The sequence below is a fragment of the Aristolochia californica genome, unplaced genomic scaffold, assembly GCF_029961685.1.
Source record: "Aristolochia californica isolate CCGP_79_NKW_82.1479 unplaced genomic scaffold, dmAriCali1.0.hap1 SCAF_4, whole genome shotgun sequence".
Lineage (NCBI taxonomy): Eukaryota > Viridiplantae > Streptophyta > Magnoliopsida > Piperales > Aristolochiaceae > Aristolochia > Aristolochia californica.
Genome location: NW_027182103.1, coordinates 38,923,409 through 38,986,204, shown reverse-complemented (window position 1 = coordinate 38,986,204; position 62,796 = coordinate 38,923,409). Strand labels below are relative to the sequence as shown.

At 36.5% G+C, this 62,796-nt stretch overlaps 2 protein-coding genes across 2 annotated transcripts; both read left to right on the top strand.

The window, feature by feature from the left end:
* Positions 1–2,092: 2,092 nt before the first annotated feature.
* LOC137962547 (glyoxylate/succinic semialdehyde reductase 1-like) lies at positions 2,093–16,589 on the top strand. The gene is made up of 8 exons (XM_068809476.1): positions 2,093–2,362; positions 12,227–12,337; positions 12,506–12,607; positions 13,605–13,706; positions 13,946–14,061; positions 15,750–15,828; positions 15,927–16,097; positions 16,178–16,589. Exons 1-8 carry the CDS (start codon positions 2,258–2,260, stop codon positions 16,271–16,273), a joined length of 882 nt encoding a protein of 293 aa, XP_068665577.1. The 5' UTR covers positions 2,093–2,257; the 3' UTR covers positions 16,274–16,589.
* Positions 16,590–59,392: 42,803 nt separating this feature from the next.
* Positions 59,393–60,968, top strand: LOC137963603 (F-box/kelch-repeat protein SKIP20-like). The gene has a single exon (XM_068810742.1). The coding sequence runs from the start codon at positions 59,602–59,604 to the stop codon at positions 60,802–60,804; it is 1,203 nt and encodes a 400-aa protein (XP_068666843.1). The 5' UTR covers positions 59,393–59,601; the 3' UTR covers positions 60,805–60,968.
* The last annotated feature ends 1,828 nt before the right edge of the window (positions 60,969–62,796 follow it).

Below are 62,796 nucleotides of genomic sequence, written 5' to 3'. Positions count from 1 at the left end.
TTCAACTTAGTTGACCATAGGATCCACTCATTTTTTGATTCATAGAGTACATGATTTATACGTGTATGTTTTCACTTTATACTTATACACATTTTTTAATCACTTGAACATCTATTAGGACATGGCCATTGAACCACCTTTTGTTTAATACTATGCATTCAATTTTACTATCTTTTTGAGTATGACAAAAAAGGGGAGCAAAAAATTTAGGGAACTTGGATCAAAATGACCTAGCACTCATAAAATTGCACTTAAAAGTATTAAAAACAAACTATGCACAAATTAAGGGGACCATATGATATAATTGCATATTCACTTAACTCTAACCCTTAGGGAAATGTTATCTTTATTTTTTTCCAAGTTATGTTTTGTTATCATAAAAAGAGGGAGATTATTGACCATATGTTGACTCTCACATTACTTTTGATGATAACAAACTTAATTGACTAATAACTCGCAAATCGAGTATTTCAAATTCTTAACCTTCAAGAGCATCTCAAGGTCTAAAGCATCAAAGCCAAAATGAAGACCTCAAGTACAAAATGAAAAACATCTCATGTAGAAGCACCCATAAGGAAGAAGTCAACGGGAAGACTTGAGTTCAAGCTTCAATAGACAAATATTTAAACTAACTCAAGTTATGTAAGAAAGTATTTTAACTCCTATTCCTTAAGTACTTGAAAGATTGGAGCTTTAGGATATTAAATTGCATATAGACATGTTTAGAATCATCATAAATATCATTTAGAAATATGTTAAAACACTTAAAGAGAAATTTCCATGCTTTATAAAGACATATAATTTTATTTGGCATTGGAATGATCTATCAATCACTGAATATGATCGATTATCCATAACTATGCATGTCAAAAATGTAAAGCATGATTGATCAATCATCCAGGATATGGCCATTTCATGCTATAATGTAGGATTGATCATCCCATAGAGATTGATCAATCATAGCTGTTTAGGCAAGCTGAATTAACATAGAATGATTGATCATCCCTCCAGATTGATTGATCAGACATAGCCTTTTCAGAAAGGGACTTCAAGCATGATTGATCAAATAAAATTACTCTAATTGATCATACTTGTATTGCACCACTAGAGGAAATCTCGATTGATCGATCAATCACTGACAATGATTGATCAACTTAACTTTTCTAGAGTAATAATAACATATTGATCGATCAATCAATAATCTAATTTTTGCCAATGAGTAAATGATAACTAGTTTGAGTTGGGGAAAATATAAATACCTCACCAAATCGTGATTAAAGAGAGACATGAGCATTTATTGGTATATATTTAAGCTACAAAGCTTGATATTGCAAATTCCTTTTCAAAAGTGCTTTAGAGAGAAAGAAAGTAATCCTACCTTTGAAAAACTTTCATCTTTTTCAATCATCCTTGTATACATAATAGTACAAGCTCCTTGACCAATTTACAATGTGCTATAAATAAAGAGGAAACTTGAAATCTCTTAAGGAGGAGCGTATCTCCAAGTAAAGGTATAAAATTTTCCTTTTCTTTTATGTATTTGTGAAAGATTCATCTAGAACTTCTTAATCTAGATAGAAAGGCCTAGCTAGACCTAGAATCTAGAAACAATCTCTTGGAGAGATTGGGTTATATTAAAATTATGTATTGAACTACATGTTACTGACGAGAGCCAGAAATCTCTTTGTAAATTTCTAACTATTAGAGCGTACTAGTGTATATGGGGCAGTATACTCATCACTGTTTACCGTTTGCGCAGCAAAAGCTGCCGAGTCAGTAGATTTTTCCCTTCCATATTTCTACATTTTTACACGTAAATAGAAATTCAGGTTTGGTTGAATCAGGTCCAACTCGGCGATAGGCGGTGGTCTACCACGAGTTCTTATACGTCTTGCGATTGTGAAGCTTAAGTACCCTTGCGTGGCCTTTTCCTATTAGCCTTTTCCTATTAGCTGAAAGACTCCATTTAAAGAGTGACGATTTTCCAATGAAGAACAGCTCCAGGAATCTGGCCGGCGTATATATTGAGAATATGACGTGGACGACATCGACCCGTCGTTCATCTGTGGTCAGTGGTCACTGCAGCGCTTGGATTCGACAGCTAGATAACGCCATCAGAAATAGATTATCGTGGCTTTTAATCTTTAATACTTCTTCATCTGTCGTTTAATCAAACGTGGAAAAAAACTGAGCAGAGAAGTGGAGCAGCAGCTTTTTCCGAGTCCGTGGATCAACCTGTGCTAGAGAAACTGCAGAAATGGAGGTCGGATTTCTGGGCTTAGGAATAATGGGAAAGGCAATGTCTATGAATCTGCTGAAAAACGGATTTAAGGTCACAGTATGGAACCGGACTCTCTCAAAGGTACTGATAACCTCTTCTCCTAGCCACTTTTCACTTCCTTACAATTATATCCTGTTTCATTGACGGAGATATATTAAGTTCATGATCAATCTTTTTCTTTCATCGGCGATTTTGTTATATATTATTTTACTTTTTTTTAAAGGAATTGCAATACTTACGGGAATTTGATATAAATTTTCTATTTTTTTATATCATCTGACCTCTTATCTTGGGTGTTCATTTTAGTCCCTCTATTGACTTTGTTAGAGTGCATTTGTATTCTGCAAGATTCGTTCATTAATAACTACTGATCCTTTCATTTCCATGTAAGATCGTTTTCTTCACGAGTACGCTTGACAACCCAGCCAAATACGGATACACCTCCATGAGCTTTGGCAACGCTGTTGATCTAGTTTTTTTGTATCATCTAGATTCTTATCAATGTTCATTTTAGCCCTTTATTTAGCTTTGCCAGGGTGCATTGACGTTGCTTGATGAATTTGAGTCTGTTATTGTTGGTGTAATGGTCTAAAATAGAGTTCTGGATCTGGTAGAACCTTCAAACGCAGTATAAGAAGGAAATGCAAGTGTTTCCAATGTATATTCCACTGTAATCGTTTTTATGTACTCCAAAAGCGTGAGATATTGGAAAATCTACACATTTACACAGAGAGACACAGACAAGCTTTAAACCAGCCACTGCACTAAAACGTAGGTTACCTTTTTAATTTCGGAAAGGTTCCACTAGTCAATATCAATTTTTTTACCACAAGAATCTGACACTTTTATAGCCTTCTACTAAAATTTGAAGTAGAACAAAATGAAAATTATTAGGCTTTCTGAAATAGGTGGCTATTGTGCAATGAATGTGAATCCTCTGATTTTCTGCTGAAAGACTCCGTTTTGCTACTTACTTCTCTTCATATAAGCCATTTCTGAAGTAAAATTTTGAAAGAATTTCTCTATGTTCATTTAGTCTTTTGGATATCTTGTGCCCTTGATTTCTTCATTAGGATAATATCCTTTCTAGCCATGCTGCCTAAGAAATACTTGTGAAATGGTAGAATCCTCCTTGAGGAATTTTGGAGTCATTCCAAACCTATTACTTCTGTTAACTGGATATCCTAAGAGCTTCATAAACCCATCATTAGATGTGACCTTGATGATGAGGCCTAAAATGCTAGACATGTAAAATGCCTCACATTGCATGTGCTCACAGGATCCATCCTTCTCTGTTTATCTGGCCATACCAGAATTTGTGGCTTGGCGGAGGTAGAGCTGGGTTTTCTCCTCTCAGGAGTTCATCTCTTTTCCCAGAACTTCTCAGTGCTAATAGATATCGAAGGAGATTCAGCAATAGTAATCTCATGAGAATCGAAATTCACTGACCCCCAGAAGCTGGGGTATATATTTGATGAAATCGCTGCTATCATCTTAAATTGGACTATAGGATGGCGGCACACCCTTCAATGATCAAATTCTCTAGTGGGTCAGTTAGCCAAAGAAGTTGTCTCCTGGCAATATTTTGTTGCTGGGAGCTGCTGTCCCTGTAATCTGAGGGTTAGGGTCTGCCTCCCTTGTTTATAATTTGATCTTATCATTACAGGGAAAAAAAGAAGCTTTCTAGTATTTAAAAAAAAAATAGCAGAAGAGCTGGAGGTTAACTCACTTGGCTTCACCACTGCTTCAATCTGGTGTAATCCTGCTCATAACTCACTGGACAAACCTCTTGCTTGGGGATTCTATGCTAAAAAGTTAACTTCCAAGGCTCTACAATCTATTCCTCAGTAAATATGTCATCATACAAGAGCTAAAAGCAAGGGGAAGGATCTAGAAAAGCATGGAACTTTTACTTCAGACGAGCTCTAACTGAGGAGGACACCACTGATAGGTTGGAAACCTTCTATTTTCCTAAAAATGGCAATGATGATATTGTATGGTCTTTGGAACCTTCAGGTGCTCCTTCACTCTGTAAGAAGTTCCTAAGTGCTTCCTCTCAGAATGCTCCAAGTAAGGCAACTTTTGTATGGAAGTTATTTGGGCCAGCAAGGTCTTACACTTTATTGGATGCTGCCCATAAGAAAATCCTTGCAGGTGATGAGTTGTATAAGCGAGGTTGCCCAATAGTTAACTCTTTGTGAAAGTTTTGCAGTGCTGAGGAAGAATTTGTGGATCACATCATGCTGCACTGCTCATTCTGCGCCTCAGTTTGGGGAGCTATCTTTAACATGTTTGCTCTCTCAAGTATTACTGATTGTTGGAAAATATACTTAGAGAGTTTATTTAGTTTATTTTCTAGGAAAACATTTCTTGTAAAAAGTAGATTTTTAGGTTTTATGGGCTGCAGAGATATGAATGTAATTTTTTATATTGTTTAAATTATAAATAGGGGAAAGGAGTTAATAAACCCTAACCTCTCTCATATTTTTCTCTTGTAAATTCCAACATGGTATCAGAGCAGGCTTCTCTAGGGTTTGTAAGTTGACGCTCATCAACTCATAGAGACAATGATTTGTTTCTTCTTATAGTCAAGTTCTAACTCATAGGTTATATTTTTGTCTTTGTAAATAAATTTACAGTGTTTTAATCCCAAGTTTTTCTTTGCTCCCCTCTACTTCTCTTCCCAAATTCTGGTTTGCTAGGTTGTCTCCTACCTCTTTGGTTATTGTTATTTTTGCCACTAATTTGAGCTTATGCTTGGTAAAAAAAAAAAGAAAGTGTTACACCAGTAGTCAAGTCGTCTTCTCTGTTTTAAAGAGGGCAACTGAGTTATGGGTTCTTCCAGATACACCCATTCAGAACCTCTCTCATACGTTGATCTTTTGAGGTATGCAAGTGGCACCGACACCTAGAAGCAAGTTGTTGAGAGGTGCGACCATGAGTGTTGAGTGTTTATGAAACTTGGAAGCAAGATTCATTCTCCTGGATCGACAACCTCAGTGGCGACATCTTAGTACTGCCATAGGATTTCGAAAGACTTACTGATAGTATTAAGTTTGTCTCCCTCAATGACTAGATCACCATTCTTGAAGACTCGCGAATCAGGATCAACCATTACAATGAACGAAACTTTCCGTTTCTCCATTGCATCCATCCCAATCGAACAAGGACCCATTGTTTTCTAGGTTTTCAGAGATCTTTCCTTGAAGATCAGTATGATGGCTTGCCCATCCAGGCAATGATGAGTTCAAGTGTTGTCTGTCTTGGCCGTTGAAACATGAAAAGTAATTTTTTTCTCTCCAAACTCAGAGACTATAGAGTCATTTTGCCTCTTGGATTCTCCTGCCATGTCTTTTAGCAATTATGGTGGGACCTGAACCCACAATCTCCCATTGAGCTGAATTCAGCAATTGTGATTTCAAAAGGCCGGGAGTATCAAATGTTTTGATCTCACAGACACAACTAATCTACACTCTCAAGAACCTTCAATTCTTAGAAGGGGTACCTTCTTGGGCAAGATTAGGTGTTGCCTCTTTCTTGTCAACATTGGAATCCACCTTGGAGCTTCTCGTGGATATGATCGACTTTTTCCTTCTACATTGCACAAATTAGGTAAAAATTCTTTGGAGTTGATTCAATTTGAAGTCATGTTCCAGTTCCATTGTAAGCCTGAAGATGTGACATGAAAGCTGTACCAACTTGAGACAGCAGGGTCACTTCTATTATATTCTGGTTAATATATGGCTCCTATAGTTGTTGTCTTGTTCCTTCCAGGAGTTCATTATGGGGAACGAGGCTGATATTGGTGCTGACTTCAAGTTCCTGTATTTCTTATTTGGTGGATTCAAGGGCCAGTTAGTAGCTTGTCTTTTATTGTTTGCTTGATATCTGCTCATCTTGATATCATTCATAAAGTCTGTTTTTTCTTTTACAACATTGTTATTGTTTTCATTTGATGTATTATTTGGTCAAATTCTATATGAAGGTTGCTTCTCTGGTTCATATACTGGTCAAATTTTTGGTTATTTTCTTTGCCATTTGTGGTGAAAGTTCATGTTTAAGTTCACTAGTCAATATTCATGGTCGAGCTTGTGAGCAATTCTGTAGTTTTTTTTTTTTTTTATCATATTCTTTTGTTGACATTTCTATTGTTGTCTCGAATCTTTGTGCACTTTGGATTAGTGACATTTATTGCACATCTTCAAAATTAATCCCTGTAAGTTTTTTGTTTGAAAATTTTATGTGAAAGAATGAAATAAAGAAGATTGAGAGGAGAAAGAAAGGAGAGAAAGCTGCTGTAAAAGAGAGCAAAGGGAGAGCTCTCGTTAGGGATCAGAACTCGATCCCTAACCCTTCTTATTCACTTAAGTGAAACATGAATACGATGACAAATATACCCTCAAACACTTTACTACTGACTCTGACTCTGCACCTCCAAATTACATGCAAATTGGACCATAGGGATACTTAAGCATACTAAATAAGATAGTACCCTCACTAGAAAATAAATGAATAAGATAGTGCCCTCACTAGAAAATAAATGAATAAGATAGTACCGTCACTAAAAAATATAGATCATATAAAATGACCAAACTGCCCCTTATATTGTTTTCTAACACTATCCTTCAAGTTGGAGCTTAGATGTCCATATGTCCTAGCTTGTTACAGAAAACCCCTAATTCGCTTTTACCCAAAGATTTAGTAAACATATTACCTACTTGATCACTAGGGTGAATATGGGGGGTAACAACTTCATTCCTCATCATTGTATCTCGAATAAAATGGCAATCAACTTCTATATGTTTTGTTCTTTTATAAAATAATTTTCCCACAATGAATATAACTACTTGATTATCACTACATGGCCATAGATTTAGTAATATGTAGATTTAACTCTTGAACACCTGATCTCACCCACATCAACTCACTGATAGTATGAGCTATAGCTCTAAACTCAGCTTTTACACTAGAACGAGCCACAATGTTTTGCTTTATGCTCTTCCAAATTATCAAATTTCCTCCTAAAAACACATAATAGTCAGTGGTGGATTTTCTGTCAAGTTTAGATCCAACATAATCTGCATCTAAAAAGACTTTTATCTTCTAGTGACCATGAGGTTTAAAGATCAACCATTTTCCTGGTAATATTCTTTGTGTAGCCTCTAAATGTATCTTGTCCAGACATTCCATGAATTGGAGAACCACATTGGCAAAAAAAGATACATCAGGACAGGTGACTGTGTCATAGATCAATTTCCTTACTAGTTTGCGATATGATGTTTGTCCTTGAGTTCGTCACTACTTTTGTCATAAAGATCATGACCAACTTCCATAGGTGTCTCCACTGGTTTTGTACGGCCATACTCATGTAACATATTTGTAACATACTTCCTCTATGTTAATAAAATCATAACCTTACTTTTGGCAACAACAATTTCAAGGAAATATTTTAAAGGCCCCAGATCTTTGCTCTAGAAACGTTTAGTAAGGTGTTCCTTTATCTCCTTAATGCCCTTTATATCACTCCCTGATAAAATAATATCATCCACATACACTAGTAGTACCACAATCCTAGATGTCTGTGTCATGACAAAGAGAGAGCGATTACAATGACTCCGAGAGAATCCAAAGGTCATGACTACTTGGTTGTACTTCTTAAACCATACCCTAGGGCTCTATTTAAGACCATCCTTCTTTAGTCTACACACCTTTCTAGTCTCCCCTTGTACAACATACCCAGGAGGTTGCTCCATATAGACCTCTTCTTCTAAGTCACCGTACAAGAAGATATTTTTAATGTCAAGCTGAAAAAGTGTTCATAATGACAATAAACAAGTGTCCTAGTGCTTTATATTTCTCCATGGAACCATCCGCTCTGTATTTCACAGTGTATACCCAACGATACCCAATAATAGTAGCACTAGGAGGCATATCACACTAAATCCATGTACCTCTGTCGCGTAATGCCTCCATCTCAATATCCAAAGCTTGCTTCCACTGAGGAGATAAGGAGCATCCTGCACAGAAGAAAGAATGACACAAGAAGATAAGGACAAAACAAGCTTTTGTATTGGAATCAAAAGACATATAATTGGAGAATGGATATCGAGTAGACTTATGGATACCTATTTAAGGAGCAATAGGGACATGTAAATCAGTTACCTTAGGATCTGCAGGTGAAGAGGATGATTCTAGAACAGGTAGGAGAGAGGGAGCTTATGCTTCGTGTTGACTGGCATGCGTTTGTTGATATACTTGTAAGGGATTTTTTTGTAGAGGTAGCTCGTGATGGACTAGGAACATCCTCCACAACGCGGGAGCAATAATTCTTGGACCTATGAAAGGTTGAATAATATCCGTAGTAGTTGAAGAGAAGAAAAAAATATCTTAAAAAAATGTCACATCGGTAGATACTAGTGGAGAGAAAGCTACTGTAAAGGAGAGTGTTGAAACTTAGGATTCCATGATGTATTATCACAGTAGAAGAGGATTAAGGGGTGAGAAGAAGAAGAAAAGTTGTGGAGAGAAGGTTTTAGGAGAAGAAGAGGTAGAGTGACGAATTTGGAGAAAAGAGGAGGAAGAATAGGGTAATGGACTTTAGTCCAAGCTCTCCCTCTTAAGCTCTATTTATAAATGATAAAAGTATCAATATTACAATTATACCCTTCACCCTAGTCAGAGTGAATATGAGACAAAAACATAAACTAATTACATTAATGACACCCTAATTACATCTTATCTTCCAATAGAGAGTAAAGGGAGAGCTGTCCTTAGGGATTAGAACTCTATCCCTAACGCTTCTTATTCACTTAAGTGAAACATGAGTACAATGACAAAAATACTCTCATATACTGAACTACTTAAAATTCCCACTCTACACCTCCAAATTACATGAAAATTGGACCATAGGGATACTTAAGCATAATTAAATAAGAGAGTAACCTCACTAGAAAATACAGATAATTTCAAAATAAACAAATTGCCCCTTATACTGTTTCCTAACATTTTTTTTACCTATCTCTCATTTCATCTTGTATTTTGAGGGCTCTCTCTTATTTTTTAAGACTAATTTTTTATTTTTGCTTTGAAACTCTTTATGTCTATTCAGACTGTTACTTTATGTGATCCAAATTTTATGCTGAGAAAATTGTCAATCCCTTTGTTTGAGTTCCATAAGTTGGTATTCTTATTTTGTTATACATGGGTGTTTTATTGCCCTTTAGTGAGTTTTCGATTGCCTTTACATGGGTTTCTATTGCCGTCCTTGCGTGACTTGCTTTTATTGCTTACTGATTGTTATCACTATTTTGTGTTCAATCCAGTGTCCGTTTTAAATTTTTTTATTTTTGTCACCCATATTTCTTTTACCTATTCTTGGTTTTACCCTCTAGTTAGGGTTGCGGGTGTCTGTGTCCGGTTCAATATTTATTAGGACACCTCAAGACAGTCAGTTATTCCAAGGGAGATGGAGGAAGATGATTGTTGCAGTGTTTTTTATGTTCAAGCTGAGATCATTGCCATCTACTACTCAGCTTGAGGGGGAGAAAGACTATAAGTGTGTGAAATAGATGTGCAAGCTCAAAAGTCAAAAATAACTAAAGCCACAATTAGTTTAAGTCACATAGACCACTATTTTTTGAAGACCACTTTTTTGTATTTTTAATTTATGCTTAAAAGGGGAATTGAGAGACAAATTTTGTGACAAACTGAAGCTATATGCTCCAGGTTAAGGGAGCGTTGGATAGTATAATTAGAGTTTGTTTAGTTTACTTTATATTCTAGGAAAGCTATTTCTTGTAGAAAGCAGATTCCTAGGTTTTATGGGCTGCAGGGACATAAATATAATTTTTTATATTATTTAAGTTATAAATAGGGGAGAGGAGTTTGTAAACCTTAACCTCTTCAATCTTGTTCTTCTACATATTCCAACACTCCCTATTCTCCGTTCCTGATTTTATAGCTCAAACTTCAACCAGAGTTTGCCGTAGGCTGGTCAAATCCTTTGAAAAGCCATTATAGCTGCTGTCCCATGGTTCTTATGGAAGCAGCATAACAACAGAACTTTTAACAGGTCGCTTCTTAAGCGGGAGGTCTTATCAAATGGCCCCTACTCTCTATTCCCACTTGGGCTAAAATATATTAAGGGCTTCCTCCAATACCACTTTCATTAACAAGCATTGGCTGTTTGTTGCAACTTTCAGAAATCACTCTGCCCACACTTTCTGCATGGTTTTCCCTAAGGGAGCTTTAAATCGAATTTGATGACAGTGCAATTGGTAACCCGGGGCCTTCAGGGGTGCGTAGGGGTGGGGTGGGGTGGGAGGGTGTTGGTGTTGGATGGGTTTGTTTAGGGATCACAAAGGCTCGTTCTGTTAGCTTTTTCAGGGTCCATTGGCTGGATGACTCGGCTGAGGCTGAGATTTCAGCTCTTAGTTAACACTTAAAACTATATGTGCAGCAACCCTCAGCCCCTCTAATCGTCAAAGATAATTTGGCTATAGCTATTAGTTGGAAGAAGGGAAGTTCCAATCTGCCATCGCAGTTTAGATACTTATTCGAGGAATTCAAAGATGTTTCATTCCATTGATAGTCTCTTGGCAGCACACCATGACCGCTGCTAATAATATTTCTGATATATTGATAAAAATGGGTGTATCTACGTCATCCACCGTGTCAAAAAAAGAAAAAAAAGAAAAAAAAGGTACAAACCTACACGAATCCATATCATTTGAGTTATTGGAATAAACAGATTGATTGCAATGGATGTGTTTGGTCAATTGTTTCAGTTCTAATATATTGTACTTGTGAGAACTATTCAGTGTTTTGAGTTCCATGAAGCTCCTCTCAGCTAGTCCCCATCACCTGCTGTTCCGAACAATATCTCTTGTTTCAGCACTGCAAACTGAAAGGTTGCATAGCCATTTCAAGAAAGTAAATAAAATAAATAAGGTTGTATACCATATTTATTGATATTGACCTTAGTTTTCTAGCTATACTTTGTTGGAAAGGTTAATTAACAAGTGACAGCCACTAGACATGTAAGATCGGACATGCTTTATTGAGAGAGGTCTTAGCTAGTGAATTAGCTCCTGTTATGGAAGATGAAGTTGCAGAGATGAGAATGCTGGGTGGATATGAGACCAAGTTAAGAAAGCCAATTGGCAAGCAATATATTAGAAGCAAGGAGTTGTAATTTGAGCTTATGCAACATAGAAGGGTTTTACCTATGCTGATTGAGAGACGAGAAAGAAGGCTATGTGAATGAAAGAGTTGAAGAAGGCCAAATCTAGGAATAGAGCTAGCAAATGATGGAAGCAAATGGAGGAATGAGTCAGGTTACTGACTCAAACAGGGCTCCGGTGATGATGATAACTGTGATATATAAATAAATTCATCAAATTGAAATGTGTGCTGTCCCAGTGAAGTGAATTATGGTGAATAAAGAAATAGTTCCTCTTTTTTTCAAAAAATAAAATGAAAGATTTGTTGATGTTTTTGTCAATTCATGTATAATTTTTGCTGTGAAGCTGGATTCTTGAAGAGGAGAGCATGTTCTGAAATTAATTTGGGATGCATAACGCAAGCCACAAGTTTCTCATTGAACATCCATTATGTTGAAAAGAATAGAGACGAGTGAATATAAAGGAGCTGATAGATTGAAAAATTTGCTAATATGTAGAAGAGGCCTGAATGGTTATTGGTTCATTCTGGTATGCAGAAAGACCAAAGCCAGTAAAACTAGATACTTGTCAAAGGTAATCAGGTTGTGCATTTTATTCTGTATGAATATAGAAACTGCTGCTTCATTGAAGCAGCGAGAAGAAATCTTACACTTCGGTCTTAAAGAGAACCTGAAAAGCCAGATGCATGTCAAATGTGTTGTAGATAGGTTGTTTTGAAAAGTAATGTTCTTGATTAGTAATTTCTTTGAACTTATCACTGCAGTGTGAAGAGCTTGTTGAACATGGTGCCTCAATAGGAGAAACCCCTGCTGCAGTTATAAAGAAGTGCAAGTATACAATAGCAGTGTTATCTGATCCAGCTGCTGCTCTCTCGGTCAGCAAATTGAGTATTTTGTTTTTATGGTTGAGATCTTTTGTATTCATCATGGTTAATATTTTGAAGATTATGTGAACATCACTATTATTACTCCTGCAACTACCATTATTACTGTAAATTTATTTATCAGAAAAATTATTTTCTGTTGTTGTTCTTCTCTTTCAGGTTGTTTTTGACAAAGGTGGGGTGCTTGGGGAAATATCCAGTGGAAAAGGCTACATTGACATGTCAACAGTTGATGCAGACACATCATCAAAGATTAGTGAGGTCTTTATTATGGTCTTTCTGATACCATTTTAGGATCTTAATGTTTTTTCCTCTTTCCAATTATAAAAGGTCTGCTGTTTATGCAGTAGATGAACTGTGATAATGTTATGGGTTCTAGAATTCCATCCCTAGTTTATTCATAGAGTGGATGACTTGTTAGGAACTGAGCTGAAAAACAATTGGGCCAACTATGAGCTGTGTTTTGAAGTTTAGTGCACTGGGCAGGCAGTGGCTACCTTCAGAATGCATATAAAAAGATATGTTCTTCTCTTGATTGAACCAGTTGTTCTGGAACTATCAAATATTATTAAGCCGACCTACCTGTTGTGTCCTGTGCATATTTACCAATTTTTGATGAAATATTTCAATGATTTTGTCTTTACTACTGTTAAAGTTGGGTCTAGATCTATTGCCAATTTATTAGCTGAAGGAGGCTTTTTCTCAACTAATTAATATGGGTCTTTCCTGACACTACTAATCTATGTAGGTTTACACCTAATAACATTCCCTCTCATGTCCAGACTTAAAACAAATGATTAACAGACCTAAAACGTGGATAATACAAATAGGATACAAACCAAACAAGCAAAAAGTAGGCCTCAACAGCAATTGTCCTATTCTGATACCTTAAGTGGTAAAAAGTGAGAAAGATTTGAGATAAAAAAGAGGAACAACAAGCAACTCCTTTATTTGTTTTTTCTTGTAAAATTGGAGATTAGGGATGGGTTGAAAGCTGACCTTTGATTCTGCTTTATACATGTTACACAAGCTTAATACTTAAGATGACTAGAATGCCCCTAACTAAACAACTAGTGGTCACTTAAGCTAAATGAACCTTCTGTCCTCATTTTAAAAAAAAAATCTTTAGAAAAAGGGTATAATTACAAAAAAAAACCTGCTCCTCACATCTCCCAACAATTACCTATTAGTTGAGTGCTTAAGTATGTGTCTAATTATTGCAAATTTTTAGACTGAAGGCATCTCTAATTCTCTTTAGGCAATCACAAAGAAGGGTGGATATTTTCTTGAAGCTCCTGTTTCAGGTAGTAAAAAACCAGCTGAAGATGGCCAGCTTGTCATCCTTGCTGCTGGAGAGAAGGTAAATAGATAAACTGTATGCCTTACCCATGACACATTATTTTTTTTTCTGCGACTTAGTATTCAATTATTCCTAGGCCCCACGTGGGTGCTCCAGATGCAGGTTATTTTGCAAGCGTCCTCAACGTTGTAATTTGCAAATGGTGTACCTTTTGGGTGTGTGAAGAGCAGAACTAGTTTCATGGCAAAACCTTCTTAACTAAAGAGCAGCATTTTCCACCAATTTATTTGTAATTGCAGGCGCTGTATGAGGAAGCAGTTCCTGCTTTCGATGTCATGGGGAAGAAATCCTTCTATTTGGGGGAGGTTGGTAATGGAGCTAAAATGAAGCTTGTGGTCAACATGATAATGGGCAGGTAACCTTTTTTGCTATGCATGAGATATGAGATATGACAGTTAACATTTTAGATGAGGCTTTAATGGACGTTGTTGAGTGGGAATAGTCCTATGTTGATAAGAATTAAGAAGTGTTATTCGACTACAAGCAATAGGCTTCCTAAGTGGTTAGTCATTTTAGGATGGAGTCGTGCTTATTCCAATAGTGGTATCAGGGCAGGATGTCTACTTTTGCCCAAGTCCTGTTTGTGCTCCATTATCAATTTGTTTTCAGGTTTCAGGTCTGTTATATGTAAGCCTAGAAATGAAGGGGAGTGTTGAATGGGAATAGATCACATTGATAAGAGTTAAAAAGTGTTATTATGTTGAGCAATACTCCTAAGTGGCTAGTCATTTTGGGACGAAATCAAACTATATCTAATAGAAATCAATTAGCCTTTTGCCTAGGTTTTGCGGAATGAAACCTTTTCGTGAAGTTGGGTCCAATGCCCATCCCAAAATGACTAACCAACTTAGGAAACCTCTTTTTCAGCTAATAAATTCAAGATCTTTGTACTCACTAATCCATGTGGGACTATTCCTTAACACTCCCCCTCACGTGTATGCCCTTTTTTGTGGTTCTACAAGTGGATATTTAGGTGTAGGCCCTCTTTTGTGGCTCTACAAGTATATAGTTTAGGTGTAGGCTCACATATGAGTACCTGCTCTGATACCATGTGAAGTTGGATCCAATGCCCATCCCAAAATGACTAGCCAACTTAGGAAACCTCTTTTCCAACTAATAAACTCAAGATCTTTGTACTCACTAATCCATGTGACTATTCCTTAACACTTTTATTAAAAGTGCTAGAAATTCAAGAATAGTTAAAATGATAAAACAAGTTAAAATATGTTCATTTTGTATTGCTCTTCATTTACACTGTCAATGTAATTTGATTAAATGCCTTTAGTTTATTTTTCTCATTATATCTTCTTGAAGTAAATGTCAAATAAATGGCATGCAGTGACTTGAACCTTGTATGACTAACAAATTTCTTATGCTTCAGATATACTTATAAATTATGAGCTGATAATTTCTTTTTTGAGAATATAAGCTGATACTTTGAATCAGGATTACAAACACTCTCTATGGTCTCTCATATGTAGAATGTCATTCTATAATTCAGTAAGGCTTTCCATGTCCTTCCTTCGAAGTGGCTACCTAGGATTGGGATCCACCATCATGCTCAGAGACCATTGTTCTTTTTTGAAATATAGTGAGTTTTCATAAAAAAAGAGCAAAATAGAAAAGGGAAAAGCCCTAAGGGGATAGATTCCCCAACAAGAATACAAGGCTTACCTTCACACACAGATGCCACTATTATGGCACCTAGTCCTGCGTCATCTTGGTCATAATAGAATTTGAGGCCAACAAATTGCTAAACATGGATGAGGTGGGGTTGGCTTGCCTTTCAGAATTTATTCTTGATTGCTTAGAGTCTCATCAAGAGCTGTATTCTATCAGTTTAATACCTGAACTAGTGATGATGTTTTCATGGTTTGTAATGGATGAAACATTAATTTTTTTTATTTCACTCCCTCATATTTATAATAAAATTATAGAAAATGTGTATGATAAAAAAACTCTGGTGACCAGACATGCTTACTGAAGTTTGTCCAGTCTGTTCTTTAGAATTTCTCAATCTAAAGTGATTAACTCTGTGTGCAGTATGATGAATGCTTTTTCTGAAGGACTTGTTTTGGCTGATAGGAGTGGGCTGAACCAACAGACGCTTTTAGATGTATTGGTAGGATATATGGCTTGTAAAAAGTTTTGATCTGTTTTTTGGTTCTTGAATTCTTGGCTTCTGGCAATCAGCTGTGTTTTTATGATATAATTATTCAGGATCTGGGTGCAATTGCAAATCCAATGTTCAAATTGAAGGGACCCACTATGATCAAGGGTAGTTATCCTCCTGCTTTCCCTCTGAAGCATCAGCAGAAGGATATGAGGTTAGCTCTTGCTCTTGGTGACGAAAATGCAGTCTCCATGCCTGTAGCAGCTGCAGCTAATGAGGTTTGCTCCTCTCTCTTTCCCTCTCCCTCTAAGTGCCATGTATTCTTCTAATTATTAGTTATTCAACTTTCCCTATGTAGGCCTTTAAAAAGGCAAGAAGTTTGGGCTATGGCGTCAATGATTTTTCTGCTGTACATGAGGTAGTTAGCCTAAAAGATCCTACTGGCGAGGCATAAAATGCTTGCAAAACATTTCATTCAAAGAGAAGGGACAAACAAGTACAATACAGGAGTTCTTCGGAGCATTACCTGAGAGGGTTTGTCTATTTGTTGAATTACTATTACTAGTGTAAGGAATTCTCCATAAAAAGTATTGACTAGTGATGTCATGTGGTGTAATGGCCATCATTCGTTGTAGCTTTAGTTGTAAACTAGAGGATCAAGAGACCCATACTTTGTGTTGCATTTTCAATATGTTCGTAGCAAACAAAAAGGCGGGCATCCAAAGAGAAATTAGATCATCTTAGAGGAAGCTGATGTTTTCTTTTTAGTACTCTTATCTACCTTCTCTGTTAAATCTATCTTAAAATTCTCAGGAAAAAAAAGTGAAATATCACACTGATTAGTGGGTTTACTTTCTTCCCATTGTGCACAAAATGAGATCAAGTAATTTATTTAGATAAAGTGAATTGCATCAAACTTTCTGTGCTTTTTAATCTTATCTTAACTTTCTGATCGAAATGACTTAATATTTTTTTCCACTTCCGTGGATAAAGTTTATCCTCTTACTACTTTTTTCGGTGTACTGGTGAGCCCTCGGTTCAATATAGTGCAATATAGTGAAATTCCTCTCGGTTCTCCCTGTAGAAGTAGGTATGACTTGACGAACTACATAAATTATGTGTTATTTTTGCCCTACTTTTATGACACTGTATGATCTTGGGTAAGTGAATTACCAAACAGTCACATAATAGGAGAAGAAACAATATGGCAGATCTAGACGTTACCTCAAACTCTAGATTTGTGCATACAAAACAATTTAGGGTTTCTCTAGCATACGCTAAAAAATGTCACCATGTGTTCTTTCTTTATGTTGAATTTGTGACCCTATGATTAGAACCTCGAGTAAAGTAAGAGAGGGAGAGAAGAAGAGAAGAAACTCGGGTAAAGGGAGAAGGAGAGAAAATGGAGCGAGCCTTTAGGCTAAGAGAGTTTAGACAAATTGAGAGAAGAGAAAAGAGCCTTTATGCTCCCAAGCCAAAAACCTCTATTTATAGTTTTTGAAAGGGTGTTACAATGTTTATAATGCCCTTAGGGCTACAAGTTTTACATGAGAAAAGATATAAGTAGACATGTTCTACTTGACTAATTACACCTTTATGCTATCTTTATGAGATGATACCTTATTTACAATCATGCCACCCCTCTTGGACGTGTGGGTCTTCTCCATATTCGTGTGGGCTTGAATCCATGTTCTAACACTCTCTCCTTCAAGTTGGGGGTGGGAAAACATTCTAAATGCCTAGCTCGCTGCAAATGGTGGACATGATTTTGTGAGTGACTGGCTTTGTGAGGATGTCTGCAACTTGTCCTTGTGAGGAGATATGTTTGAGGGATATTATGCCGGCTTAAAAAAATTTCTCATATGAAGTGCTAGTCCACCTCAATGTGTTTTGGTCTTTCATGGAAGACCAAATTTGTAAGTGATATGAATCGTTGCTTGATTATCGTAGTACAGATCCACAATGGCTCCTTTATAGAATACCAGTTCAGTGAGAAGGGACCTTATCCATAGAAGCTCACTGACTGTGTGTGCTATGGCCATGTATTCTGCTTCTTACTTCTCCATGTAACCATATTTCCTCCAATTATTGTACAATACCCAGAAGTGGATTTTCTGTCATCCAAGGATCTGCCCTAGTCTGCATCTGAGAACCTTTATATGTTGAAATGACCATGTTCTTATAAAGAAACCCTCTTCCTGGAGCTCCTTTCAAATATAATGTTAAGTTGTAGAACCTAATCAACGTCCTATGGTGAGTCGGTACGCGGATCGACCTTAGTGGTAAGGTTGATGTAGGGGTTGGAAGGGGGGTGGTAAGCCCCCCTCCTGGGGATGTGGGGGTGGAGCCCCTGCCCGGTCCACGATATATTAACTGTTGTTTCATTAAGGGTAGTTTAAGAAATTTACTCTTGTAGCGTGGTTGCCCTAATTTTCTCTTTTTAATTGAGGGGCGCCGCTATTAGTGTTTTATCATCATCGAGGAGTTGGAGTTGTAGCCCGAGAGTGGTTTTGAAAACACTTGTGTGTACGATTTCTCTTGTAAAGTATTTTATCTTTATAGTGGATCACTGTAGCGGCGGAAGATAAGACGTAGTCTCACCTTGAGGCGAACTTGTATAAATCTTGTTGTTTTTTCGTGCTTGCTTTTTTTTTCTACCACGATTATTATTATTGCTTTCGTAAGTTTGGAATTAGGGCGTCTAATTCCTAACAAGTGGTATCAAAACTTTGGTTCATGATTGAGAGCAATGGCTGGAGGAGAAGGATCAACACTTGGAATCAACAAGTTTGATGGTATGGATTTTGTATTCCAGGGGATGCAAATCGAAGATTATCTTTACAGTAAAAAACTACACGCACCACTTTTAGATATGAAACTAGAAGGTATGAAAGATTATGAGTGAAATCTCCTCGATAGGTAGGTGTTGGGAGTAGTCCGGTTAACACTGTTGAAGAACGTTGCTCACAACGTGGCGTCGGAGAAAACCACAACATGGATGATGAATATTCTGTCTGATATATATGAGAAGACTTCCGCAAATAATAAGGTACATCTCATGAAAAAAACTCTTTAATTTAAAGATGACAGAAAATACATTAGTGGCATCGCATTTGAATGAGTTTAGCACAATTGTCAATCAATTTACCACCATTCAAATTAAATTTGATGATGAAGTTCATGCTTTAATTCTTTCAACGTCTCTACCAAATTATTGGGAGCCTAGGAGGGCTGTGGTCAGCAACTCTGTGGGTAACGGGAAGTTGATATTTAATGATGTTTGGGATACTATTCTTGCGGAGGAAGTTCGTAGAAAGGACTTCGGAGAATCATCGACATCTAATTCTTCCCTAAGTGTCGATACTATGGGCAGAAACTTTGAAAAAAATTCCAACAAGGGCAATGGTAGAGGGAAGTCAAGGAATGGTAGAAGCAAGTCCAAATTCAGAAGGAAAATGGAGTGATGGAATTGTGGCAAGTTTAATCACATAAAGAAGAACTACAGAGCACCGAAGAAGGATGAAAAAGAAACGATGCTACAAATGCGGTGACTGAAGAGGTACAAGATGTTTTACTCTTGTTGGTTGATAGCCCTATTAGCTCTTGGGTGTTAGATTATGGAGCTTCTTTTCACACCACTGCACATCGTGAGATCATAAAGAATTATGTTGCTAGAAATCACAGGAAGGTGTATCTTGCTAATGTAGAACCTTTGGATATTGTTGGTATTGGTAATGTCAGTTTGAGGGTGTCAAACAGGTAAGTGTGGAAAATTCACAAGGTGAAACATGTACCAAAACTGATGCATAATATGATCTCAGTAGGGCAGCTTGATGATGAAGGTCATAATGTGACTTTTAATGGTGCTGCATGTAAAGTCATAATGTGACTTTCACTAAGGGAGCCATGGTTATTGCATGAGGAGTTAAAACTAAAACTCTTTACATCACTTCCAATTGCAGACACATGGTTGCAGTTGTTGATGCTATTACTGATTCTGATTCGTGGCATTATTGGCTTGTTCACATGAGTGAGAAGGGAATGAAAGTGCCTCAATCTAAAGGGAAGCTACTAGGGTTAAAAATTATAAATAACAGTTTGTGTGAAAGCTGTATTTTTGGCAAGCAAAAAATGGTTACCTTTTCTAAGGTTGGAAAGGAGCAAAAAAAGAAGAAGCAAAATTGAAGTTGGTTCACACAGATGTGTGGGGGCATTCAACCGTTAATTCCCTTGGTGGTTCTAATTACTATGTGGTATTTATTGATGAAGCAAGTAGAAAGGTATGGGTTTATTTCTTGAAAAAGAAATCTAATGTCTTTGATACATTGAAGAGATGGAGAGCAATGGATGAGAATGAGATAGATTTGAAGGTGAAGTGCTTGCAATCAGATAATGGGGGAGACTACATAGATGATGATTTCAAGCGGTACTGTGTTGATAATGGAATCAAGTTAAAGAAGTCTATTTCTGGAAAACCTCAACAAAATGGTGTAGCAGAGAGGATGAACAGGACCTTGAACAAGCGTTCTAAGAGCATGAGATTACATGCGGGATTGCCAAAGATGTTATGGTTTGAGGCTATTAGCACTGCTGCCTAATTGATCAACAAAGGTCCTTCAACACCATTGGATTGCAAAATACCAGAAGAAGTCTAGAGCGGCAAAGAGGTAAACCTTTCTTTCTTGAAAGTTTTTGGTTGTGTTTCTTATACTTATATTGATTTTTCTATTAGAAGTAAACTTGAAACTAAATCTAAGATATGTTTTTTTATCGGCTATGGTGGTACAGAGTTTGGTTATCACTTCTGGGATGACCAAAGTCGTATGGTTATCAGGAGCAAGGACGTGATCTTCAATGAATGTACCATGTATAAAGACAGGTTAAGAACAGAGTCTGAGAGCACAAGTGATGAAGCCAAGAAGTCTAAAGTGATTCAGTTGAGAGATCTTCTAGTTATTGAGATGGAGTGTTAAGTTGTGGAGCCTAATTAACGCCCTACGCTGAGTTGGTTGCGGATCGGTAAGAAGGTTTGACTGTTGTTTCATTAAAGGCAATTTGGAAATTTTACTCTTGTAACGTGGTTGCCCTAATTTTTTCTTTGTAATTGAGGGGCGCCGCTATTAGCGTTTAATTATCTTAATCCAAGGAGCATCTTGAGTTATAGCTTGAGAGGTTAGAGAGAAACACCTGTAAGTGTGCGATTTCTCTTGTAAACTATTTCATCTTTATAGTGGATTATTGCAGCGGCGAAAGATAGGATGTAGTCTCACCTTGAGGTGAACCTGTATAAATCATGTTGTGCTTTTTCGTGCTTGTTTTTCCCTTCTACTGCGTTTACTATGGTTGCTCTCATTAGTTTGGAATTAGGCCATCTAATTCCTAACATGGAGAATATCGCTCAGGAAGACCAGGAAAATATACCGTCAGAAGTAGATTAGGACATTCTTGTGATTGAACTCAGGAGATTTTCCAGAACTAGCAGACCACCATAGGTACTCCTATGCACTGAATTATATTTTATTTATTGATAAAGGTGAACGAAAGAGTTATGAGGAAGTCGTGCAAGCTAATGAATCACCCAAGTGGGAGTTGGCCATGTGGGATAAGATGGATTCACTATTATCCAATCAGACATGGTAGTTGATCGAGTTACCAAAAGAGATGAATGCCTTGCAGAACAAATGGGTGTACCGAATAAAAGATGAACATGATAGCAGCAATCGGTACAAGGCAAAATTGGTGGTAAATGGCTTTCAACAAAAAGAAGGCATTGACAACATTGAGATTTTTTCTCCAGTAGTGAAATTGACTACTATTCGAATAGTGCTTGGACTAGTGACAAATGAAGACTTGCACTTAGAACAGTTGAATGTGAAAACAACCTTTCTTCATGGTGATTTGGAGGAAGAAATTTACATAATGTAGCCATAGGGTTTCAAAGCACGTGGAAAGGAGAAAATGGTGTGCAAACTTCAAAAGAGTTTGTATGGTCTTAAACAGGCTCCAAGACAATGGTATAGGAAGTTTGACATCTTTATGAGCAGTAATGGTTTCTTAAGGTGCTAGGCGGATCATTGTTGTTATGTGAAGAAACTTGATGACTCCTACATCATTCGACTGCTATATGTTGATGAGATGTTGATAGAAAGTACTTGCAAACAAGAAATAGATAAGTTGAAAAGGGAGTTGTCCAAGAAGTTTGCAATGAAGGATTTGGGTGCTACAAAACAAATCCTTGGGATGAGGATTACTAGGGACATTGATGTCTTGAAACTGTCACAAGAAGAATATGTGAAGAAGGTGCTGAGTAGATTCAACATGAATGATGCAAAACTAGTGAGTACTCCTTGAGCTAATCACTTTAGGCTATCTAAGGATCAGTCACCTTCTGCAAGGCAAGAGTGAGCCAACATGGTCAATGTGCCTTATGCTTCTGCTATTGGTAGTCTCATGTATGCCCTGATGTGCACTAGACCAGACATAGCTCATGCAGTGGGAGTTGTGAGCAGATATATGAGTAATATGGGTAAGCAATATTGGGAACCAATGAAGTGGATTCTCAGGTATTTGAGAGGCATTGTAGATTCAGCCTTATGTTTCAGAAAGTTAGAATTGGGATTACAGGGTTATGTAGATGCTAACATGGCTAGAGACATTGATAGTAGGAAGAGTACTACTAGATATGTATACACATTGGGTGGTACAACAATTAGTTGGGTTTCTAAGTTGCATAAGATAGTTTCTCTTTCCACTACTGAGACAGAATATGTTGCCATGACCGAAGCCAGCAAAGAGATGGTATGGCTATAGTCTTTTTGGAAAGAATTAGGTCTCAAGCATGGGAAGAATGTGTTATATTGTGACAGTCAGAGTGCTATTCATTTAACAAAGAACTTTGTTTATCATGCTAGAACAATGCACATATAGGTACATTACCACTTCAGTAGATCGGCTCTTAAAGATGGAGTATTAGCACTTGAGAAGATTCAAGGGAGTCAGAATCCGGTTGATATGTTGACAAAGACTGTTATGATTGAAAAACCGAAGTTGTGTGCAACTTTAATTGGACTTCTCTCTAAGGATTGAGAAGTTCTTGCTAATGCAAAGGAGATATTGATGATGGATTAGTCTCCAAGTAAGAGATTATTGAGTTGTGGAGCCTAATCAATGCCCTACGCTGAGTCGGTATGTAGATCAACCTTCGCGGTAAGGTCGTCGTGGGTGTTGGAAGCCCCCTCCTAGGGATGAGGGGGTGGAGCCCCTGTCCGGTCTATGATATATTAACTGTTGTATCATTAAGGACAATTTTGGAATTTTACTCTCGTATCGCAGTTGCCCTAATTTTCTCTTTATAATTGAGGGGCGCCACTATTAGGTTTTCATCATTGTTGGAAGATATGGAGGATTGCCATTTTATAAAAAAAAATTTTACACATCATTTGCAGCAAGCTCGGAATTCATGATGTTCTCTCACCTCCAGCTTGAGGGGGAGTATTGGAAGATGGGCTCAAGCCCACAAGACCAAGGAAGGTCCACATATCTAAGGTAGAGCATGTATTGGAAGATGGGTCCAAGCCCATAAGAAGTAGGACCCACCATGATAACCACAAGATGACATCCTTATCACATAAGTTGGAAGATCAAGTGGGACCCACATAGATAGCCACGAGTTGGCATCCTTATCATGATCATGTGCCATAGAAGAGTTTCAGTTTAAAAGAGTTTTAGTCAGGCTAATCTTCTATTTATTGTGGTTTATTTAATTACAATAGGACTTATCTTCAAGTGTTAAGAGTTTGAGTGTAATTGGGACAAAGGTAGTTTTATCGCAATAGGACTCTACTACCTTCCTCTATTATAAATAGAGGTTCATGTACTTTGATTATAACAAGTCAATGAAGTATTTATCTTTTCCATAAATTGAGTAATCATCACTAAGAAGGAGCTAGAGTTGTAGCCCGAGAGAGGTTAGAGAAAACACCTGTAAGTGTGTGCGATATCTCCTGTAAACCATTTAATCTTTATAGTGGATTACTGCAGCGGTAGAAGACAGGACGTAGTCTCACCTTGAGGCGAACCTGTATAAATCTTGTTATTTTTTTGTGCTTGCTTTTTTCTTTTTTCGCGATTATTATTATTGCTCTCGTTAGTTTGGAATTAGGGCATCTAATTCCTAACATATCACAATATCCTTTCCAATGCTTACCAATGAGTAAGTTGTGGTTTGTACATGTATTAACTTACCACACTTACTGCATATGAGAGATCTGGTCTTATTACATAGAGATAAATAAGTTTTCCTACAAGTTTTTGATATTTCTCTATATCCACATCTTCTCCAGAGCCTGCAAATAATTTTGTATTTGAACCTATGGGGGTATCTGCTGGTCTACACCCCATCATTATTGTCTCCTCCAATAGTGAAGGACATATTTCCTCCGAGATAGTATAATCCCATGGTTAGACTGTAACACCTCAATACCCAGAAAGTATTTAAGTAGTCCAAGGTATTTTGTCTTGAACTCTACACATATCTTCTTTTTGGCTTCCTGAATGCCATCAAAATCACTACTAGTTAAGACAATATCATCAACATAGACTGCCGGAAGTACTTCCCCTTTGATAGTGTCTTTAATAAACGAGTGATCTACTGAACATCAGTGAAATCTAGCCCGTATCAATGCTTGGCTAAATTTATGAAACCATGCAGAAGGAGACTGTTTCAGACCATATAGAGATTTCCTCAATCGACATACCGACTTCCCCTCAACCACAAATCCAAGTGGTGGTTGCATATAAATTTCTTCTTTAATATCCCCATTTAGGAAAGTATTTTTCACATCAAGCTGATAGACCGGCCAGGAGGAATTAGCAGCATAGGATAACAATATATGTAACGAGTTCAATTTTTCCACCGGAGATAATGTTTCTTCATAATCGATTCCATAACACTAAGTATAGCCTTTGGCAATGAGGCATGCCTTAAGACAAGCAAGTGATCCATCCAGATTATGTTTAACCGTATATACCCACTTATAGCCAATGGGTTTCTTGCCTAAAGGAAGAGGAACTAGAGCCCAAGTTTGATTCTCATATAGTGCCTACATTTCTTCTTCCATTGCCGCCTTCCATCCTAGATGCATCAGAGCCTCTTGATAGGACTGTGGTACAAAGATGAAGGAGATAGATGCAAGAAATTGACAACATGAAGAAGACAAACGATGGTGAGACACAAAATTGGATATGGGGTGAGGGGTAGAGGTCTAGTGCAAGTTCTAGGTTCTTTCCTTAAGGTGATAGGCCGAGTGTCATATTGTCGTTCAAATGTAACAGGAAGAGATAAAATTACCTTCATGGGATCTGTAAACTCCACATATGTGATATTGGCCAAAGCTTCAGGGGGTTGAAGAGTTTTTTGCAGCACGGGGCACAACTAGTTGAGGAGAGGCTTGTACAGATGAGAGACTTGGAAGAACATTTTTAGAGTAGCATGAAGTGTATTACAAAAATTCACATCCCTAAACACAAGTAACCATTGGAGAGTAGAATTATAGCAAACATAATCGTTGTGTGTTCAAGAGTATCCTAAGAAGATACAATTGATAGATTTTGGATCAAGTTTACTTCGTTGAGGTGACGTAACATGAAGAAAACATATATACCCGAAGACTCTCAAAGGAAACAAAAAAGGTTCATCATTTGAAAATAATAATGAGTATAGGGATTTATGACTAAGAACGGATGAGGGTAGCCTATTAATGAGAAATAATGCAGTAAGTATTGCATGTCACCAATAGAAGTATGGTGCTTTCATAGAGTATAATAAGCCGCAAACTACCTCTAGGAGATGACGGTTCTTCCGTTCTACTACAATGTTCTATTGAGGGGTGTCAACACAAGACTGATGTATAATGCCATTCTCTTGACACATGAAGTCAAGGTTACTAGAGAGAAATTCTTTGGCATTATTAGAACAAAGTAATTTATTTATTTTTTACCAAATTGAGTGACCACCATAGCATGAAAGGACTTAAAGATGGATAAAATTTCAGATCTCTCTTTAAACAGGAATATCCATATGGCATGAGTTAAATCATCAATAAAGGTAATAAACTACTTAACTCTGGTAATGCTTAAGATGCTCAAAGGTCCCTATACATCTGTGTGGGTCAAAGAAAAGAGAGCAAGACCTTTAAGTTTAGTCTAAGGAGAATATGTGGTCCTCTAGTGTTTGCTTAGTTGACACACTTCATAATTTAAATTTGACAATTTTTTGAATGTAGGAAAGAGAAGGTGAAGAGATGGTGCAAGGGATGTCCCAAACGATTATGGCACAGTCTCGCCTTGGAGTGTTTGGTTGAAATTGCATTTATTTGAGGCACATCCAGGTAGTAGAGCTCCACTTGTTCACGGCGTCCACCAATCACCCACTTCATTTTAAAATCCTGAAACACACAAGAAGTGGGTGAGAAGGTGAAGGAGTAATTAAAATATTTAGTAAGCTGACTTACAAACAAGAAGTTCAAGGGAAAGGTAGGAACAAAGAGGATGTTTGTAAGCGGAAGTGATGGCATAATAGACGTGGATTCTTTCCCGAGGACTTTAGTTTGGGACCCATCAACTATGGTAATAAATTTATCAGAAAGACAAGGAGAGATAGAGTGTAGTAGACCTTTATTACCAGTGAGATGCTTGGAGGCCCTTGAGTCAATAATCCAAGATGCAAAGGAGGTAGTAGCAAAAAGCATACTTGAAGTGGTGGTGGCAGTAGCAGTAGTGGAGGAGCTTGGAGGAGAGACCATCAGAGTTTTCATCCTCAAGAATAGGTCATACTCATCATCAATGAGGGTCTTTTTGTCTGACGGTGGTGAAGACTTGTCCTCCTTTGTGCCACTGGCTGAGGTTTGATTAGTTGTGGCACATTCTGGCTTGCCCTGGAGTTTCAAGCTATACTCGATGGTGTGGCCAAATCCCCCATAGTGAGTGCATTCTTTGTTGTTTGTTTTGGATGGACCAATCCTTCCACCTCTTCCTCGTCCTCCTCTATAACCTCTACCACGACCTCGGTTGGTAGAGGATGTGCCCCTATTACCGGAGTACATCGCTGATGATACTTCAATAGGCGTAAGGGAAGAAGAATATGGAATGCGGAGTAAGGTGACACATACATCATCAAAAGTGGGAATAGCGGAGAAGTTGAGTTGAGTTTTAACAACCTCAAGATAAGTTTTAATATTTTCTAAACAAATAGCGGTTGCTAAGACTTCCTTCTGCACGTCTCGAACAGAGACATCGGTGGTGCTAGGCTGGGCTAGCTTCCATTCTTGAATAAGACTTTTAAATCTTCCCAAGTACTCTTATAAGTTGTCTCCTTGTCTGGCATTAAACATACTTCGGAAGACATCATACAATTTTTTGTAAACTGTTTGTGTTAGAGTATAGTTTGACACGTGTCCCAAACATGTTTGGCTATATCCAAGTGGATTACATTGTTGACTACTTACTCTTCCATGTTGTTGATGAGCTAACTAACCACCAAGGTGTCATTCTTCAACCACTTATGTAAGTATTATCCTCTTCATGAATAGGTGGTCCAAGCTTGGTAAGGTGACCGAGCAGGTCTTGTGTAGTAAAACACCTTGCAACCAATTTTGCCAGCTCAAGTAATTGGATAACCCTCTCAAGGGTAATAGTTGTGATCTTGAGGATTTCACTCTTACTACTAATGTGTTCTTCAGCCATTTGAGAATGAAAATTGTACTCAACAAGAGAAGTGATATATCCTAAGGAATAAGCTTCAATAACCAAGAGTCAAATCAAGCCAACAATTTCCCTCTTTCACAAAATAGACCAACTCGGGTAGGACACCAAGGCAGCCCAAGTTTGACTATATTTTCCTAGTATACTACCTCTAATCAAAGACACATGCTGTTTGAAAATAGTGGAATCAATTCTCTTATCTTTCCTTTTTGATTGAGAAGAAATAGGCAATCAAGCACCAGATTATGCACGAATCAACCATTTTAACCTTGCCAAGATATAAAGATCATCCAACATTTTTCCAAAGCAATTGTGGATGCTAACTCACAGATCTAAGTCTGGATTTTCTCCTTAATATTTGAGGCAAGATGAGATGTTAAAGATGCTTTAATCAGACCTATTATCTTCCTTTTAGAGTAAGAGAAAAAACAACAATCAAGAACATCAAGGGAGCAATTTCTTTTTCATTGCCGAGAGACTAAGATTTCCAAATCTTTCCAACAATAATGTTGATGCCAACCAGGCTAGATTCAGCCCTTTTTTATTTAGGCAAGATATGATTGACATGGAATAAAAAAATCAAGCCTAATCAAGGAGATCTTGAGGAGGTTTGACATCTAAAAAAAAAAGAGAAGAAACTTGCCTCAAATACATTGGCGCCACCTTGCTCTTACCAAGAGAACAACTTGAAATTCTACTTCCTTCCTATTTATTTATTTATTTTGTAAATAGATCTCCAAACCTTAGCTTCATGTGGGAATCTATTCAAGGAGAAGAAAAGCTTGTGGTTTTGAATAAAAAAACTGAATAATCTCAATTCTTCAAAAAACAACTCTTCAAAGGAGCATCAAGGGAGGAAGAAGTATCACACTTTACCTCATAACTTCTTAAAACTCAAAAACATCAAAATTGGATCATAAAAAAATATGAGAGAATGGATTTTCAATAGAGACAAATCTTGCATGCATGAATAGTAGCTTCCCATGAAAAAAAATAAAATAAAAAATCAACTTAACTGATTTTAGTCAAAAACTTGCAAACCAACTAAAAAAATCTAGCCTTTACAAGCTTCTTCCAAACTGAGATATATAAATCTCAATAGTCTCATAAGATGATAAGGATAATCTCTAAATCATCCTCTAGAGATAAAAAAACGAGATCAAGAAGCCATCAAGAGATAATAATAACGAGAACAAGAAACTTATCTCAACACGCTTGAATTGTTCTTCACAAGGGGCCATGCAAGAGTAGTTTTGATCATAGAAACTTTAGAGCATCATCTTGATGTGGGGATCTTAAATTCACTGCTCTAATACCATGTAGAATTTAGGACCCCATGATTAGAACATCGAGCAAAGTAAGAGAGAGAGAAGAAGAGAAAGAACTTGGGTAACGAAGGGAGAAAGAGATAAAAAGGAGAGAGCCTTTAGGCTAGGAGAGCATTGATGAATTGAGAGAAGGGGAGAAAGACTTGATGCTCTACCCCAAGAAAAGGGCCTCTATTTATAATTTTTGAGAGGATGTTACAATGTCTATAAATCCCTTAGGGGTACAAGCTTTACATGAGAAAAGACATAAGTAGATATGTTCTCCTTGACTAATTACATCCTTGTGAGATTTTTATAAGATGACATCTTATTTACAATCATGCCACCCCTCTTGGACGTGTGGGCCTTCTCCATACTCGTGTGGGCTTGAGCCTATCTGTTAACATTTTGGTAATGTGTTATGATTGCTCTCCAATGCAACAAAGCAAAAATATCATTTTCCACTTCACAAGTTCTCTTACAGGAAAGGATTTAAGTCTTGGTTAGTCATGTTAGAGATATATTTGGTCCCAACTCAAATATGGTATTAAAATAGATAGTTATAAGTGTAAAGCTTGTTATCAAGATGTAAACGTTAATAAAGGATCCATAGTGATGTGAGGCTAATGTTACTTAAGGAGTTATCTGGATGCAAAGCAAGTTGTAGTACATACCATGGGGACAAACTCTAGGGTCCAATACCTAGTGTATTTTCTTCTTTCTTCTTCTTCTTCTTCTTCTTTTTCTTCTTTTTAAAAAGGAAGAGAGGGAAATGAGGGAGAGAGAAACGAAGAAGATAAGGAATAGGATAAAGGAGAAAAGGTGACTTTTGGATCTTACCATATTCCTTTGTAAGCTATTTTCTAACTCTTCCCTAATTGGTGTTTGTATTAATTGCTCCAATATAGTAAAATTTTCTTTGCTCTTCCTGTGGACTAGGCACAATTCACCAAACTACATAGATTTTATGTCTTTCTCGTAGTAGTGTGTTATCTTGGGTGGGTGAAATACAGATTTTATGTCTTTCTCGTAGTAGTGTGTTATCTTGGGTGGGTGAAATACCCGTTAGCCACATCATAAAAGAAGAAACTAAATAAGAGACCCAATGGTTGTGTTTAAACTCCAGATACGTGCACAAAAAATCCTTAAGAGTAGGCCAATAAATTTCACGGTGTCCTTTTCATATGTGATATGGTTGTTCCCTAAAGTAACGATACTGAGATTTTATTTTCTACTTTGCAATTTCCCTTACATGAATTGGTTTAAGTCTTGGTTAGTGACATTCGAGATAGATTTGGACCCAACTTACTATGGTATTAAAACTTGTACTTATATAAAATCCTGTTTATCAAAGTGTTAGCGGCATTAAAGGGTCCATTATCATACTTGAGGACAATGTTACTTTCAGAGTTGCTTTGTCGCAAAACAATGCGATCGATACTTTGAGGAGAAACTCAAGGGGCCAATACCTACTACAACTTTTTTCTTTTATTTTAAGTTAGAGAAAGAGAAAAAGGAGAGGAAGAGGAGAAATAAGAAATAGAGGTACATGGGATTTTACCTTAGTCTTTTATATGGAGCTTCTTTTGTAAGCTATTTTCTAACTTTTCCTAATTGGTGTATATATTTATTTATCCAATATAGTGAACTTTGTTGGCCGAGGTGGCTTCTCAATAGGTTTGAATTGAATTATTCAACTCAAAAACTATTTGTGTAAGTAAATAAAATATCATGCATATAAGCAATTCAATGTAAGTATATGCATTCACTCACCATAGGGACAAAAATATTTTATTTCTCTATGTTCCTCTAGTGGTAGTCACCACCCAATAACCTTTACTTGGGAAAATTTACACTATTACCCTCTAATAGGTAAAAAATTGTAAAGAGATTCCGGCTCACTTCAACCATGTGCAACTTACATGATTTTCATACAACCTAATCTCCCCAAGTGATTGTTGCTAGATTCTAGCTCTAGCTAGGCCTTTTTATTTAGATTATTAGGTTCTAGATGAACCTTTCATAATTTCATAAAAGAAAGGGAAAATTTTACAACCTTACATGGAGAAACGCTTCTCCTTGAGAGATTGCAAGCTTCCTCCTCCTTTGTAGCACATTGTAGAATGATCAAGGAGCTTGTAATATAATGCATTCAAGGATGATTGAAAGAGATGAAAGTTTTTCAAAGGTAGGATCACTCTCTTTCTCTCTAAAATACTTTTTGAAAGGAAATTTGTAAGATAAAGCTTGTGGCTTGAATTTATGCGAATAAATGCTCATGCCCTTATTTACTCAATGTTTTGGTGGGGTATTTATAACTTCCCCAACTCAAACTAGCTATTATTTTTCCCTTAGAAAAAATTAGAACATTGATTGATCGATCACTGGTAAGTGATTAATTGATCAATCGATCATAGCAAATAGTTTTCTATCAGACAATGACTTATTGATCAATGGACTGATCAATTAATATGTTATCGTTGCTCCAGAAAATTTAAGTTGATCGATCATTGCCAGTGACTGATCGATCAATCGTGATTCCCTCTAGCTGTACAATGCAAGTACTATTGATCAATGTGTTTTCATTTGATTGATCATGCTTGAAGTCCCTTACTCGCAAGGTTCTGACTAATCGATCAATCTGGAGGGCTGATCGATCATTCCATGTTAATTTAGCTTGCTTGGACAACTATAATTGATCAATCTTAGAGGGATGATTGATCATGCGTTATAGCATGAAATGATCATGTCCTAGATGATTGATCAGTCACACTTTATATTTCTGGCCTGTACAGTCTTCGATGATTAATCATAGTCAATGACTGATCGATCATTCAAATGCCAGATATAAAATTATATATTTATAAAGTATGATAATTTCTCTCTAAGTGCTTTAACATGTTTCTAAATGATATGTATGATGATTCTAAACATGTCTATATGAAATTTAATATCCTAAAACTTTGATCTTCACAAGTACTTAAGGAATAGGACTTAAAATACTCTCTTACATAAATGACTATGTTTAAACTTATATCTTTGATGCTTGAAATCAGGTCTTCACGTTGAAATCTTCCTTGTGGGTGTTTATTCAAGAGATGTTCTTCATTTTGTGCTTGATGCTTTAGACATTGAGATGCTCTTGAAGGTTAAGTATTTGAAATAATAGATTTGTATTTAAGTTTTTTTATCATCAAAAGCAATGCGAGAGTCAATGTATGGTCAACAATCTCCCCCTTTTTTTATGATGACAAAACTTAACTTGGAAAAAAATAAAGACAACACTTCCCTAAGGGTTGGATTAAACTGAATATGCAATTATATCATACACTACCCCTTAATTTGTGCATAGTTTTTTTTAATATTTTTAAGATTAATTTTATGAGTGCTAGGTCATTTTGATCCAACTTCCCTGAATTTTCTTGTCCCCCTTTTGTCATACTAAAAAAGATGGTAAAATTGAATGCATAGTATTAAAAAAAAAAAAGTGGACCAATGGCCATGTCATAGAATTTGTTCAAATGATTACAACATGTGCATAAGTATAAAATTAAAACATACATAAAATAATGTACACGGGAGACAAAAAAATGGGTGGATCCTATGGTCAACTAGGCTAAAGGCGGGAATCGGCTAAGGATGATGTCAAACTACTGCTCGATCCCTAGTAGCCATGCCATCACCTCATCGAAGCAAGACATAATCCCTACCTAAGTAGCCCGAACATCATCAATGGGTTCTTCAATAATATAGAGCTGATCAGTAGATGATGATGCACCCTCTTCCATTCTTCTCCTCTTCGTGAATTTGTATTGGTCCGTGGGAGGCTTTGGACTCATTTTGTCTCCGTAAGCAGCTTGTTGCGGGGCTGTCTCATTTGGTCTTCTCTTTCTCCATGCGTCTTGGAAAACCCAAACTTTCCAACATTGACTTCTCCTATGGACATATTCCTTGTGATGTCCATGTACAACTCATCCAACAAATCTACTTCAAATACTCAAAAGATAGTGGTGATCTTTATGGAAAATGAGAGGCCATCAGCTCGAGTACTAGCAGCTATGTCCAACATATGCCTTCCCGTAATGTAGCTATAATCCAGTGGAATCCTCTTGATAATGTACCAAAGCCAGAAGATGTTGGCTGTAGTGAGGCGAGAGAATGTGTCTTTCCTTGGATTGAGGAAATGAGTCACAATCTCCATGAAGATCCAATGCTCCATGCTTAAATCTTTTATCTTAACCTCGTAGGAGCTACCCCAAGTTTTCCCAAGCGATATTTGAATGGCATCTTGGAAATTTTGAGGGCAGCCTGGATGAAGATCCATAGGCCAGCTCTCTTTGATGAATTGTACGTCTCATAGACGTCGTCTTAAACCAAGTTGTGATCTCACTAGTCTCAATAGATATACGAGTATTCTTGACAAAGCTCATGAGGCGGAGGTTGCATGAGGTGGTTTCTTCCACCTCAAAGTTTGTGTAGAAGAATTTGACCACAAGGTAAATGTCTTCTTCACATTCCAATATGCCTTTGTAACCACTAGATATATTCTCAAAAAAAGCAACTCTCATGTGCAAAAGGAGAGATCGAGCTTACTAGGCTCAACTATACTCTTTGAGGCGAAGTGCTGGAGATACTTATTTCCTTTAGTTCGTGGGAGAAAATGCTCCTTCCAATTTGCCATTTCTTGGCAAGTAACCTTCTTCTTCCTCTTAATCTTCTTCTTTGCAATGAGCTTGGTTCTAACTATATTTTCTCTATTCGGTTTTGAGAGATAAAGTGATGAAATGAAGGTTTTAGCCTCGGATTTGAATGAAAAATCTCTTAAAGTCAAAAGTGAAGTAGTGATTTTTGGTCACTGGAGCTTTATAAAATCATTGGAATGAGTTTTGGAATGATTTGTGATGAAGAGATGGGTGAAAATTTTGAATGTGGCTCTTCATCTTCTCTGTTCATGTTGTGAATAATCGATCAATCACTTAAGTTAATCAATCAAACAATAGGCATTGATCAATCAATGATCTTAACAGAGTGACTGAAATGTTGATCTTTTGATTTCCATTCCACTTTTTTGACACTATAACCATGGGATGTATTCCTTAAGCTCAAAATTTTTAGCTGAGGTGAATCAAGGTGGGTTACTCATGCCTAGCTCTCATCAAATCATAGAGAAATGGTCATCCTAATGGCTTGGTAAAAATATCCACTAATTGATTTTTAGTGGGGACACTCAAATCTAATAACCTTGGTTTGGACCAGCTTTCTAGTTAAATGATGTCTAATTTCGATGTGTTTTGATCGTGAGTGGTGAACATGATTTTTTCTTAGGCTTATGGCGCTCATGTTGTCACAATGGATTGGAAGGCGTAATCATCTAGTTGTTGTTTCAACCAAAGAAGTCGAGTGCAACAACTTTCACATGCTATGTATTCAACTTTGGTGGATAGTGAAATTGAGAGTTGTTTCGTAGAAAACCAATAGACAACCATATTTCCAAGTAATTGGTAACTACCACTTGTACTCTTTCTGTCAATTTTGCAACCCATAAAATCAGCATATGAGTAACCGACTAGATCAATGGTTGAAGAGTTTGAGTACCAAAGACATAAATTGGGTGTCACAAGTAGATAATGGAAAATTCTTTTTACCGCCACTAAGTGAGATTCTCTAAGTTCATATTTATATCTAGCACATAGGCATACCAAGAAATATTATATCCGGTCTACTGGTTGAAAGGTAAATTAGGGATCTAATCATGCTTTTATACAATTTTTTATCTATAGCCCTACCAAGAGTCAAGTTTCAAGGATGAACTCATGGGTGTGCTAATTGACTTAAGATTTTTAATGTGTAATCTCTTAAACATTCCTTTAGTGTATTTGGATTGATTTATGAATTTGCCATTTTTAGTTTGATTTACTTGACGTACAAGGAAGAATGTGACTTCACCCATTAAACTCATTTCAATCTCATTCTTCATTACACTAGCAAATTATTGATAATGAGAGGGATTTGTAGAACCAAATATGATATCATCCGCATAAATTTGAACAATAATTAAGTCTTGATCATGGTTCTTGGTAAATAGAGTCTTATCTACGCTTCCTCTCTTACAACCATTTTTTTCTAAGAATTCCCTTAATCTTTCATACCACACTCTTGGAGCTTGCTTCAACCCATATAATGTTTTATGAAATTTGTATATATGGTCAAGCTTACTCACATTTTCAAACTCTTTGTGTTGCTCAACATATACTTTTTCAAGTATGTACCAAAATGCGCTCTTTACATCGATTTGGTACAACTTGAATTTCACATGACAAGCATAGGCTAGGAAGATTCGAATTGCTATTAGTCTCGCCACGGGTATATAGTTTTCTTCAAAATCTATACCTTCTTCTTGGTTATACCCTTTGGTAACTATTCTAGTTTTGTTTCTCACTACTTGATTTTGTTCATTTGCTTTGTTCCTAAAGACCCATTTTGTTCCAATGACTTGTTGATTTTCAGGTCTAGGTACTAGAGTCCAAACTTTGTTTCTTTCAAATTGATTCAAAATCTTCTTGTATTGCTATAATCCAAAAGTCATTTTTTTCTGCTTCAATAAAGCATTTGGGCTCTATGTGAGAAATGAAGGCACTGTTTACCATAGTCTCATGAGTTGCTCTTCTAGTTACAATTATGCATTTGGGGTCACCAATGATTTGTTCTAGAGGATGTTCAACCATGAACTTATAGTTCTTTGGCTCCATAGGTGGCTCTACTTGGTTATTCGGTTCAATTGGGTTCTCTTCAAGATTTTGGTCTTGAGGTTGACATCCTGGTGATAAATCGAAGGGGTTTCCTTCTTCATGATCAGAATTTGGAGTTGGAGTTGCATTTGGTTAATCGGATTGGTCAAACTCAACATGAACTGACTCTACTCTCATAGATATCTTGTTATATACTATATATGCTTTTCTATGGGTAGAATAACACAAGAAAATTCCTATATCAGCTCTAGAATCAAATTTCCCTAATTTTTATTTTGTTTTGGTTCTTTCAATATGAGTACATTGAATTCCAAGGTTTTGGAATATGTAATATTAGGAAGGGTGCATGTATACAACTCATTAGGGGTGGCTTTGAACCGAGCTGATTCGAGAGCGGCTCGAGCTCGCCTCGGTTTCAGCTCGGTTCAATTTAGTATACCTGGATCTCGAACTGAGTTTGAGATCCGGGATCAACTCGTTTAAATTAACGAGCCGAGCTCGACTAAATCAAGGTTCGGCTTGAAAGCTTGCGAGCTGTCTCGTTAACGGGCTGAGTCGGGAGTGGGAGTGAGAGAGAGAGGGGGGGGGGGGGGGGAGGGGGGATTCTTCATCCCCTCGTCACCATCGAGCCCCTCCCGTCCGCTGTTGTGTCTCCCCCCCCATGTGAAGACGATTTCGCATGTGTGAGATCATAAAGTTAAAAAAAAATAATCTTAAACTCTCCTTCCTCATGACTCTTGAAGAAATTGAAAATACATTTCTAAGGACTATTAGTGTCTCATGTTTTTTGTAAACATTTTTCTAATTGAAAATTCTTATTAAAAAAATCATATAATTTTCTAAGTAAGATTTTCCTGCCAAGATGGGCTAGAAAACCGTATAGAAAAGTTTTGAATAAGTATTTGATAGTTGATGTTGTAATACTTTTAGCATGAGGCAATTTTCACAGCAAATTTGTGCTTGAGATTTTATTTGATTAAAAATTTATCGATAACTATAATAATATATTAGATTGATTATTAATTTTTATTTATTTCCCTAGAAGAGGCAATAAGAGGTCCATTTAACTTTCCTAAGAAAATTTTAAAATATTTCTTGTAATTTTATAATAAGTCACTAATAGTAATAGGATTTTATTTAAAGTTTTTTTTAGAAATATGTATCATAGGAAAAATATTTTTAGTTTTTCCTAGAATATAAATTTTCAACCAGAGGCACTAAGGAGGCCATAGTAAATTTATGGCCAGATTCAAAAATTACAAAATAAGCAAGACAATATTAGAAGTAAAAAAGATTAATATTGGTGTGTTCTAATCCATTATTGAAATTCAATCCTGAACCTCCCTTATCATTCTTTTTTAAAATGAATGCATAATTTTATATATAATTTATTTGACATATATTTTATATAGTGTATTAAATGTAGGTTAAGGTTGAACTCGGTTAAAATTATTAGGCTCGAGTTTGATTACAATTTTAGGCTCGAGGCTATGGTCGGCTTGAGCTCAAGTTTGAAATATTTAAATCAAGTTCGGCTTGAACAAAGTTCAGACTCAGCTGGATTCGATGTCACCCTTATGCCTAATTTTAAGTAGAGATCATTCCCAATTTTAGGTAAAATGTATGCATAATTTTATATACAATTTATTTGACATGTATTTTTTGAAAAGTTTCAAATGTTTGTTGGAGCACGAACTCGAGACATGTATTTTTTGAAAAGTTTTAAATGAATGTTGAAGCTTGAGTTCGGCTCGAACTCGGTTAAAATTATTAGGCTCTCGCTCGATAACAATTTTAGGCCCGAGTCTAGGCTTGGCTCCAACTCAAGTTTGAAATATTTAAATCAAGCTCGGCTCGAACATAGGCAGGTTCAGGCTCGGCTCGATGCCACCCCTACAACTCATACGGAGTTTTGTTGAGAAGTGGCCTTATGCTTAACGATATTGTTCGAAGATATGATGTAATTAGGGTGGCACTGATGTAATTAATTTCTATTTCTTGTCTCTTCTTAACTCTTCTGAGGTAAATGGTATAATTATAATAATATATTTTTATTATTTTATAAATAGAGCTTCATGGGGAGGGCTTGGATACAAGCCTTCTTTCTCCTTTTTCTTCTCCAATGTGTGTTCTTCCTCTTACTCCATGTGGTAATCTATAGAGTCATGAAAATCAACAAAGTATCAGATAATTGATATTGACTTGTAGCTATGAGTTTTTAGGATTCCAATTATTTATTTTTCTACTTTGAACTCATTTTTCTTCTACTGTCCTTTACTATTGTCATATGTTTTTCTTTGGTAAAGTTTTTTCTCCTTGAATACTTGAATCTGCAAGTACCTACATTCTTTGCTGCTGAGCATGCCAATCTACTAGCTTTTCGTTGAGCTAGCTTGAGTACCACATGCACATTTTTAGTTTTGCGGTTCGGATCCGATTGCCCAGCGCTGACATGGTTTCCATTGAGCATTATTTCAACGCGATTATTTTGTGCTCAATGGCTTGCTACTGAAAGAGAAACAACATATGCTCCTTTTGTTCCTCAAACAGTCCTTCCATCGAGTTATACTGCGGGTGCGTTGGATATTTGTTCAGATAAAAGTTCAGTGGAACGTGCGCTTCTTGTGGAATCTAGAAGGCAAGAGGTTTCGCTTCTGGATAATGATATTGCTTGTTGAGGAATCATTCTGAAGACAAGGATTGATACTAGATGACTAGCATGGCACTGCTATCTACAAAATCATCCTCTGGACCAACAACTCCATTCCGTCCCAGAATCTCTGGCAAAAGGTGCTTAGTTGCTGCAATCCGTGATCTGGTATCTACGTGAAGTTTTCATATTTGCTTGGTTGGCATATCAACAACATAGGTTATCGACTTATGGTGACAGAGCTGCCTTCTCACAACAACATCAATTTTTTATTGGTACGTTGCTACTTCTCACAAGTTTCATTGATGATTTCGTGTGATCACAACATTATTCTCTGGTTGGCATAATATCTCATTCCGAAGGTAAAGGAGATCACAATAGTATATTTCATTCTGGTTGGTATATACAACTACCGATGTCACAACAGTATATCTTCTTTGATCATAGCAGTATATCTCTCTTTGGTTTCACCAATATCCCTTCATAATTTCGTCCTCCCAGCACCATACAACAAGGATCTTTACATTATAGAAGATTCCAGCTATTTATACATACCAAGGAAAAGTTGCTTCGTTGGTGTCTAATCTTTGGAAGATCTCTTCTCTATTTTGACTACCTTGCGGTTTTTCCGTTGCATCAATATACCAGGAAAGAACCAGCTGGTTGATGTTTTCATTCAAAAGTTTTTCTGGTGGTGATATCGAAAATTTTCGGAACACGTCTCCCAAGCTAGCTGGATTTTCGACACCTTGTTATCCATTACTCTACTATTTATGGAAGAACTCAGTTGACTCTCTGAGTCTCAGTTGACTATCGGTAGTGTACTTTGAACCTGAATTACTCTATGAAAATTCCAGATGTCCTGAACTTATGCTGGTATAAGTGGTGCTCGTTGTATCTGACTCATATGTCTGGATTGATACTCAGCGCCGGTAATTGAGTAGAGTGAGGCTCGACTCGGTGATCTCTGGTTCACTTGATATTTCACTTTGAAAATTGCTTCACTAGATATTCAGCGAATCATATCTTGGTTTCACTTGGGTCCATCTGACTACTTTAATCAAGTTCAAAAAGGTTAAAGTTACGTATCCTAGCTTACTAGTGCCAACTCAGAATCGTATTATCTGAAAGTTGATCTTTAGATTCTGCAACGGTGGAACGGTCTATGCTGTAAAACTGCAGCTCTCATGGAAAATTGCTAAATTGATGGTATTATGTTCTGATGCTATTTGGAAAGTTGCTGATTACATTTGTTTTCTTCTGCTCGGTGATTCTGCTCGGCTTATTTCTGCCGTCAATCAGAAAAATAATTCCGAGTTAATTGATGGCATTATTTCTGCTCACTTAAATATCCATTTAAAATAAAATATTTTTAAAAATACCGACATCATCAAAATATTTCTAAAATTACCCAACTTTGACCCGTCAAATGCCTATGTGTGCAGTCAAAAGCAACACATAAGCTTTGACTGCTTATGTATCGCCATGTCATCTGTGTAGTAAATATAGATCGACACGTCGTCTGTCACGTCATTATTTTACCATATTATCTGCCACGTAAGCTAACATGTCATTAAATAAAAATTAATTTAAAAAAAATAAAAAAAATCAGATACATTTTTATTACCTAATATCTACAATATTGGACATTTATCTTTGGGAAAAGTAATAAATGTTATGTCTGGAAGCCTAAAAATTATTTTAGAGTTTAAAAATATAATTTATTTGTATAATTTTTATCATATTATTTAAAAAATAATAAATTATTAAAAATATATATTAGTTAATTAAAAATCTCACAACACCTTTTATTATCAATTAAAAATATTTAATAACTGAAAAAATATAAATTTTTTACTTGAGTTTAATAAATAACTGTACCGGTACACTTTTTATTACCTTATATTTAAAATAATAAGTTATATAAAATCTTATTCTTACCATTTTAACACCTTTTTCTTATCGATTTAAAAATTATTTTAATAAAAAAATTTGAAAATTTTAGTTTTGAGTTTAAAAATCAAATTTATCAATACGTTTTTTTTTCAAATTTATTATTACCTTATATTTAAAATAATTAAAAATAAAATAAATATATAATTAATTAAAAAAATTTACTCTTTCTAATTTAACACATTTTTTTATCGATTTAAAATATTTTTTAATTTTTTAATTTTTTAATTGAGAGGGGGGCGTCGAGGGCGAAGTCTGAGGCCGAGCGGTGGGGAGCGGCGGCAGCAGGCACTGCGAGAGGGGAGAGGAGAGGGGAGAGAGGAGAGGAGAGGAGAAGGGAGAGGGGGGAGAGGAGAGGAAGCTGAGGCTGAGCGACGGCAGCAAGAGGAGAGAGGGCGAGGCCAAAGGAGGCCGAGCCCGAGCGGCAGTGAGAGGGCGAGAGGAGAGGGGGAAAGAGGAGAGGAGAGCAGGTCGAGGCCAAGCGACGACAGCGAGAGGAGAGAGGGCAAGGCTAGAGAAGGCCGAGGCCAAGCGGCGGTGAGAGGGCGAGAGGAGAGGGGGTGAGAGGAGAGGAGAGGGGGCAAGAGGAGAGGAGAGGAGGCCGAGCGGCGGCGGCGAGAGGGCGAGAGGAGAGGGGGCAAGAGGAGAGGAGAGGAGGCCGAGCAGCGGCGGCGAGAGGGCGAGAGGAGAGGAGAGGAGAAAGATGAAAGGGGACACATAAGGCATTTAAAATAACTTATTTTGAAAAACAATGCGGTGGAATACGGTAAGGATTATTTAATTTTTATTTAATGACGTGTCAGCTTACGTGGTAGATGACATGGTAAAATAATGACGTGATAGACGACGTGTCGATCAATGTTTACTGCACAGATGATGTGGCAACACATAAGTAGTCAAAGCTTATGTGTCGCTTTTGATTGCACACATAGGCATTTGACCGGTCAAAGTTGGGTAGTTTTAGAAATATTTTGATGACGTCGGTATTTTTAAAAATATTTTATTTTAAATGGGTATTTAAGTGAAATTCCCTATTTGTTGCTAATTGATAACAACGTTAATCTCGTTGTTCATCACAATTAACCTGATCAAATTTTCGAGAAGATGACCTTTCTGTCTGTCCTCACTCTACTTGGTATCTTGTCGTAATCTCTGCTGCTGTGTTGTTGTCCATTACGAGTTTTTGTTGGCTGGTTCACTGAGCTAGTTTGATCTTGCTCTGTTTAGAAGCCAGCGTCGCACTAGAAGACGAAGACACTATTTATGAATTAAACTACAACCAAGTTAGGTGGCTGTAGAATTTAACCCAGCGAACCAATGACCTACTTTTGTGCCTGACTTGGTCCATCAATCTTCTTGAGTTAACCCAGGTCAACTCAGACTCGAGTAAGCATGACTTAGTCTACTTGCTCTCTGCCTCTGTTATACGGGTCTGGATCCCGAGTTCTATACTGATTCCTCCCGTGACTCGGCTATATTGGTTTGATACCTAACTTGGCTTGACTCAATTGTTTTCCTCAGTCTCACTCATTCTCTTGGCTCCAGCTTGATTATTATCTTGGATTATAGGCACCTTATTACTCGGTTCCAACTTATTATTTGGTACGCATTGTCCTTGTTGAAGGATGGACTCGCTGTGGATTATTTTATGTGGACTTTCATTATTTACTGGTTATCCGCTGCTATACAACTGCACATTTGGTACATGTTATTTGAGCATTTGCCTATTTCCACTGTTGCTTTTGTGACTCTTTGATTGAAACAACATTATTACTGAAGAAGAACTCCCCGGTTGCTAGTCTTGGGTTCATTATTTTTGTTGACTATTGTTAGCATTGGTGTGTCTGATGCGGAATTTGAATTTCTTAGGAAAATAAAGTACATAGAGGTCTCAACATCTTATCTTCCTAATTACCATTACCAATTGGTTATTTGGCAGCCTTTCTCCTATTGTTCTTTATTTGACTCTCACTTACCCCTTTGGCCAACCCTGTTGAAACATTGTTTTGTTGGTCTCTTTTATTTATATGAGTGTTTTAAGTCTTTTGAGACTTTTTATTGGTACCCGTGGGCCTTTTATCGCCGCCTTGTGAATGACATGCATTACCCACTTTAGTGATTATTATCACTATATTTGGTTGAAATCCTTTGAGGTTGGTTTTGACTTATATTTTATTACCCATTTCTACCATTTGAGAGTTGGTGCCTAGAGTTGGGACACCATGATGGAGGAGCTTATTACAACATCTATGTTATTTGGTTCAAGCTGGGATCACTGCCATTACCTCCCATCTTGAGGGGGAGTGTTGGAATATATGATGTAATTAGGGTGGCATTGATGTAATTAGTTTATATTTTTTGTCTCTTCTTCATTCTTCTAGGGTGAAAGGCATAATTATAATATTATATTTTTATTCATTTACAAATAGAGTTTTAGGGGGAGATTTTGGACACTAGTCCATAACCTCATTATTTCTCCCTTTTCTTCTCCAATGTGAATTCTTCCTCTTTCTCCATGAGGTAATCCATGGAGTCTTTAAAATCAACAAATATAACATATGGTGTTCACAATTTTGGCCCAAAAACTTTGTGGTGTGTTGTAGAAGCATAACTCAATCCATTTCAATTAAGGAACAATTTCTTATCTTAACAACACCATTTTGTTGAGGAGTTCGAGTGGCTAAGAATGTATGGTCTATACCATTCTTTGTGCAATATTCTTCAAAATGTGAATTTTCAAATTCTCCTTCATAGTCACTCCTAATTTTGATAGGGATATAGCGTTGTTCCTTTTGAACATTTTCACATAATTTCGCAAAGGCTGTAAAAACATCATCCTTGTCGGCTAGGAAATCTACCCATGTCAACCTTGAATAGTCGTCTACCACCCTTAGGGTGAAGTGCTTCCCATTTAAGCTTAAGGTTCAAGTCTGTCCAACTAAATCCATGTGAATTAGTTGAAGAGGCCAAGAGGTTGAATGAGGTTTTGTGTTGCTTTCGAAGTTAGCAAGCATCACAAGGTTTTTCTTCTACAAAATTTTGATTAGATAGTTCTCTCACTAGGTTCTTTTTCACTAATTTTTTCAGGGAATCAATTCCAATGTATCCTAGTATCTTATGCCATAACTAAGATTCATAAGTTTTCATACCCAAACATATGGCACTAGTTGATGGTTTATTGACTATGTTAGCAACATAGAGATTCCTATTTCTATGTGCCTCTAGCACTAGTTCAACATTTTCATTCTTTACTAAACATTTGTGCTTTTCAAATAAAACCTTATTTCATTTATCATAGAATTAACTAATTCTAAGTAACTCATGCATCAACCCTTCAACAAAATAAACATAAATTATGAAAGAGGTTGAGATACTGAATTTACTAACACCTTTTATGGTACCATTGCTATTGTCTCCAAAAGTTACATGACCTCCATATTTTGGATTTAGTTCAACAGACTTCTTTTTGTCACCAATCATGTGCTTGAGCAATTGCAATCCAAAATTCAAATATTTTTTGGTGCCTTGGCTCAGAGACATACCTACACCATAAAAGATTTAACCCTTAGAGACCCATTTAGTGGTGGTTTCCTTCGGATATCATTTGGGGTGTTAGGTAATTTGGGCTTCCAAGATTGTTTGCCCAAGTTTTTTTGGGTTACCACAACCTTTTTGGTTGATTTGGATACCCAAGTTTGTTTGATGTCGTTTTCATTCTTAACTTTGCAAATATGGGCATAATTACCCAACTCATTGCAATAGTGGCGTCTAATGTGAGGAATGGGAGAAAATTTCTTATTTTTCATTATTTTTTCTTTCCAACTTTCCTCATGGATGTGGATTTGAGAGAGATAATTTTGACTTTTTATTTTATGTCTAAGCTCTTCTTCTCAAAAGCAAGTCTATCACTTGATAGCTTAACTATCAATCCAATGTCTTGAGGCATTAGTTTAGTGGCTTTCACTTGCCTCTTTCAAGATAATTAACTCTTCCTTGAGCTTTGAAATCTTGTTTAATTGAGTATTGCACTTTCTTTGTACTTATTTAGTCCATGAATGATTTTTTTAAAAAATTAATTCAAGTTCGTGCTCATAGTCTGAGTCGCTTACGTCTTTGGAAATTGTTGACTCGTTATCATTTTCTTCATCTTTATAGTGACTAGACTCTTCCTCCAATGGATCCCAATCTAAGATCAAGAGTTTCATCTTCTTGTTCTTTGGATCTTTGCTTGAGGATGGGGTTCTTTCTTCTAACTTTGGACTTTTTTCCTTCTGTCCTGGTTTACCACACTCAAAACAAACATCAATTTTCTTTTAAAATTTGTCATTTTGAACTCCGGATTGGCCTTTTTCTAAAGTTTCTTTTCTTCCTATGGACTCTTTGAAGATGTCTAGTGATAAAAGTAATTTCATTTGAGCTCTCTTCACTAGAACTGATTTCAACACAAGTTTTGGCTTTAAGAGCAATGTTCTTCTTCTTAGGTTGCTCTTCCTCTACATCTTTAGGTTCCATCTCATATGTGAGAAGAATTCCTAGTAGGTCTTCCAACCTAGTAAATCTAAAGTTAGTATTCTCAGGAATGGTTGTCTTCTTCATGTCCTATGACTTTGGAAGTGCCTTGAGAAGATTATCATTGTGCCTATATAAGAAAATTTATTTTCCTAAGATATTTAACTCATTTATAATATGAGTGAACCTTGAGTTCATCTCAAAATTTGACTCCCCTGGTTTTATTTTGAATTCGTCATATTGGGCCATCAAAACGTTGATCCTAGAGTCTTTTACTCCGGTGGTTTCTTCATGTGTGACCTCAAAATTTTCCCAAATTTCTTTTGCAGTCTTACATGCGGAGACCCTATTGAACTCGTTTAGTCCTAAGGCACATAAAAAGAGAGTTGTGGCCTTGGAGTTTGTTTTGAGTTGCTCCTTGTCTTCCCTAGTTAGTTCACTAAATTCCTATGCAACAAAGATGCCATTTTATAGCTTTTTTTTTGCGTAAAAGGTCTATTCTTGGTTACATAACAAATATCCCAATCCATGGATTGAAAAAAGAACTCCATTCTTACCTTTCAATATCCATAATTTGTTCCATTAAATAGCAAAGGATGGTTGACAGATTGTCCTTTTAGAAGGAGCCATTTGTCTTGAGATGTCATTTATTGTTTTTCAAAGTCAAGGAGATTTTGACTTCAATTAAGTATGTTTTAATACCAATTGAGTGATTCAACTTAAAACCAATTTGTGCAAGTAAATGAAATATCGTGCATATAAGCAATTCATTGTGAGAATCGACATGCATACACTATAGGGACTATAAGATTTTTTGTTCTCGATTTTCCCCTAGTGCTAGTCACCGCCCATAAACCCTTGGTTGTGAAAATGTCCACTATTACGCTCTAATAGCTGAACAATGACAAAAAGACTCCTGCTCTCTTCAACTGCTTATAACTCAATACAGGATTTTCATACAACCCAATCTCCCAAAGAGATTGTTGCTAGATTCTAGCTCTAACTATGCATTTCTATCTAGATTATTAGGTTCTAGATGAACCTTTCATAATTTCATAAAAGAAAGGGAAAATTTTACACCCTTACTTGGAGAGACACTTCTCCTTGAGAGATTTTGAGTTTTCTCCTATTTTGTTGTTCATCGTAGAATGATCAAAGAACTTGTACTATCATGCATGCAAGGATGATTTAAAGAGATGAAAGTTTCTAAAAGGTAGGATCACTCTCTTTCTCTCTGAAGTACCTTTTGAAAGGGAATTTGCAAGATAAAACTTTTTGGCTTGAATATATGCCAATAAATGCTCATGCCACTCTTTACACATGGTTTGTTGGGGTATTTATAGTTTCCCCAACTCAAACTAGTCGTTATTTGTCTATTGGAAAAAAACATACCGTTGATTGATCTATCATTAGTAAGTGACTCGTCAATCAATTGATCATAACTAGTTTTATATCAAACAATGACTTATTGATTGATGGACTGATCATTCAATATGTTACCGTTGCTCCAGAAAATTTAAGTTGTAATTCTCAAATATTCATCCATAAATATAAAAAGATACTTAGATTGAGATATATTTTGCTACATTAACATGACCCCACACATCCAAATGAACTACAGTAAAAGGATTAGTAGCAATATTGTTTTGCTTGGATTGCAAAATTGATCTATGGTGTTTTCGAAGCTCACAAAATTTACATGACAGCTATGAAACCGAATGAAAGGAAGGAACAAAACTTTTTAAATTTTCTAATGAGGAATGACCAAGCCTTTTATGCCATTTTGTATCCTCTTATGTTGTGGTTGTTGCTACTGCTGTTAATGAAGTAGAGTTCATATAGTAAAGGCTTCCAATCTTATGGCCTCTAGAAATCACCTATTTCATCTTGATGTCTTGAAACAAACAATGAGATGAAAAAGAAAGCAACAAAATAATTTAGCCTTTAGGTCAATTGACTCATCGACATAAGATTCAACGAAAATTGAGGGACAAACAAGACATTAGAAAGGCTTATCATAGCGATTGGGAAGATTGCTTGCAAATCAATGTCATCAATTATGTTCAAAGGAGTGACGCTTGGGCTATCATATGTGTTGGTAATGTGTAGAGATGTTAAATATTATATTGTCAATGCTTGCACATGCACATATTAACTCCCTCAACTCTACCAAGGTAGTCGTTTGGTCAATAACGATAACCCACATTTGCTCCAGGTGAGAAATTTCCATCATAAAATAGGATATACAATACCTTGCTGGTAATCCATGACAAATAATTGTACAAAGGGGGTTAGTCAACAAACTGGAAATTTGATCTTCATCTTCATCTTCATCTCTTGCATCTACATGATCTTCATCTTCGAAATAGGTGTTAGTGTGGACAAGTTCATGTTCGAAATCTTCGAAATAGGGTGTTAGTGTGGACAAGTTCATCTTCATCTTCATCTTTGAAATTTAAAACCATTGATTTTATTAATTATAAAAATGAGTTAATTAAACCAAGTGCTTGAGTTAACAATATTTTAATTACCACTATTAAATCACTAATACAATAGAGTAAATAAAAAATAAATATGATTAATAAATAAAAAATATTATATTAATAACATAAGATAGATTTTTTACATGGTATTAATTAATAATATATTTTCAAAAAATTAAAAGTAATTAATTAATCAAATGCATACTTTAATTATATTTTATTTACCAAAGATTTAAATATGAAGTTTAATATAGTAATAAAATTGATATAGTGCTGGGTTGCTGGGTTGCATCAGGCGCTGAACCGGCGCCACATTAATTTTTTCCTAACTTAGGAAAATCAAATTTTCCAACAGTGTCATCTTCCCATGGCGCCGAAAAACCAGAGATCACGACGAACAGAGAAATCAACCAGGCAGCTAATCAAGCTCCAACCAAATTTACGGAGCAGATCAAAACGGGTTCCAGAATAAACTCCTCCGAATAAACATCAATAAAATCAATCCAACAAGGAAGATAAAAAATTTCGGAAGCTCACGGATATGTATCTCGGTATGAAAATGCAACGGCAACAGAAAAATAGAGATGGCAATCAGAGGAGTTTCCGAAATATTCTGTTAATCAGTCCGAGAGAAGACCGAAAGACGGAGGCCGGAGACAAGAGTTCGAGAGAAGAGAGGGAGCAGCGATGTCGGGGGCGTAGGGAGACGAGAGAGGGGGTGTGGGAGAGAGGGAGGAAAAAAGGGAAAAGAGGACGCACGAGAGAAGGTTGTGCGAGGAGAGAAAGGGGAAAAAAATACCAAGCCGCGCGCGTCCTTCATCTCGAAGAAGATAAAAAATGGTCTTAAATGAGATGAAGGATTTTAAAACGTGGAGATGAACGATCCAGATAAAATGTCATCTGCGCTCCACTAACGACTTCAACTGATGAAGGGCGTCATGCGGTTGACCTTCATCTCGGACTTCAAGTTCACTAACCCCCCATAGGACATAATCTTCATGCGCATTACACAGTTCATGTCCTGGTGTCGTTAGGGGGCGCCGAAATTCATGTCATGTACATGAATATACATGAATCAAGAGTTCATGTCCCAAGAGTAAACGGCGGAAAGCGCTTTCCGCCCGATTTTGAGAATCATCTACATGACTCTCGCGCGGGGCTGTCTTTCGGGGCTCTCTCTGCCGCACACCTCTCTACCATTGCATTCCCGCAGCCCTCTCTCATCTCCATTCCCGCAGCCCTCGCTCGTCTCCGTTCCCGCAGCCTTCTCTCGTTCCTACAACTCTCTCTCATTCTCTACTCCCTCTCTCGTCTCCATTCCCGCAGCCCTCTCTCATTCTCTGCTCCCTCTCTCATTACCGCAGCCCTCTCTCATTCCCGTAGAGCACGGGAGGTCGAGCTCTGTTGCAGAGCTTCTCGGCCTCCCTCTCTTCTCCCTCTCGGCGTATCGTCGGAGCGCCGCCTCTGTCGGCATTGCCCGCGACCGTTGCCTTTGCCTAGGCCGTCCCCGCCGCCATCGCCGTTGCCCGCTGGTTCACTGTGGAGGAAGACGAAGATGTTTAATTTTTCCTAAGTTAGGAAAAATTAAACTATCTTCATAAAAAATCATTAATTTATCATTTTTATTTATAAAATAATTATTTTTATTTATAAAATAATTATTTTGATTTTACAATTACTATATTAAAATAGTGATTTAATATTCATAATTAAAATATTGTTAAAATAAATATTTGATAAATTATTTTGGCATAATTATCCGATTGCTATAGTTAATTAAACCAATGGTTTTAAATTTTGTGATAATATATTATTAATTAATAATACATAAAATATATCATGTACAAATATATTGTGTGTTAAAGTTATGATTAGATCAATTTTTTCTCTTAAATTATTCATTTTTAGGTTAAAGTATATCATATGTTATTAATAAATTAATAACTTAACGTATTGCTTTCGTTTTTTTATTTATAACGTTATTTATTTATTATTTGTAATAAATCATATACGTATTTCATTGGCTCATGTAATTACCATATTAATGCACAATAAAATATCTAATTTAATTAATAAATATATTAATATATTTAATTATACATTAAATAACTTATTCGTGTAATAATAATGGTTGTTTTACCTAATTTGGGGTTTAAGGATTATGTTGTAATTAAGTGTACTGTAAAGGTTTAGAGATTTTCTTGTTTTTTATGTTTTTCTCATGTTGGGGAACCCCCCCCCCCCCCCATAGGAGATCATGTGTTGACGGAGTTCCAAAAAGACTTTGGTGGAAAGTGGGCAACGATTGCTATAGAAAATTCTTCAATTCCGTTTGTTTCTGCAAACAAACGTGAAATCCGTGTCAGGTCACGTTGATTCCCTGCACGGCCAAGTTCGAGATTGCTGTCTCGATTCGATTATCTAGAATTCCAGCCTTGGATTCAACAACGTTTTAAAAAATGGTTCGAATCCAGGCGAAGTCATCGTGGCCGGCCAAGAAATGGGCCCATTTAAGAGAAGCAACGTAGCAGACAGAATAAGTGGCTTTATTATTATATGAATGATTCAGTTCAGTCACGACTAAGTAAATAAATCACTTTCGGTCCGCTTCGACTGCGTCTCAATTATACGATTCAAAATCTTCAAATTAGATGTCGTAATGGTCGGACTCTCCCTCTACTTTTTCGCCCATTTTAATGACGGATCAAATCTCGCATCGGATCTATCCACTGCCACACCGCAAAAAATCTACTGATTTCTCTCCAGTATTTAGTCCTCAAATGTGAAGTTTGGATCTAATATTTATTCCAAAATGATTAATTAATTTAATTTTTTAATTAATAAATTCAAGATCTATGTATTCATTAATCTATGTGAGCACGGATAATAGGAAAATTAGGAATGTGAGACTATTAGGGACCGTCTCTTTCCCCATGGATAATAGAAAAATTAGGAGGCGGGTCTGTTTTCCGATAACCCTAACAGTCATGACACATGTGCTCTTTCCTCATTGATATTTGAAACACAATCGATCTGTTCAATATACAGCTGATCCAATACGAAAAGTTATTTAGTACAAAATTTGCGAAACAATTGAGATAGCTATTGATCATAATTAAATGATATTTTGCATGTTTTGATAAAAATGACTTTTTATATTTGACAAGAGTGATATTGTTCCATTATGGAAGGGATGCCCCAACCCTGGACCAGTGTCGCCCTCCATTTAAGATCAATGAGAGCATCCATGGATGGATGGTCAATTCAGTTAACAGAATGGTTGTATTTTCCCTGCGTGAGCCATGAGGAGGAAGTTGATTATTATACATAGGAAAGAGCTATTCGCTTGGCCCGGAGATATTTGCCTGTTTCTTTAAGAAAAAGGAAAATGATACCCCACATAGAGTAGGGCCCGCCTCATGAAGCATATCATATCCGCTTCAGTTCAAGGCGTGGGTCCCCACTCGCAGCCGACTTAGTAAGTAATTGCAAACGCTGGCGTAGGCGCCGCGGCTGGGCGAAATAATGCATCTTCTAGAAATTTCTAGAAGCTGTCAGTTGTCGTCCTCGCCACAGCCAGTCGGATTACCACTGACCCATCTTTTTAACAGAATCTCTGTTCTTTTTCATTTCGAAGGGCCAAGCTGTGGGCCCTCCGGATGTGGATGCATCATGCGCCTTCCACACATCATCATGCCTTTCATGCCAATTTGCATGCCCATCTAAGACCAGGATTTAGTTACGACGGGACACCACGACACCGATTACTATTTTAATCGTGTTTAACATTAGGTTAACCTTAATTAGTTTCAGTCAACGTCACGTCAGTTGAATCCGACCCGAACTGCACCCTCGGTGTACATCAAAGAGCCGCTCTCACGAACAAAATCTAAAATTAACTTTATAAAATTTTAAATCCAGGTATATTTGAAACCCTAAAAAAAGAAAATAAGAATTTTATTATTAAAAAAAGATAATAATCAAATTCTTCTTTTTACTAATTATTTTTGGAAATAATAATAGATAATTTTTTAATTTTTGATTGGTTCTTAGAACCCTAAAAAAAATAATTCAATTATTATTATTTTTAAATTTTTTAATAAAAATAAGATAATGATCAAATTCTCTTTTTTTTTAACTAATTTTTTTAGAATAATATAGATCTTAAGATCTATATGTGATTCGTTATAGCTTAAATTTTAAAATTTTAATAATTTTTATTCATCTACAGATCTTGTGCATTTTTATCGATAACTTAAAAATCTACATGCAATCCATTTCTATATGGATACGATTTATATTACGGGCTGAAATAAATTTTATTCTTTACAAATATACAAAAAATTTAAATCTAAAATATTAGTTTCTATAATAAATAAAAGAGACCGAAGAAGAATATACACTATATAAATGTAAATAAAAATATGATATAAAAGAGCAAGTATAATAATATGCTATAAGCATAATCACTTCAAGTATTTTATTACTTCCAAGTGAAGTTTATTAATTTCTAAGTCATTAGATTGACCAATATAAAATCTATGGAACCTAAGTATATTTATTTTTTTAAATAAAATCATAGTTTCAAAAAACATAAATAAAAATACGATAACACAGTTGCTTTATACTCCCACAACTCTTTTTTAATCATAAATAAAAAAAATTAGACAAAAGGAAACGAGTCCATAGATAAAGAGTAGAACACTTTCGATAGAGAACATGAAGACTTGATGCATAAAAGCTAAAAGGAGTCAATAAATTGTGAATTTTTTCTTTTAAAAAAAGTTGACCCCGTCAAGATAGTTGAAGACTTGTAGTATAAAAGTTTAGATGAGTCGATGACACCAAAAGGAATTGACTTATTTTCACTAGAGAAAGTGACAAAAAGACTTGACCCCTAAAAACAATGAGTTTTGAAAATAAAAGGAGTCGGGCCCTTTGTGAAAGCAGAAGGGCTACCAGAGAGACAAAAAAAAAAAAAAATCGACTACATAAAGGAGTAAACTATTGTATCCCACTAAAAGAAGCTACAAATTCACAAAAGAAGTTGATGTTAACCTCTTTCTACAAAAATTCAAATTCACATGATGTTAGGCTCAGATTCTGAAGTTGTTGATATCCAAAATGTGTAAGTGACTTAACATTTATAAAAATGAGACATTGTACATTTTAAAACCAGTTAAAACTTGGATAAACTGATTGGTAGTTATTGAAAATCCTTTCATTGGTCTATCAGCTTATACTTAATAGCTATTAAAAATCTCTTCACCTATACTAACTTAAATAGATGACTACATTAGGGTGCTACTAATCATATGATTAAACTAAAGTAAAATCAAAGAAATATCATAGCAGTGTGTGATGGATACATGGGAATATTAAAGGTGTGGCTGATAGAGATCAAGATGATCAAGTTAAGAGAAGTTGAGATTGTCTCAACTTCTACCTCTAGAGTCATGTACACGTGTAACTCTACATTCATGTAAATCCTTTTTATCATTATGTAACTATAAATACATGTATCAATGAAAGTAATACCATCGGGAAATTATTCTTTTATCTCTTCTCTATAGTGGCAACCATTTATTCATGCTTCAAAAAATGCAAATAAATTACTAATATATTATAAATAAATCATAATAAAATAACTTATTTGGAGATTTGGTCTGGTATACACTACTAATCCAATCTATTTTAATTTATGTATCATATTAATTTAGGTCGGATTTTGTTTATGACATAAAGAGAGCCAAATGCTTTTTGTCTAGTCAAACTGGAAGGGCCACATGTTCAACGTGTTCCAAATAAAGAGAACCAAGGAGGACCTTCCTCTCCCCAATTTTCCACTTCGGTGACTCTTATGGACACGTACCCGTTCTATTTTGTGCAAGGGAGTTTAATCAATTGAAAAGCATTATCATGGAAGATAGTTTAATCAGTTGAAATATCATAAATGTGAATCACATTAGGCTGTCTAGTGAGGGCTAAACAGTAGTGCTAGACACCTTATGCCATTGCATAGGCATAACCACTTTTCACTTGAAAGTGAACCCATTGTCATGTGTGTTCAACATGATGGAAATAATACATGCAAACTCACATAACTGCAATAAATAATTTAATAAACCCAAATTAAATTTGGTGTTGATATGTATTTTTTGTCGATATGTTGTTAGGTCCGAGGCGTGTATTCACTGTCTTTGCTATATATAGACTCTTCTGGGAAAAAACTACCCTTTGATCTAACCTTCTAAATCTATAATCGATTTGATCTAATGGTTCGAATCATTTACGACTTTACCATTAAATCTGCAACGACACAATTTGACCATTCGAATTTGTAACCACTTTGATTTGACGATTCAAATTTGTAACTGCCTAATCCGATGGTTAAGATCTGTAACTATTTTCATCCAACGCCTCTGATCTTGATTCATTCCAATGGTCGGATTGATCCGATAAAAAAACTCATCTTGCTTTGGCCTATATGTCACACAGGTAACATGCGAGCCCACCCAAAAACATGTCCGACAGACCACGTTCATGTGCGCATGTGTGAGTGTCACATGAACTCAAGGAGGAAAGGAGGGTATTTGTATTTAACCCAAGAAGTTCCCTTTAGAGATGAGACTGAAGGAAATGGAACCAAATGAAAATACATGTCTTTGGTCCAGGCAAGTCTTAAACCTGCAACCTTGGCATTTTGACACAATGCTTTAACCAATTGAGCTACGCATACACACGACCCTTTTATTTTATTTTTTCAAAAAAATTGACATTCCCCACCTTTTTTAAAAAAATTGAAAACCAAGATGTGCTTATATTGGGCAAAGTTCGAGCAATTAGTACACTATAACTTTCGATGACAAGTGTCTTTCAGACTTGAACCTGCATCTAGTTGGAATTTCACCGCTTACACCAGTCCTAAGTGAACGAATCTTGAACTTAGACTTTATGTGTAGGCTTTGAGAATACCGAACAACTAAATTTTAATATTGCATGTGAGTTTCATCGAGGTAGCATGTTACGGCCATGCACGTGTATCTTGAATTGTTAGTGCCTCTTAGAGAGCAAGCCTTAATTCTCTATTAGATTGCTGCCACACAATCACACACTCACATTGGTGATATCTCCAAGGGTATATTACATTTCTATACCTTGCTATAATAGCCTTGATATCACTAATGTGATACACCAATCTCATATCCAGTGCAGTTGAGCACCTACTTTATAGATATGGGACGTGAATAAAATTCACTTTAATTTGTTGCTCCTACTAATCACTTATTCAACTTATTTTCCCCATTGAACCTTCATCTTGGGATTTCTAGTAAGATAAGTTGGGTTGCTACTGACAGTGACTCTTAGTAATAAGCTATAATCACATCCCCCTCGAAGCATACTATACTTGTCCTCTAGACAAGCCCTTGGTCAAATGTTTTTTGTCAAGTTTTTCACTAATTTAATACAACTCAAGGTTATAACTTTAGTGGATGTGAGTTTTCCCAAAATTTTATATTGAAGCTGAATATGCCTAGACGACTTTGAATTATGATTTTTACTTTTAATTTTCATAAAAGTCGCCTGATTATCATAATTATTTAAGATAGCTAGAATTGGCTTATCCATCATGGGAAAGTATGATAATAGACTCCTAAGCCATACAACTTTTCCACCTGCCAAGTCTAAGGCTACTATCTCAGCCTCCATGTTAGATCTGGTAATCAAGGGCTGCTTGGAAAATTTTCAAGCGACAACCCCACCACATAGTGTAAATACAAAACTTCTAGTGACTTTTAGTATTATTGAAATAAAAAATCCAATAAGCATCATTGTACCTTTCTAGTACAATGGGAAAACTAGAATAGTGTATTCCGTAATTATTAGTACCTTTCAAATATTTAAGAAGTCTTTCAATAGCATCCTAATGAGTTTTATCGGGTTACTCATATACCTACTCAGTCTTCCTACCATGTAGGAAATATTTGGTCTGGTATAATTTGATAAATACAAGAGATTTCCAATAATTTGAGAGTACCTCAACTGTGAAACACTGTCCCCTCCATTCTTCTTTAATTTTAAGTTAGAATCATATGGTGTGCAAACTTGTTTACAGTTTTCATATCTTAACCATTTCAAAACTTTTTTCCACATAATGAGATTGAATCAAAAATATTTCATTTTTATTTTTAATTATTCTGATTCCTAATATCACATTTGTTAACCCTAGGTTTTCATATCAAAATTATCATTTAGGTTTTTTTTTACATCAAATATTTTGATATTTTTATTTCCAAATATCAAGATGTCATCAACATAAAGACATAAGATAATAAAAGACTTGTAGTATATATTCAAATATAAAAATTTATCAAAATCACATATTTTGAAACCATATGATAGAATTACCCTATCAAAAATTTTATGCCACTGCCTAGCAGTTTGTTGTAGACTACAAAAGATTTGACTAGTTTACACACCTTATTCTTATGACCAGGAACTATAAAACTCTATAGTTGTTTCATATAAATTTCTTCCTCTAATTCGCCATTGAGAAAGATTGTTTTAAGATCCATCTGATGTATTTCGAGGTTATATGATGCAGCTAGAGCACTTGAATTGTAGTTATCCTAGTGACTAGTAAATAAGTGTCTAAAAAATTGACCCCTTCTCTTTGACTAAAACCTTTAACAGCTAATGTAGCATTGTATTTTTCTATGGACCCCTCAAGATTATGTTTCCTTTTGAAAATCCATTTAGACCTTGGAGGTATGTATGTTAATTCCATGTATGGTGTGAATGAATTAAATCCATTTCACTTTTAACTACTTCCTCCCACACAAATGCTTCACTAGATTTCATTGCTTCGGTAGAAGTCAATGGATCATACTCTATGAGGAATGTGTAAAAATCATCTCCTAGGTATCTTACTCCACCTAAGTTCAATTTGTGGCATTGTTTCAGCATCCTCATCGCGGTATCTAGAAGTCTCTCCTACTTCTAATTTTCTTCTTTCTTTCATAGGAAAGACAGTTTCAAAAAATACAACATCATAAGATTCTTTGATACTATTTACAGAAATTTTAGGTAAGCCTGAATGTACTACTAAAAACCAATATGCACTGTTGTTTTTTACATTTCCTATGAAAATTGCATAGTAGGTCATAGGACTTGGCTTTGTCCAGTAAAAGTTAATTTTAACTTTAGCAAGACAACCCTATACTTTAGTATTTAAGAATAGGTCTTCTACCCCACCATAACTCATATAGTGTTTTTTGAGTGTCCTTGTGTGGAATGTGATTAAGTATTTTACATGTTGAAAGTAAAACTTTTCCCAACATATTGTTGGGAAAACCAAAACTGGACAATATAGAATTAATCGTGTTTAAAAATGTTCTATTTTTCCATTCTGATACACCATTGGACTGAGGAGGATAAAATTTGTGGTCTCGTGTATGATACCATGTTCCTCACTGAATTTTTCAAATCCTATACAACTATATTCTTCTCCTCTATCCGACCTATGTCTTTTTAATTTTTTAGGGTTTTATTTTCTACTTTTGATTTATAAATTTTAAAATTTTCTAATGGTTCACCCTTGGTCCTAATTAGATACACACAACAATATTTTGACATATCATTTACGAAGGTAATAAAATGACTTTTTCCTCTTCTGGTCAAAATACCGCTCATCTCATAGATGTCACTGTGTATAAGCTCTAGAAGGTCAGAGCTTCTACTAGTTGACTTAAATGGCTTTCTAGGTAGTTTTAATTGGACACATATCTCACACTTATTTCTTAACTCTGTTTTATTTTTGGTATTAAATCTAAGTTCATCATTCTTTTTAGAGTATTCATATGTACATGTCCAAGTCTACCATGCCATAAGTCAAAAGAGTCAACTAGTATGACATAATACAAAGCTTTATTCTCATTGATATTTTTGGTAGAAATTATATTTAATTTGAATAAACCATCAAAAACATAACCCTTCCCTAAAAAAGACCCACCCTTGGTAATTACAACTTTATTCGATTCAAACACTAAATTTTAGCCTAACTGACTCAGAAGGAAACCGCTAATAAGATTCTTTTGTACGTCTGGCACTTACTGCACATTGTGAAGAGTGAGAGCGTTCCCGAATGTGAACTTCATTGTCACAGTTCTCCCTTTGACCTCCTGGTAGAAATAAAATGTGGAAAAATATCATATCAAATATGAACAACTGCTCTTGTGTCAATCCACTAATCGATTGGATTACATGTCAAATTTATTTAAAGTTAGATATTAATAACCTGTCATCGGATCCACTAGTTCCGATTATCATGTTTGCTTGAGTCGTACTATCACCTTGCCCTTTATTTATCTTGTGTCTACACTGTTTAGCAAAGTGACCCGGATTTCCACAAACATAATGTGCCCTCTTGTTTTGTTCCTTCTAAATTTTCTATTTAGGCTTAGGCTTACCGAGAAATTTTTTGGGCTTCTTCTTTATGAAGTTAATCTTTTTTTATTCTATCAAATTTGCTCTTCCACTAACTTTAGATTCGTTGCCCAAGTTTTTCTCGGTGTTATTTTTGTGTTTTCCTTCTATCTAAATCGACACCAACACTTTGCCTAATGTGGGAAGTTCTCTTTTATGTTTCATTTGAATCTTGAAGTCTGACCATGATGGAGGAAGTTTTCCTATGAGGGCTAATACTTATATTCTATCATTAATAGGAAAACCCTTGGTGATAATCTTAGCAACAATGTTTTAAATTTCATGTGTTTGATCAATTACTGATTTCCCATCTACCATTGTGTAGGTGAAATACTCTCCTATATAAAAATTATGTTCAAACTTTGTTTGTTGCGTAGTTCGACTCTAAAGTCTTCTATAAACCTTTTTGCACTTTTTGCATCAGAATACAAGTCATAGAAATTGTTGCTTAGTGTACTAAGGATCGGACCACGACACATATAAGCATCTTTCTCATATTTGTGTTTAACACTTGATCTTGCTAGTTTATGATCCTTTGGGCTACTAACTGGTGGGGCACTTACAACTACATAAAACAACTCTAGAGTTATTAACCAGTATTCCATCAATTTCTACCATCTACTGAAGTTTTTTTTTTTCCCATGAAACGGTTCAGATTTCAATGTTTTGTTCAGTGAGTTTTCTTTTCCCATTCTAGAAGTTCAAATCTCTTTCGAAATTGATGGAAATAACAAATGCAAACTCATAAAACTTCAATAAACACTTTATTAATGCCAAATTGCCGATGCATACCTTTTGTCAGTCTGTTTCACCGATCAGACAAAAAATAATTAAATAATTAAATAGTTAGACATGCATAAGTACACAGACCCACAAACTCTACAAGATCTTTTATGACTTCTCGAATTGGATCAAATGGAGGATATTTCTTCTTTTCCTTTCAAGAACTCTAGAATTTTGACACAACGCTCTAACTAATTGAGCTAGGCATTTGCGCGTACCTATTGTGCTCTTATCATATCAATTATTATATATGGACATGGACTCGAAGTGGTTGTCATTTTACCCTACAAGACAGGGATCTTCCTCTTCAAAAACCACCATAGTGATAGGACAAAGACCAGTTTAGCCCTTATTTGACCTAAAGGATACATATATAAAACAACACTAAGGCTTAGTACATTTATACCTCACATATTACATCATTAGTCCCGTCCCATATGTATTTTACTCTTACTTTTTATAGGCTATTTTTACTTTAAGAAAAACCTTGTAGAAAAGTTGACCACTCTCCAAACTCCAAAAAACCATTTATTTTAATCCCAACATAAGCTTTCTTGGGCGTGTAAACAATCCTAATAAAGGAAAACGGATGGATGTAGCTTTGGAAACATTAATCACGTATTTGTATATATTTTATACGCATGTGACAGAGGAAGGAGACAGTAATTAATAGATAAGTTTGAAGTCTCCAAGGAATTAAGGATATGTTTCCTTCTCTCTTTCCTCATAACCATCGCCTATGCGCATCCCATCTACATGCCCGTCGTTTCTGTAATTCTGTCTCAAAATAAATAAATAAATAAATAAATAAATAAGAACAAAAATCCACAAGCCTTCAGAAGAAATCAATTAGTGGGTCTACATAAACCCCTCCGTCTCTGACCCAATCTCCCCACATTGCTTCTCTCTCACTCTTTCACGCCACTGTTACAGCTCCCATTGTAGAACTGGAGCTCTTCTCTGCCTTGAAACTATAACAAATTCCCTGTAATAGCCGAAGAGGAAGCCTAATTTGTTCGTCCCTTTCTTTTTGCTCCACGCACTCGGTCTCCGTTTTAGGCATATAAGTTTCCCAGCTTGATTCTGTTTCTTCTATTCTGAAAATGAAGGAGCATTTGGAATACCAGAGTCTTATAGCGGGATTGCCCGACGAAATTGCTTTGGATTGTCTTATCAGGGTTCCTTATCAATCTCATTCCGGACTCAAATCCGTCTGCTGTAGGTGGAAAAGGCTGCTCTCTGATCCTTCCTTCTATGCCCATCGGCGAATTGCTGCCAAAGGAGAGGATTTGATTTGCCTAGTACAAGCAATCGTCAGCTCGCCGGTGCGAGCCCGATCCGAACAGAAGCAGAGCGGGACCAAGACTCCACCTGTTTACGCCCTCACTGTCTACAACGCGACCAATAACACTTGGCGGAGACTTCCGGAGACACCCTTGTTACCCGCCGGCATCCCCATGTTCTGCCAATGCGTCGCCGTCGCCGGGAAGCTGGTCCTCATTGGAGGATGGGATCCCAAAACTCTCGACTCCATAGCGGACGTATACGTGTACGATTTCGTCAAGGGTGGCGGATGGTACCGGGGCTCTAGCATGTCGACCGCCCGCTCCTTCTTCGCCTGTGCGGCGGTTGGGCCCTTCGTATACGTGGCCGGCGGACACGACAATCAAAAGAATGCGTTGAGGTCGGCGGAGCTCTACGATCCCGAAACCAACACGTGGCGGCCGCTGCCTGATATGGCGGACGAACGCGACGAGTGTCAGGGGTTCTCGACCGGAGACGGCCGGTTCTTCTGGGTGCTTAGCGGATACGGCACCGAGTCGCAGGGACAGTTCGACTCATCAGCCGAGTTATACGACACGGTGCGGTGCTTCTGGACCCGGGTCGATGGCGTTTGGGCTTATCCGAACGCCAGCCCAAGAGCTTCCACAGTTTGCCTGCCTCCGAAAGAAAAACGGAAAAGCGAATTGACGGACGTGTCCTTCCCGAGCCTCTGGTTCACCGACGCGAGCGGGGGCAACGGAGGGAATCACAGAGGGGTGCGGGAGTACGATTGGAAGGAGAGAGCGTGGAGAGTGGTAGCCCCGGTGCCGGAGGGGATTCGGTCCTCGCCATGCGTCACCGTCGTGGAGGGCGCGGGACCGTCAGATCAGGTATTTATGATCGGGTCAAGCAACGGCGAGGAGGGAACAGTGAAGTACGTAGCGTGCGTGTTGGAACTAAGCGGGAGCAAGAAGTGGTCCCAATTGGAAACCCCAGTTGAGTACTCGGGTTATGTTTTCTCGGCTTGCTCGTTGCATCTGTGAGCCTACCGAAGTCGTGCTCAGTTTTGCTTTCTTTTTTGTTTTTGGTTTTGGTTTTGGGTTTTTCAGCCTTTTGTGCCGGTCCTATGGATTGTAAAATCGGAACGGTACCATTGTACATATAATGAAGAAGACTAAAGACGACTTGAAAAATTTTCAATTTTCAATTTTCTATCTGAAGGAGAATTATTTGACAAGGGACTGTCCAAAGTGGCCGACCGGATTCCGAATTAACGCCTACGGAAGGCTTAGAAAATTCTATACGGCATTCTGGTCTTGACCCTAACGCGTCTGACATCCCATGGTTTTCTGCATGATTTCTGCCAAGATGGGCAAATCCATCCCTTTCTGGGTGTCCTTTCCGAACAACGAATGAAGGATCTTCGTTAGCTCGAAGTGATTGACACTAATTTGCGGCTCTAGTCGGATAAGGATGATAACAGAGACGGGCGAGAGATGGTGACCACTGACCACTGAGGGTGAGTGATCTTTGCCTGAGTTGACGCCCAGGGATTGCTTTTCCCCGTCTCGACGTCCCAGTCGACTTGAGAAGCAGATACACGGCTGCGGAGGAAGATAAGAACAGAATTGCACAGCCACAGATGTGAGAGACAAGTCGGTGGCTTTTGCTATCGCAGTGGCGTAGCATCGCTTTTCTACGGATTTTTTTTTTTTTTTTGACAAAATTTCTCTTCTCTAATGAGTTTTATGATGTTCTTCGCTACATAGTCGACAACAAAACCGGCCAAGTTAGCCAGAGTTGATCTTTATCCTTAAGAACAACGACAGAAAAAAAGAGAGAGGATCTTCTGGCTCCAAAAGCGACAGAGTCAAACTTAACATATTTAAAAAAGAAAAGCGAATGAATTAGCAAAATCTGTTCGAATCTTGTAAGAAATGGAAATCTTCTTCGCTGGGCTGTTTTCTGAGTTTGGTAGGAGCTTATGTATTTAGCCAGAAATTCGTCTGGCAATAGCTTTAGAATGCACATGGGTGATTCTTGTCGTTATCAAAGCAACGGGTGTCATCTTTTCCAAACCTAAATAACAGTTTGTCTACTGTCTTCAGATTTCCGTGTCCTGAAAATAAGAATTCGTAGGCGTTCGAACCTGTCTGATTTTCTTCAGAAAATAGCTTATCATTTGATCATCTGATGTGAATCCTTATAATTGAGGAGATGGCTTCTTTTCAGCGACTAATAGAGAACCCACATTACCAGTACAGGGGCCTTGAAGAAACCTACAAAGCCTTGGGATGTCATTGCAAGCTGCAAGTCTTGTGCCCTGGAAATTTTCTAAGACTTGGCAAGGTAACTTTGGTAAAAAGAGAAACCCGGATGTCTTTTTACAATGGGAATAGTAGTACACGGCGTATGACTGATTTTTTTGCACACACGATGAGGATTCTTTTCTTTTGTGCCGTCAGCCCATGAAAACTATGAGAGAAAATAGAAGAAAAATATAGTTTCTCTTATTTAGATACAAGTCGAAAAAAAAAAAAAATAAACTCGGTAATATTTTAAAATTTTGATGATTAAAAATTTCTCTCAAGTTTTTATTTCTTTTTTTTTCTCCCCGAATTCCATCATTTTGTGAGAAAAAATTTATTAACTTCCAAACAATCCTTAGAATGTATTTAGGAGCCGTCTAAAAGAAAAGAAAAGAAAAGAAAATTAGAGAGGAAGTAATTTTCTGTAATTTGGTAGTAAATATCATTTAGAGGATAAAAAATAAGAATCTTGAGCATATGACTTTCTGATTTTTTAACTATGGGATTTAATAGTTCTTCCTTTGTCTTTGACATTTTTCCTAATGCTTTATGATTTTAATTTCTTCTTTCCCTCCTGTAAGGTGAGTGAAGTGTTCAAGGTGTCATTATGGATACCAAAGTTCAACCTCTAAGTACCTCTTGTATTAGATTTCTCATGTTCTTTCACAGTGGTTCTAATTAAGACTTCTCTTGTCTGTATTAAGGGAGAACACCAAATTTTTATTA

Coding starts and splice junctions, on each gene's coding strand:
- LOC137963603 (XM_068810742.1), top strand. CDS start 59,602: ATGAAGGAGCATTTGGAATACCAGAGTCTTATAGCGGGATTGCCCGAC.
- LOC137962547 (XM_068809476.1), top strand. CDS start 2,258: ATGGAGGTCGGATTTCTGGGCTTAGGAATAATGGGAAAGGCAATGTCT. Junction 2,363..12,226: donor GGAACCGGACTCTCTCAAAG/GTACTGATAACC, acceptor TTATCACTGCAG/TGTGAAGAGCTTGTTGAACA. Junction 15,829..15,926: donor AGACGCTTTTAGATGTATTG/GTAGGATATATG, acceptor ATAATTATTCAG/GATCTGGGTGCAATTGCAAA.